The 60,948-nt window shown below is 41.3% G+C and overlaps 1 protein-coding gene across 1 annotated transcript; it reads left to right on the forward strand.

The window, feature by feature from the left end:
- The first annotated feature begins 38,957 nt into the window (after nt 1-38,957).
- LOC126298828 (aminoacyl tRNA synthase complex-interacting multifunctional protein 1) lies at nt 38,958-52,482 on the forward strand. The gene is made up of 4 exons (XM_049990305.1): nt 38,958-39,188; nt 46,697-46,828; nt 47,538-47,918; nt 52,034-52,482. Exons 1-4 carry the CDS (start codon nt 39,102-39,104, stop codon nt 52,403-52,405), a joined length of 972 nt encoding a protein of 323 aa, XP_049846262.1. The 5' UTR covers nt 38,958-39,101; the 3' UTR covers nt 52,406-52,482.
- Nucleotides 52,483-60,948: the final 8,466 nt, after the last annotated feature.

A 60,948-nucleotide genomic window follows, 5' to 3' on the forward strand; every position in this document is an offset into this window, starting at 1 on the left:
TGAAAGCAGACATGTTTCCCCACTCCCTGTAACCTTGGGAGCCACTGGAAATTGATCAGGGTCACCCACGCACTTGTGTTATGTGAGAAAGAAATGGCGGAAACCCCATCTTCCCCTCCTCATCCACCTTATCATCTTTTATATCTAACTCGCATTTCTCTTCATTCGAGGTCTGTGCCCCATGGGGAGAGGTGTAGGGTTGTTATAAACAACAGCAAAAATTTTCCCTGTACAGCTCAACTGTTCTCTGTAGTGAATGTGTTTGTAATAAAACAATGATATAAAATTTAACTTCTGGTTTATTGACAATCTTTTTCCTTCACAATTTTTTCTGTTATTTACAATAGTTTCTTTACAAACATTTGTTATTAATTTTTTATTATGCACATAGCATATTTTTATTACAAATATTTTATAATAATTTATTTCTTACTTACTACACAAAGCTATTTTTTCCTTACATACAACAATTTTCAGTTTCTTTTTTTTTCCTGAAACCTTATGACTATCGGGCACAAGAACTGAAATACTATGTTTCCCATTTTTCTATATGCATTTCTATTCAATATTTACATTTCTTCTGATCATGTTATTTAAAATATATACAGTACTTTCAATTTACATCAGTGGTTTCTCAGCTATATACGAGGTTTGGAACTTAAATAGTGGCAACTATTTATTCACAACCGATACAAAAGAGTTACGTGTTTGCAACTGTTACTGTCCTTCAAAGTAGTCACCAGCGTTGTGTAGAACCCGTTACTAGCGATGTGAAAGGCGTAGTATACCGTTGACAGAGCCTGTTCTGTTGATGGTGCGAATGGAGCGGTCTACTGCCTGTCGAATCTCCGGAACAATTCTGAAGCGAATCCCACGAAGTGCTTCCTTCATCTTCAGAATCAAATCAAAGTCACAACGACTTAAGTCCGGGGAGTATGGTGAATGGTACGGTACTTCCCAGTCCCATCGACCGACCAGAGCAGCCACAGCTTGCGCTGTATTCGTCCGCCCATTGTCGTGCAAAATGATGGGTGGGTTGCACCGAAGGTGTTGCCGCTTCTTTCGCAAAGCTGGTCGCAGGTGACGCTCCAAAAACGAACAGTAATACGACTTAAATCCTTGTGACGTTGATTTGATTCCGAAGATGAAGGAACCACTTCGTGCATTCGCTTCAGAACTGTTCCAGAGATTCGACAGGGAGTAGACCGCTCCATTCGCAACATCAACGGAGCAGGCTCTGATAACGGTATACTACGCCTTCCACATCGCTGGCAACGGGTTCTACACAACGCTGGTGACTACTTTGAAGGACAGTAACAGGTGCAAACATGTAACTCTTTTGGATCAGTTGTGAATAAATAGTTGCCACTATTTAAGTTCCAACCCTCGTGTATGGGGAACAGGGATTAGCAACAGCAGATGAAGAAAAACGCACACATAAATATGTAAAATACCTTTTTACATAGTGTGCAGACACCATTATGCACATGTAGTATGCAATGAAGCATTCATACTCTCTCACACACATAAAGAAATATGACAAACGGCTCATAAAATTATTCTGCACTTACACACCACCTATTTACACACAGCCACACATTCAGTCACTCCAGGAAACAGTGTGAGTACGGGAGGATTCCAACCCTGTCCCGAAAGATGAACCGTTTGTCGCTATGACATGACACTCCTAGTTTCAGTTGCAGTGCGGTATGGACCTGTCTGTCTGCGGTCCCAGAATAATGAAACGTGTAGATTCAGGTTGTGCCGTCTTCTTAAGAGACCACTTGTGTTTTGAAATCGTTGGTGGAACCGGGTACTAGGAAAAATCCCACAAACTCAAACTTCGTAGTAGTTGAACCTCAGAGTTTAACACACGTTACTGTTACCGAAATGTACGGTACTTTTTTTGTCCAAAACAACTTGATTTTTCGCTGCTTTCGCTTCTTAAATGCACACATTATTATCTGTCACACTCTGAACGAGGATCAGTTCATTTTTAGCGTGCAAAGTGTTGTTGTCCTCAAAGAACTCCATAAGTATTTGGAGATGGATACACATTGTTACTCATCGATCCGTCAATGATCCATCCTGCGTTTTTAGGAAGATTGAGGTCCGAATCTGATGCGGATACGTAAGTTTTGAGTGTTAATGTGATTGTGCTGTTTTTGTTCTGTCGATCTCGATTAAGTTCATATCGCACGTATCTCTTGAAACAGGAAGGGAACGGATTATGGGTGAGTCTCGATGTTTCCTCTGGAGCGTTTCCATTATTCTCCGTAAATGTACCTTCCAAGTGCAGGAAACTGCTCCTCGTAATTATTAATTCATCTTGATTCTGTATCAGTATTCGTATCTCATCGTTATTGGGGTTGGGTTGGGTTGTTTTGGGGAAGGAGACCAGACAGCGAGGTCATCAGTCTCATCGGATTAGGGAAGGATGGGGAAGGAAGTCGGCCGTGCCCTTTTTCAAAGGAACCATCCCGGCATTTGTCTGGAGAGATTTTAGGGAAATCACGGAAAACCTAAATCAGGATGGCCGGACGCGGGATTGAACCGTCTTCCTCCCAAATGCGAGTCCAGTGTCTAACCACTGCGCCACCTCGCTCGGTATCTCATCGTTATTACTGAACGTCATCGGTGGAAGTGGTTTGTGAGATACCATTCCTGACGTGTAATTCACTCATCATATTGAACTGATGCCTTTACTTTGAGCGACGCCACTGCGACGTTTCAGTCAATTGACTTGACAAACTCATAATTCTGACACGTTATCGCCTTGTCCTGCTGCTGCAGAGTGGCGTACTGACTGGTAGGTGAGGTGTTTTTTTATCTGACTCCCATGGTTGCGCTGTTTCAAATGACGATGTATCATGATTTCCTCTCTTCGAAAATCAACCAGCTTCCCATTCTGGTTAACGATGTTGGACTCTAGATGATCTAATGTCTGAACTGTTACTGGAAGATATAGTGGCCTAATGGGAACCTCAAGTTTGTATCCTGGTTACACTGTAGGAAAGAACCCGTAGATTTTGTGTATTAATCGGTTGTTGATGTACAAATTCGTAGCGATATTACACCCGACACAGGCTGTACTAACAGGAAGAATATCCACAGATTGATCCGACTCTCAGTATTATTAGTCTAAACGTGACTTCTCAAGAAAACGAGCATTGATATTATTGAACCTCCCTTGCTAATTTCTGTAATATGTCTAGTCGTTTTTATTTATGTTTTAAACGAATCAACACTTGCACGTAAGTCAGAGCCTTTTACAGATTGTCTTATGATTGCATTTAGATCGTCAGTATCATACAAGCCAGCAGGAATCTCCACAATCCTATCGCCTAGAAGGTGAAGTTCATTGTTCGCTTCAGTGATGTTTGGAATACTGTTATAGGCTTCCAAACCGATCAGTGCAAAACTGCACTCACCTTTGGTTATATCTATTGGGGGGAGGGGGGGGGGATAATTTGAACTTAATTCATGCGAACGCTCTTTTAGGATGTAGCATGTCAAGCTCGAATTACGAGACGATGCGTGTGCTTCTTGTTTTCATGCATTCGCCAAGAGAAACATTAGAAAGAAATAAACACAGAGGTATGATTCAAAGTCCGGATATTGTCGAAAATTGTAGAACGCATTACTGTTGGCCAAGTATCGATACGCAACCCAGTGCCTTCCAGATCCTCCTGCGATGTCTAAATTCACAATCACACACTCCTTGCATTTCCAAATCTTCGGCAAATTATTCCGCATAAACGCATGATGTAATCTTGGTATTTTGAGTTTTTGTCGAATTTAAGCAGATCATTATTCGTCTGTTAGGTAGAACAGTTAGGAGATTTTTTTAAATAAACAGCACAGGCCCTTTCTTGTATGATTTTAAATATAGTCTTTTACAGAGACCTAAGGCCTCCATCATCATATTATACCTTTTACATTCCTCGAGCTGATCCTCTGCATTTTGGGCATTCTTTACTGTTCAGGCTATGGCGGAAGCGCCACCGCCAATGATACGACGCTGACGCTAGAATTACGAACAGGATAATCCCACCAAATACATTCCATCACCTCTACCGTTGCGCTTGCTAGCGCTCATGGTATGCTACTGCGCTGTCTGACATTTGCGCACACAGTTATGTAGCAAATCGTTGAACGTTCTCCCAGCTGTTTTCTGATCCTGGAAAGCTGAGCCATTTCTCTAACGTTCTGTTTCTGCGACGCCTTATGGCACACACTACGAGAAACACGTTCGGTTCGGAACTTTTCGGTAATTCCTATGTGTAAAAACTTCCTGAAATTTATTCACCATCGTTGTCCTTCAATATGTATGTTCTTGGGTTCGTCCTCTACAATTTGGACACTATAAACACCTCCGTTGACCAGTTAGGCAGGTAGGATTTCTCAGACGAAGTTCTGTATTTCGTAATACGCAACAAATCACCTATTTATAAGTTCTGCTTCCGTGGATCCACCATCTTAATATGATTTTATGCTGTAATAGGAAGGGTATTGCCACGTTCATCGATAAGTCTCTTCCTAACCGTGAAATGTTCAGTTCGATTATATTCTCAAATAATCTGTGGGAGAGTGTCTAATCATGTGAATGAGCCACGAAGATTAAACTTTATCCTCATACATATGGATATGAAGGTGGTATCTGCTCTTTAGGACTTGTCCGAAAGAACAGATACCATCTTCATATAGATAAGGCTAACCGGCCAATGATGTTCTTCAGTGCGGATGCACTCACATTGCCCGAACTCTTACGGGAATCGGTAGATTGACTGCCTCGTGTAATGAGTTTAGTGGTCCGAAGCACTACGAATGTAGTGTGTGGACAATAATTAGAGAATGTGGGTCTCACAGGGAGTGTGCCAGACATAAGTCCCTGCAGTCGCACTATCATATGCGCCCTCGGTGGCTCAGACGGATACAGCGTCTGCCATATAAGCAGGAGATCACGGGTTAGAGTCCCGGTCGGGGCACACATTTTCAACTGTCTTTTGTGTTGGCACAAGGGCCAAAACCGTGTTACGAGAGGAGGCCGAAATGCACGCGTTTAGCTCACGCTGACTGGCATGAGGAGGGAAGGAGGTCTGGAACAAGACTAGGAATTAGAATTCAGAAAGCGGACGTGGCTAGTTTGATACTTAAATTTAATCCATTAATGATGAACGTCGCTCTTGACGGTACATGATTCACAATATTGTCTGTTCAGAATTCATTCTAATTACTGAATATGGCGCCTTGCTAGGTCGTAGCAAATGACGTAGCAGAAGGCTATGCTAAACTATCGCCTCTGCAAATGAGAGCGTATGTAGGCAGTGAACCATCGCTAGAAAAGTCGGCTGTACAACTGGGGCGAGTGCTAGGGAGTCTCTCTAGACCTGACGTGTGGCGGCGCTCGGCCTGCAATCACTAATAGTGGCGACATACGGGTCCGACGTATACTAACGGACCGCGGCCGATTTAAAGGCTACCACCTAGCAAGTGTGGTGTCTGGTGGTGACACCACACTGTCCCCGGTAATATTTATTATCACCTCTAAGCAGCTAAAGGTCTGGATTTCGCTCTAATTTCAGTATCCACATACGGTTCTTAGTAGTTCTTTCCGAGTCTCCACAATATTTGCTTTCATGTAGGAGGAGGTTGAATAGTGGTTCATCCCATCTCTCCATTACCGACTTGAATTCCTTGTTGCGAAATTCACCTCCGTGGTCGGTCTTAAAGTTGTCAAGGCACCGATCCGTAGCATTCTGAAGCAACTGTCTAAACGCCAGTGCCACGTCCCATCCAGTTTCTGCAGTAAGGGACGAGGGGACTTTGAATTGGGACCATTAAGATATATTTAAATCCTTTATTGGATCGCGAGTATTCTCTCATATCCACGAGATCGGCCGGCCATAAATCATCCAAATCGCGTATTACGACTCCTTTGCGCTAGAAGACTCTGCTGGTGGGCCTGTGAAGTTCATGGACCAATGTCTCCATTATTATTCAATAATTCGTCCTTCTCGAAGCTCTGTGATGACTCATATTACGTCATTCGTGTGCGTTGTGTTCCTTCCTGCCACTGATGCCGCCAGTGGTCGTAGTCGCTCTATCATTTCATTAGGATCATTGTGATATACAGGGTGAGTCACCTAACATTACCGCTGGATATATTTCCTAAACCACATCAAATACTGGCGAATCGATTCCACAGACAGAACGTGAGGAGAGGGACTAGTGTAATTGGTTAATACAAACCATAAAAATGCACGGAAGTATGTTTTTTAACACAAACCTACGTTTTTTCAAATGGAACCCCGTTAGTTTTGTTAGCACATCTGAACATATACACAAATACGTAATCAGTGCCGTTTGTTGCATTGTAAAATGTTAATTACATCCGGAGATATTGTAACCTAAAGTTGACGCTTGAGTACCACTCCTCCGCTGTTCGATCGTGTGTATCGGAGAGCACCGAATTACGTAGGGATCCAAAAGGAACGGTGATGGACCTTAGGTACAGAAGAGACTGGAACAGCATATTACGTCCACATGCTAACACATTTTTATTGGTCTTTTTCACTGACGCACATGTACATTACCATGAGGGGTTAGGTACACGTACACACGTGGTTTCCGTTTTCAATTACGGAGTGGAATAGAGTGTGTCCCGACATGTCAGGCCAATACATGTTCAATGTGGTGGCCATCATTTGCTGCACACAATTGCTATCTCTGGCGTAATGAATGTCGTACACGCCGCAGTACATCTTGTGTAATGTCGCCGCAGGCTGCCACAATACGTTGTTTCATATCCTCTGGGGTTGTAGGCACATCACGGTACACATTCTCCTTTAACGTACCCCACAGAAAGAAGTCCAGAGGTGTAAGATCAGGAAACCGGGCTGGCCAATTTATGCGTCCTCCACGTCCTATGAAACGCCCGTCGATCGTCCTGTCAAGGGTCAGCTTAGTGTTAATTGCGGAATGTGCAGGTGCACCATCATGCTGATACCACATACGTCGACCCGTTTCCAGTGGGACATTTTCGAGCAACGTTGGCAGATCATTCTGTAGAAACGCGTTGTATGTTGCAGCTGTTTGGACCCCTGCAATGAAGTGAGGACCAATGAGGTGGTCGCCAATGATTCCGCACCATACATTTACAGTCCACGTTCGCTGTCGCTCTACCTGTCTGAGCCAGCGAGGATTGTCCACGGACCAGTAATGCACGTTCCGTAGATTCACTGCCCCGTGGTTTGTGAAAACCGCTTAATCGGTAAACAGGTAGAACTGCAACGCATTCTCTGTTAATGCCCATTGACAGAATTGCACTCGATGATTAAAGTCATCACCATGTAATTGCTCATGTAGCGACACATGAAACGTGTGAAAGCGGTGACGATGCAGTATGCCCATGACACTACTTTGACTCAGTCCACCGGCTCTCGGAATGTCCCGTGTACTCATGTGTGGGCTCATGGCAACAGCAGCTAACACACCAACTGCACCCGCTTCTCCTGTGACGGGCCTGTTACGGACCCGTTTGCGTGCTACGACCATACCTGTTGCATACAGTTGGCGGTAGATGTTTTGCAATATTCGCCACGTTGGATGCTCTCTGTCCGGGTACCGTTCTGCATACACCCTGCAGGCTTCAGCTGCATTTCGTCGACACTCGCCATAGATGAGTATTATCTCCGCCTTTTCAGAGTTCGAATACACCATGGTCACAGTTCCTACAACACTACACTATCACAGACATCTGGTAACACGGTGTACTACAGTTGGTCTGCATGCGGAGACGAATGCAGAATAACAATAGCAGCAAGCGCTACATGCGGACACTGCGACAGCTAGACCAAACCACAACAGTGCACTACAGCCACACTGTAAAAACGGTCGTCATCGTAAACATGTCCCTGCAGATGCTGCTCGCCGACCGTGGCCCGTGTTTGTTACAACATGCAACTGAACGTCGGATGTATCAAGCGTCTACTTTAGGTTACAATATCTCCGGATGGAATTAACATTTTACAATGAAACAAACGGCACTTTGTTTATATGTTCAGATGTGCTAACAAAACTAACGTGGTTCCATTTAAAAAACGTAGGTTTGTGTTAAAAAACATACTTCCGTGCCTTTTTTATGGTTTGTATTAAACAATTGCACTAGCCCCTCTCCTCACGTTCGGTCTGTGGAATCGGTTCGTCAGTATTTGATGTGGTTTACGAAATATATCCAGCGGTAACGTTAGGTGGCTCACCCTGTATATTCTCCAGAGGCAATGTGTTCAGCTTTTTATGTTGAATGTCAACACCATGGTCTTTGTTAAGTTCACCGCTTAACACCGGTCTAAAATGGTAATATATTTCCTACTGTTTGCGCTTTTTAATCGTCCTTTTGGAGTGTTGTCTCTTTATGTACGTTAGTCACACGTAATATTTCAGCATATGATCTCTTCTCATTCGGCAAATCTTTTGAGGGCTCGACGTTGTTAGGAATATTAGCTCCACTTAACTATGCGTCCGTTCAAACTTCTTGTCTCCAACGTGGATGGTACCCTTCATTACAACGTATAGGCACATTTCCCAATATACCGGTTGATCAAAAAGTCAATATAAATTTGAAAACTGAATAAATAACGGAATAATGTAGATAGAGAGGTACAAATTGACACACATGCTTGGAATGACATGGGGTTTTATTAGAACCAAAAAAAAATACAAAAGTTCAAAAAATGTCCGACAGATGGGGCTTCATCTGATCAGAATAGCAATAATTGGCATAAAAAGTAAGACAAAGCAAAGATGAAGTTCTTTACAGAAAATGCTCAATATGTCCACCATCATTCCTCAACAATAGCTGTAGTCGAGGAATAATGTTGTGAACAGCACTGTAAAGCATGTCCGGAGTTATGGTGAGCCATTGGCGTCGGATGTTGTCTTTCAGCATCCCTAGAGATGTCGGTCGATCACGATACACTTGCGACTTCAGGTAACCACAAAGCCAATAATCGCACAGACTGAGGTCTGGGGACCTGGAAGGTCAAGCATGACTAAAGTGGAGGCTGAGCACACGATCATCACCAAACGAGATTTCACCAAACAAGAGATCTTTCACGCGTGTAGCAATATGGGGTGGAGCGCCATCCTGCATAAACGTCGTACATTCCAGCTGGTGTTTATCAGCCAGGCTGCGGATGATGCGATTCTGTAACATATCGGCGTACCTATCAACCGTCACGATAGCAGTTACGCATTTCCTTGAAGAAAAAAGGCCCGATAACGGTAGATGTGGTAAATCCACCCCATAGCGTGACTTTCTCGTCCTACAATGGAGTTTCCACGACAGTTCTAGGATTTTCGGCAGCCCAAATTCTGCAGTTGTGGGCGTTGACAGACCCTCGGAGCGTAAATGAGCTTCATCGGTCTACAACACGTTACTCAACCAATCGTCATCTTCCGCTATCTTTTGAAACGACCACACCGCAAATGCCCTCCGCTTCACTAAATCGCCAGGTAACAGTTCATGATGCCGATGGATTTTGTACGGATAGTAACGGAGGGTACGCCTAAGTGCCGACCAAACAGTAGTGTAGGGAATGCCGGTGCGACGTGCGACTGCACGAGCGCTGACTTCCCCGTGCATGGACGAACCCGCTACAGTCTCCATTTCTTCCTGAACTGTCTCAGCAGCATTACGCCTTGTGCTCGGTCGGCCACTACGGGGTCTATCGTCTAAACAACCCGTGGCTTCGAACTTCGAAATCATTCTCGCCACAGCTGCATATGTCAACGGACATTTACCCGTTCGAATCCCCTTCCTATGGCGATAGTACCGTAACGCTGAACTAGTTCATTCCCCATTGTGATAATACAGCTTCACTAAAAGCGCCTTTTCAGGTAACGTCAACATGCTCCGACTGTTGGCGCATCTGATTCTCTCTCTCATTACAGCTCCTTTTATACACGATTGTCATGCGCAGTCACTGACTTTTGCTGTCCAGCACCATCTGTCGGACATTTTGGGAACTGTTTTTTTTTGTTCCAATAAAACCTCATGTCATTCCAAGCATGTGTGTCAATTTTTACCTCTCTATCTACATTATTCCGCGGTTTATTACGTTTTCAAATTTATACTGACTTTTTGATCACCCGGTGTATGACTGATCTCGGTTGACGCCATATGTCGTATTTAATTCGCTAGCACTCCGACGTTTGATGAAATCGGAGACAGAGTACCCATCTTCTTCGTCATCTTCTCTTCCTCTACCGCCACCAGGCACCGCCACAGAGAACTGTTTAATACATTCTGTGACGGGTCTAACCTTTTCAGAGAGGGACTGTTCGCGATCCAGCTGGACCAGTTTTAAAAGCAGCAGATTGCGACGAATAGCTTTCCGCGCCTATATGACCTTGCATTTTTTCGGCACTGTCACATATCGATCACACTTCGACATAGTACACATCTTATATACTCTGCGTTTTTCGCCTTCTTAACTCATTTATCTTAGATTCATGTCGATTGACTCTTTCATTCGTATCCCCATCAGTGACTTGTGCATCTCAATTTTCATAGCTATTCCCTTGATAAACCTATCAAGTTCCTTTAATCGCACATTGACTGTTACCTCTACGCATATCTCACGCCAGTGGATTCTGTCACTCAGTTCTTCGACTTCGGTAGCTGCTACATTGATAATGCTTTCCGATTACGCTAACCTCGTTTTAATTGGTCGTTAACTTCGCTGGATTGTATCATTCAGTTGAGATTCACCTTTTGGAGCCGCTGCCTTCACGCCTGTATCCAATTCCGTTAATCTTGTGTTGATGGTCTCTATCTTGCTATCGACGTATAAACGTATGTTTGGTTCATGCTTCATCACATCGTGATGAGCACACTGCATCTTTAAGAATTTGACCATAGCCCACAACACACTGACAAGATTATGTTTTTGTATACTGTCTTTTAGACAGAATCTCATCGAAGTTTCGTCTACATCGTTCAGTTTCTTCATTTTATCAACAACTAGAAAACCCTACTCTCAGTTATTCTGGCAGTCCCCGCATATGGTGACGAATTCGTCGAAAGACAGTCGGTTCCTAGGTAAATGTATTCTAAATTCGGACTGTCCTGCATGAAAGCTGTGATAAAGTTCACATTATCCCGGATCAAATACTTTGGGATTCTTGCGTATGTCTGGTGCAAATAAAATACACTCCTGGAAATGGAAAAAAGAACACATTGACACTGGTGTGTCAGACCCACCATAATTGCTCCGGACACTGCGAGAGGGCTGTACAAGCAATGATCACACGCACGGCACAGCGGACACACCAGGAACCGCGGTGTTGGCCGTCGAATGGCGGTAGCTGCGCAGCATTTGTGCACCGCCGCCGTCAGTGTCAGCCAGTTTGACGTGGCATACGGAGCTCCATCGCAATCTTTAACACCGGTAGCATGCCGCGACAGCGTGGACGTGAACCGTATGTACAGTTGACGGACTTTGAGCGAGGGCGTATAGTGGGCATGCGGGAGGCCAGGTGGACGTACCGCCGAATTGCTCAACACGTGGGGCGTGAGGTCTCCACAGTACATCGATGTTGTCGCCAGTGGTCGGCGGAAGGTGCACGTGCCCGTCGACCTGGGACCGGACCGCAGCGACGCACGGATGCACGCCAAGACCGTAGGATCCTACGCATTGCCGTAGGGGACCGCACCGCCACTTCCCAGCAAATTAGGGACACTGTTGCTCCTGGGGTATCGGCGAGGACCATTCGCAACCGTCTCCATGAAGCTGGGCTACGGTCCCGCACACCGTTAGGCCGTCTTCCGCTCACGCCCCAACATCGTGCAGCCCGCCTCCAGTGGTGTCGCGACAGGCGTGAATGGAGGGACGAATGGAGACGTGTCGTCTTCAGCGATGAGAGTCGCTTCTGCCTTGGTGCCAATGATGGTCGTATGCATGTTTGGCGCCGTGCAGGTGAGCGCCACAATCAGGACTGCATACGACCGAGGCACACAGGGCCAACACCCGGCATCATGGTGTGGGGAGCGATCTCCTACACTGGCCGTCCACCTGTGGTGATCGTCGAGGGGACACTGAATAGTGCACGGTACATCCAAACCGTCATCGAACCCATCGTTCTACCATTCCTAGACCGGCAAGGGAACTTGCTGTTCCAACAGGACAATGCACGTCCGCATGTATCCCGTGCCACCCAACGTGCTCTAGAAGGTGTAAGTCAACTACCCTGGCTAGCAAGATCTCCGGATCTGTCCCCCATTGAGCATGTTTGGGACTGGATGAAGCGTCGTCTCACGCGGTCTGCACGTCCAGCACGAACGCTGATCCAACTGAGGTGCCAGGTGGAAATGGCATGGCAAGCCGTTCCACAGGACTACATCCAGCATCTCTACGATCGTCTCCATGGTTGAATAGCAGCCTGCATTGCTGCGAAAGGTGTATATACACTGTACTAGTGCCGATATTGTGCATGGTCTGTTGCCTATGTCTATGTGCCTGTGGTTCGGTCAGTGTGATCATGTGATGTATCTGACCCCAGGAATGTGTCAATAAAGTTTCCCCTTCCTGGGACAATGAATTCTCGGTGTTCTTATTTCAATTTCCAGGAGTGCATATCGACTTGCATATAGCAACCAAAACAGAAATATTTTCTGACCTCATCCTGGTTTTCCACCGTGACGTCGTCAAATACGTATGAACACACTGTTTGGCTTCACTTTTTCAGATAGTGAAATATCATTGCTTTCGCCAAATGTCTGCCACGTGATCCCCTCATTGCCATCCTGCAATATCTCCTGCAATAGCTGACATTTTGGCTGAAACATGTTTTCTGAAAAACTATATAGTGCTCGAAGCAGACCCTCTGAGTGTGTAGCAGTGTTAGAACTAAATTAGTTTTACCACATCCTGAAGAGCCCACAATTAAACAGCGAATGCTATCGGGAAGTAATCACCATTCTTCTTCTTCTACTTCTTCTTCCGTTTCCATCTTCATCACAGGACCCGTCGGTTACCACAAGACCCTCTTGGGGAGGATGTGTCGCCAACTCCGCCATGACAACGATTAGACGACTGCATTAGCATACGGGGCATTTCATAGGGAACCATGTACTTACGTATTGCAGGTTACACGAACAGAGTTTAATACAAACGCAATTCCGCGCCTACAGCTGACAAACTTGGCTAATACATTTCCGCCTCTTTTCCGGCGCAACATAATCACACAACTGCTTGACTTTTCCTTCCGATGGACGCAGAGTTCGGCGAGAAGACTCCAAAAGCTTGCTCCACAATGTCTCGTAGAATCGGTAGACGCACGATCACCACCTCAGTCGACAGTCTACAGCATACTTTATACTGCGACTTGTGCACATTAGATTCTTAAACTGCAGATGTATATACTCGCTGCTGTTATATGTTTTAATTGTTCCAGGGAAGACTCCTACTGCGACTGTATGATTCCCCAGCGTTACTGACGGCGAAAAAACGTTGACAACGAACAGTGCGAAAATATGCATTGACATATCGCATAGTCGATACCATTCATCAGCGGATAATATCACTTTAACGCCACAAAATCGCTAATTTTCCAATAGGACTATAGGATAGAACTCTCGATTAGAAATCATACCAACACTGGCACGTTTACAGCCTGTGTTGTTTACATTGTGGAATCCATTTTCAAGTGTGGTGGTTGTATTCCTCGGAATAAAATGTGTAATTACATTACAGATTGTTTAAATATTCTTGCGTCATCAGCAAAGTCCTCTCTCTCTCTCTCTCTCTCTCTCTCTCTCTCTCTCTCTCTCTCTCTCTCTCTCTTTGCGCGCAGTGGTACGTTTAGTTCCTGTGACATCTTCAAGACATGTATCTGCCAATATTCTGCACATTGTTAAACACCAGATTTAATAACTCCTGAAGCAGTACATTTTCAATGACAAGGAGTATCCATGGGCCAGAAAGAAGAGGGAGATGTTTCCAGCACTATAGTAACTATTTAGGACGTGGCTGCCCTGCCACCGCCGCGTGCCACGATCGCTTTTCCTGGAATAGGTGAGTGTTTCGCATCTTGCGCTTTTGGAAGACTGTTGCACTTTTATCAAACGATCTACAGTTACAGTACATGTATTTATCAGTATGAGTGTAAATTAGCCCCATCCTACTGCATCTTCATTATCTGATGAAGGGTATTGGTCTTATTCACACATTCACCAAATATCATTTGTTTCCAAGCATCATGCAGGTGGTTGTGGATACAATGCTACATGATTACATCTAATATACCTGTTAAACTCCTTTACCATCACAGACATCTCGCCTATTGAACACATAGTACACAGTAAACAATTATGTCTGTCCTCTTGGGAAGCTCAGCACAGACTGAGCGAATTTACCGCCATTTTCCCCTGACTACCATCTTGGATTATATTATGGGGGGAGAAGAGGGAGGGAGAGCCAACAGCACTCTCTGATGGTGGTGTTGTGAACTAGGTCAGTTGGACTCCAGACCTCAAGATGAACACACTGGATGAAGCTACTGTCTATGATGACTCAAATTGTTTAAATAAGCAATATTCTACAATGCATACAAAATGAAGACTTATGTCTGTGCTATCCAGCAGCCTGCACAGAAAGAGTCCTTTTCCCAACAATTTCGATTTGGGGAAGAAGAGGAGAGGGGAGGGAGAAGAAGGGAGAGGGGAAGAGGAGACTAGGGGGTGGAGTCAGGTCAGTGGAGGTAATCCAACCGACCTCTTTTCCTGCCAAAATTTGAACTTCCTGCCATGAAGTCAGTGCGACGCTGCCACATCTATGACCGCCATCACGAATCCTCCACCTTGAAAAAACTTGGCAGCAATGCAGATTAGAGTGGTGCTCTCTTTGTTCCACTACTTAACAGGCCGCAGCCCGTTGTCTCTCGCTCCGAACGCTACGATCGTCATATGAGCCTATCACGTCATATGAGCCTATCACAGCATGTCTGTTTATCACAGAGTCGATAACTGCCTGCATGCGGCTGTCTCATTCAGTGCTCATCGACTCTGGTACTATACTGACACCTCCAGGAAGCCGGTGCTTAAACCTCCAGTGGCGGCAGCAGCGGTGACGGCGGGAGCGTCACTCAGATTCTCGGTATGACGAATATATATATTATTTTAGTAGGTTGTGGAATAGTACTTCGACAGGTTGGAAAAACAACAACAACTCTTTACACACAAACACCGAACTTTATTCATGTATCACACAGTAGCAGGACAAAATTAGGGAAATAACAGTATTCTGTAGGCCTTAAACTCGGCCTGAATGGCGTTCAAGCCAATTGCCGGCTTTACCCACTTACTAATTCCATCTGCGAACTCTCCCTTGACAGTCTTTACAGGTTCTACAGATACAGACAGGGGTATAGCGGGGCATACGGGAATTTATACACTGTTCCACTTGATACATTGTAAGACAATTTTTGCTCAAATAGTCTACAAACTCATAGTAACGCAGCTCTTTACATATGGCTGCCAGCGACATAGTCATTCTGTAGCGCCCGTTATTGTACAGTACATATCATCCAGTTTCGCAATACAGTCCCACTATAGTCGGTTCAGGGGCGCGTTAGGTACTTACTACAAACTAAATTCCTCGTATTCCGAGGGGCACTGGCTGATCCTTGCAGACCCTGCTGGCGCTTCATCATCCTCTCACAATGAAATTCACACCTCAAATGACGGGGGGCTCAGGCTGCTGGAATCATACTGTCATAAAGGGGGCGGGTGGGGGGAGGGGGAGAAAGAGCTCGATCCTCTTTGGTCCAACACAATTGCGTAGGTGACTTTCCTTTACCGATTCCCAATGGTTCCCAGGGGAGAGGGAGAGTGGACGCAAAAGGCGCAAGTGTGTAACCCGACACCGGATGTCCTCATCTTATCTTGTGAGTGGAATGTGCTGACATTAGCGTTCTTTAGGCTTGAACTGTTGATGTATTCCTACTAACGGGTACCAGAACGGGGACAACAGTTACATCCACAATAAATACAATGATCATAACAGAAATACTCAGTCCCGTTATCAAAGAGGAAATGGTAATGGGAAATCTCACAAGTGAAATCAAAACTGGGAACGAAGATTTGAGAGGCAGGAGACTCACGAAAGGCAACGCCAGAACATGAAGTCAGACATTAGAGTTCGCTGCATCTTAGGTCCGAAGGTGGCGAAATAAACCATCTTTGAAAAGGACAAGTTATTTTAAAATTTCTGCGGGTGTCCAAAATTCGGCAAAGAAGCCACACATAGGGCTGAAAAATTTATTTTGTGAAAGGGAAGTGAACGATGGAATGATTGATGTTTGCAGAAAGATTCTGTGATCAGAAGAGAGGCTGAGGTGAAATGTATGACGAATTCTGATGAGGCACTAGTCAGTAGCAACAATTATAGAAATATAGGTGGAAGTAATGTAGATGATTTTGTATCGGAGGAAATAGGTAAAGCTAACTGTGAAGGCGGCGAAGCTGTAGTCTCGTTAGCTGGAGACGAATTTTGTGGTTCATCGATGGAAGTATATGAAGGCATTTGTTAAGGCAGCATAGCAGTAGTCCAGTCGGCTGGTTATGAATTTTATCATGTTTCAGTGGATGGTGGTGATCTATTGTTAAATGGAGGTGAAGGTGATGTTTTAGGTGATGAAGTTGCGAAGGTTGAAGCTATTGATCTAGATATCGCGGAGGAAGGAATATGTTCATTTATTTCTATTGATGAAAGTGAACCGATGGCTCTTGATGAAAGCATGAATTATGTGTGGATGTGGAAGGATGAATTTGAAAGTAATATGTTAGCTAGTAGATCAGAATGCAGAGTGTCGAAGCAACCTAAGAGTAGAGAAGATGTAATAGAGACAAATATAGATCCGAGTTTGGAGCAGTTCGAGTGTACTGTGAATTATTATGTGCAACGATGCAGTAGCGGCACTTTATATGGTATGTTGGCGGAGGTTGGCGGAGTTGTTCGTTGTGAATTCTATAATGTATCGCCGTACGTAATGGATGTTTTAAGTAAAGAAGCTTATGAGTTATCGGTGGATGTTAAAGGAGTTAACTGTGATAAAGTCTGTAACATTTCGGGCAAATAAGTTAGGATTTGTGTAAGTCAGGTTAATTGTGAGAATGTTGCAGCTTCTGATTGTGTTACTTCACAGGAAGGGAACAGTGTATTAGATGAAACTTCCTGGCAGATTAAATCTGTGTGCTGGACCGAGACTCGAACTCGGGACCTTTGCCTTTCGCGGGCAAGTGCTCTACCAACTGAGCTACCCAAGCACGACTCACGCCCCGTCCTCACAGCTTTACTTCTGCCAGTGCCTCGTCTCCTACCTTCCAAACTTTACAGAAGCTCTTCTGCGAACCTTGCAGAACTAGCACTCCTGGAAGTTGGTAGAGCACTTGCCCGCGAAAGGCAAAGGTCCCGAGTTCGAGTCTCGGTCCGGCACACAGTTTTAATCTGCCAGAAAGTTTCATATCAGCCCATACTCCGCTGCAGAGTGAAAATATCATTCTGGAAACATCCCCCAGGCTGTGGCTAAGCCATGTCTCCGCAATATCCTTTCTTTCAGGAGTGCTACTTCTGCAAGGTTCGCAGGAGAGCTTCTGTAAAGTTTGGAAGGTAGGAGACGAGGAACTGGCAGAAGTAAAGCTGTGAGGACGGGGTGTGAGTCGTGCTTGGGTAGCTCAGTTGGTAGAGCACTTGCCCGCGAAAGGCAAAGGTCCCGAGTTCGAGTCTCGGTCCGGCACACAGTTTTAATCTGCCAGGAAGTTTCATATCAGCGCACACTCCGCTGCAGAGTGAAAATCCCATTCTAGTGTATTTGATGCTAATAAGACGAAGAAACGACTCATTTGGAGGATGATTTAAATACTGCAGATGATTTAGAGGTAGATCAGGATAATATAGGAATGTATAATTAGGAAATATTTGTTTAGAATATGATGTTAGTACAGAATGGTACAGTAAGGCAGGAAGTGAATATTCTATTAATGATTGGAAATGGTATGGAAATATATTGAAGTCATTACTGCCTCTCTGATAGGCATGGGAGAAATATTAAGCAGCAAGAGGTCTTGAAGGGATAAAGGTGTAACCGGGATGAAGGAAGTGTTTAACGAATTGTTTAACGGTGATAATGAATTGATGGTTGGTCTGAAATCGTAATGTTTGTAATAAATATGGAGGAAAAAGGAAGAGGCTGAAAATTATCTTGTGAGGAAGCAATGTTTAGGGAGAGACGAAATTAAAAATGTGCCGTCTGTAAGTGGAGTGATCTATGTTGATGAAGAAAGGAAGTGTGCGTTTCTCGAACCAAAATGTCATGTTCCAACAGTATTCACAAATTTTCTATACAAACATAAGAGTCCGTTGGTGAAATAGGAAACAGGACTCATATTTCAGGAGGTGAAAAAGCGGAAAAATGTGAAGTTCAAAAGATACTCTCCCTGGCGACATAAATGTGTGAGGCAACCGTGGCAGAGACGCACTTTGTAAAAGAAGAACGGCTTGTGTCAGTAAATAAGCGTATTTTCATGTGTAGTTGATACTAGTTTTGCGGCTATTTCCGTTTGGTGTAAAGGGTAAACTAGGGGCATTTAAGATGTATTAAGATTTATGGAGGCACAACGTAGTGCAAGGAGAGTATCGACAATGGACACATGGCTCTCTTGATCCGCAGAGGTCGAAAAAACATAATAAATTTCGTTATTTGCGAAAGAGAGGAATAAACTGTGCAGTACGTATAATTTGGAGAGAAAGTTGATGCATGGAGGTCATCAGACCTCTTTAAAATTTTAATTGCTTGTGAGACTAAAACATGTACTGCGTGAAAAATACGAGCTTAGTTTTCGGGGGTATATTATGTCGGTTAATTCTGTAATGTAGGTTATTTTGGAAGGATTTGGAACAGATTTGTATGTATATAATATGTTTAAGATAATAATTCTTGGAATTAGTGTTGTATTATGCAAATACGATATTGATGGATTCAGAATGCATTTACCTCTGGAACTCAAAGTTATATGGGCGATTTCCGCACGAGGCAGTATTAGTTTTAAAGTTTCCAATTAAAGGCGGAAAATTTGTAAAGAAATGACAAAATGTTAATTGATTTGTAGTTTCGAACAAATTTCACGGCATGAAAAACATATTTCCTAGTGGGAACATGGGCAGAGTGTTTGAAATGTCGAGCTAAATCACGTGTTCTGCCTACGCTCTGTTTTTTACTTCTTATCCTGTTTGTAAATATATCGAGTCCACAGGGGAGGGCATTCAGTATCTTATCTATAGGGATTCAGGAAGGCATACGATTACTGGTAACTACAACACAGTCGTATTTGGACAGCTACACTCCTTCAGTGTTGACGGTGACTGCAGATGGCCAAGTTCATGAAAATCTGCAGAGGTGGGTGGACTGCGATCTGAACTTCGATGGCAGAAGACCGATCATGTGCTGTATTTATATTAGTGAAGTGCTAAAAAGGAATGCTCAAAGCAACATGTGATTTCAAATGAGCAAAAGTCGACGTGTCTCGAAAATCCATAAAATATGATTTATGTTTCTTTGGGCATTTAATTAACATGCCGAAAATTTTATAATTAGTGTTAGAGTTAGTAAATTTATTCTGCTAATATGTTGTGATATGTCCTAGGAAATACATACTGTTTCATACATCACCACCAAGACACTTTCCTTATTGTTCTGATATACAAGTAGAATTCTCTATATATCTATGTTGTGTATTAATTTATCACATAAGCATGTCAAATTTGTTGCGATTTAAAGTGCCAAATTAGCGAACCAGTGTGCCATATTAAGTGGAGGTCTGTAAGATTACGAGTATGTGGGCGAGTTGTTCGTCCACCTATGGCTGGTACTGAGGAAAGCTGCTTTCTTGCTGCGTTGTGTATGAATCGGTGGTACGAGTACGTCACATGGCCGCTCCAGGCGAGCTCAGATAGAGAGAGAAAGAGCGCGTGGCTGGAAATGGGTAAATCCCAGTACACGGAATTTTGACGCTTGAGAATACCGACAATGCTTCAAGAAATGGCGGAGTGTCAGACAACCTGAAAGATCTCTTCATACAGCTCTTCAAGAATCTATAATAATTCACAGTCAAGTATTAAAGCAAATCTGAATACATCTACATTCTCAGAAAAATGAGGGGCATCCAACAACACATAAATATTTCAATATTTTTGAAAGTACATGTTTCGCAGTGGATAAATCAGTCAATCGTGTGTGTTAGCTGACACTACGTTTGTAAAAGAGTGCCAAAAGGCACTTCTGACATTCATTCCTAAATACCTGTTTAAACAATACTTAATGATCCCGGCGGGGACAGGGATTTTCTCTGCCTCGTGATGGCTGGGTGTTGTGTGATGTCCTTAGGTTAGTTAGGTTTAAGTAGTTCTAAGTTCTAGGGGACTGATGACCATAGACGTTAAGTCCCATAGTGCTCAGAGCCATTTTTTGAATACTTACTGAAGCCTCAGTGAACCTCTGATGTTACCCACAAGGTCATTTATACAGGGTGTTACAAAAAGGTACGGCCAAACTTTCAGGAAACATTCCTCACACACAAATAAAGAAAAGATGTCATGTGGACATGTGTCTGGAAACGCTTAATTTCCATGTTAGAGCTCATTTTGGTTTCATGAGTATGTACTGTACTTCCTCGATTCACCGCCAGTTGGCCCATTTGAATGAAGGTAATGTTGACTTCGGTGCTTGTGTTGACATGTGACTCATTGCTCTACAGTACTAGCATCAAGCACATCAGTACGTAGCATCAACAGGTAAGTGTTCATCACGAACGTGGTTTTGCAGTCAGTGCAATGTTTACAAATGCGGAGTTGGCAGATGCCCATTTGATGTATGGATTAGCACGGGGCAATAGCCGTGGCGCGGTACGTTTGTATCGAGACAGATTTCCAGAACGAAGGTGTCCCGACAGGAAGACGTTCGAAGCAATTGATCGGCGTCTTAGGGAGCACGGAACATTCCAGCCTATGACTCGCGACTGGGGAAGACCTAGAATGACGAGGACACCTGCAATGTACGAGGCAATTCTTCGTGCAGTTGACGATAACCCTAATGTCAGCGTCAGAGAAGTTGCTGCTGTACAAGGTGACGTTGACCACGTCACTGTATGGAGAGTGCTACGGGAGAACCAGTTGTTTCCGTACCATGTACAGCATGTGCAGGCACTATCAGCAGCTGATTGGCCTCCACGGGTACTCTTCTGCGAATGATTCATCCAACAATCTGTCAATCCTCATTTCAGTGCAGATGTTCTCTTTACGGATGAGGCTTCATTCCAACGTGATCAAATTGTAAATTTTCACAATCAACATGTGTGGGCTGACGAGAATCCGCACACAATTGTGCAATCACGTCATCAACACAGATTTTCTGTGAACGTTTGGGCAGGCATTGTTGTTGATGCCTTGATTGGGCCCCATGTTCTTCCACCTACGCTCAATGGAGCACGTTATCATGATTTCATACGGGATACTCTACTTGTGCTGCTAGAATATGTGCCTTTACAAGTACGACACAACATGTGGTTCATGCACGATGGAGCTCCTGCACATTTCAGTGTTCGTACGCTTCTCAACAACAGATTCGGTGACCTATGGATTGGTAGAGGCGGACCAATTCCATGGCCTCCACGCTATCCTGACCTCAACCTTCTTGACTTTCGTTTATGGGGGATTTGAAAGCTCTTGTCTAAACAACCCCGGTATCAAATGTAGAGACTCTTCGTGCTCGTATTGTAGACGGCTGTGATACAATACGCCATTCTCTAGGGCTGCATCAGCGCATCAGGGATTCCATGCGACGGGAGGTGGATGCATGTATCCTCGCTAACGTAGGACATTTTGAACATTTCCTGTAACAAAGTGTTTGAAGTCACGCTGGCACGTTCTGTTGCTGTGTGTTTCCATTCCATGATTAATTTGATTTGAAGGTAAGTAATAAAAAGAGCTCTAGCATGGAAAGTAAGCGTTTCCGGACACATATCCACATAACATATTTTCTTTCTTTGTGTGTGAGGAATGTTTCCTGAAAGTTTGGCCGTACCTTTTTGTAACACCCTGCACATATTGTGAATAGCAACGGTCCTACGACACTCCCCTGCGGCACACCTGAAATCACTCATACTTCGGAAGACTCCTCTCTATTGAGAATGACATGCTGCGTTCTGTTATTTAGGAACTCTACAATCCAATTACACAATTGGTCTGATAGTCCATATGCTCTTACTTTGTTCATTAAACGACTGTGGCGAAGTGTACCAAACGCCTTGCGGAGTCAAGAAACACGGCATCAACCTGGGAACCCGTGTCTATGGCTCTCTGAGTCTCGTGGACGAATAGCGCGAGCTGGGTCTCGCACGATCGTCATTTTAGAAACCAATCCTGATTCCTACAGAGTAGATTTCTAGTCTCCAGAAAAGTCATTATACTCGAACATAATACGTGTTCCAAAATTCTATAACTGATCGATGTTAGAGATATAGGTCTATAGTTCTGCACATCTGTTCGACGTATCTTCTTGAAAACGGGGATGACCGGTGCTCTTTTCCAATCTTTTGGAACGCTACGCTCTTCTACACTCCTGGAATTGGAAAAAAGAACACATAGACGCCGGTGTGTCAGACCCACCATACTTGCTCCGGACACTGCGAGAGGGCTGTACAAGCAATGATCACACGCACAGCACAGCGGACACACCAGGAACCGCGGTGTTGGCCGTCGAATGGCGGTAGCTGCGCAGCATTTGTGCACCGCCGCCGTCAGTGTCAGCGAGTTTGCCGTGGCATATGGAGCTCCATCGCAGTCTTTAACACTGGTAGCATGTCGCGACAGCGTGGACGTGAACCGTATGTGCAGTTGACGGACTTTGAGCGAGGGCGTATAGTGGGCATGCGGGAGGCCGGGTGGACGTACCGCCAAATTGCTCAACACGTGGGGCGTGAGGTCTCCACAGTACATCGATGTTGTCGCCAGTGGTCGGCGGTAGGTGCACGTGCCCGTCGACCTGGGACCGGACCGCAGCGACGCACGGATGCACGCCAAGACCGTAGGATCCTACGCAGTGCCGCAGGGGACCGCACCGCCACTTCCCAGCAAATTAGGGACACTGTTGATCCTGGGGTATCGGCGAGGACCATTCGCAACCGTCTCCATGAAGCTGGGCTACGGTCCCTCACACCGTTAGGCCGTCTTCCGTTCACGCCCCAACATCGTGCAGCCCGCCTCCAGTGGTGTCGCGACAGGCGTGAATGGAGGGACGAATGGAGACGTGTCGTCTTCAGCGATGAGAGTCGCTTCTGCCTTGGTGCCAATGATGGTCGTATGCGTGTTTGGCGCCGTGCAGGTGAGCGCCACAATCAGGGTACGACCGAGGCACACAGGGCCAACACCCGGCATCATGGTGTGGGGAGCGATCTCCTACACTGGCCGTACACCTCTGGTGATCGTCGAGGGGACACTGAATAGTGCACGGTACATCCAAACCGTCATCGAACCCATCGTTCTCCCATTCCTAGACCGGCAAGGGAACTTGCTGTTCCAACAGGACAATGCACGTCCGCATGTATCCCGTGCCACCCAACGTGCTCTAGAAGGTGTAAGTCAACTACCCTGGCCAGCAACATCTCCGGATCTGTCCCCCATTGAGCATGTTTGGGACTGGATGAAGCTTCGTCTCACGCGGTCTGCACGTCCAGCACGAACGCTGGTCCAACTGAGGCGCCAGGTGGAAATGGCATGGCAAGCCGTTCCACAGGACTACATCCAGCATCTCTACGATCGTCTCCATGGGAGAATAGCAGCCTGCATTGCTGCGAAAGGTGGATATACACTGTACTAGTGCCGACATTGTGCATGCTCTGTTGCCTGTGTCTATGTGCCTGTGGTTCTGTCAGTGTGATCATGGGATGTATCTGACCCCAGGAATGTGTTAATAAAGTTTCCCCTTCCTGGGACAATGAATTCACGGTGTTCTTATTTCAATTTCCAGGAGTGTAGATACCTACGGTACACCGCTGCAAGAAGAGGGACAAGTTCCTTCGCGTACTCTGTATAAAATCGAACTGGTATCCCATCAGGTCCAGCGACCTTTCCTCTTTTGAGGCATTTTAATTGTTTCTCTATCCCTCTGTCATCTATTTCGATATCTACCATTTTGTCATCTGTGCGACAATCTAGAGAAGGAACTACAGTGCAGTCTTCCTCTGTGAAACAGCTTTGGAAAAATACATCTAATATTTCGGCCTTTAGTCTGTCATCCTCTGTCTCAGTACCATTTTGGTCACAGAGTGTCTCGACATTTTGATTTGATCCACATACCGCTTTGACATAAGGCCAGAACTTCTTAAGATTTTCTGCCAGGTCAGTTGATAGAACTTTACTTTCGAATTCATTGAACACCTCTCGCATAACCATCGCCACACTAAATTTCGCTTCGCGTAATTTTTGTTTGTCTGCAAGGCTTTGGCTATGTTTCGGTTTGCTGTGAAGTTCCCTTTGCTGTTGAATCAGTTTTCTAGCTAGGTAGTTGTACGACGGTGGCTCTTTTCAATCTCTTACGATCTTGCTTGGCACATACTCATCTAGTGCATATTGTACGATGGTTTTGAACTTTTTCTACTGATCCTCCACACCATCTGTACTTGAGATAAAACTTTTGTGTTGAGCCGTCAAGTACTCTGAAATCTGCTTTTTGTCACTTTTGATAAACAGAAAAATCTTCGTACCTTTTTTAATATTTCTATTTAAGGCTGAAATCGTCGATGCTGTAACCGCTTTATGATCGCTGATTCCTTGTTCTGCGTTAACTGTTTCAAATAATTCGGATCTGTTTGTCACTAGAAGGTCTAATATGTTATCGCCTCGAGTCGGTTCTCTGTTTAACTGCTCAAGGTAGTTTTCAGATAAGGCACTTTCACTGGATTCTTTGTCCCTGACACCCGTTATAAACATTTGAGTCTCCCAGTCTATATCTGATAAATTAAAATCTCTACCCAGAACTATAACATGGTCGGAAAATCTACTCGAAATACTTTCCAAATTATCCTTCAGGTGTTCTGACACAACAGCTGTTGAGCCAGGGGGCCTCTTTGTCTTTGGTTAGTCTTCCCCACAACATCTTCTGTGTTTCCTTCCAATTTCAGTTGTTTGTAATAGTAATTCCTAGGTATTTAGTTGAATTTACAGTCTTCAGATTTGACTGATTAATCATGTAACAGAAGTTCAACAAATTCCTTTTAGCACTTATGTGGATGACCTCATACTTTTCGTTATTTCGGGTCAACTTCCAATTTTCGCACCATTGAGATGTCTTTCCTATCTCGTCTTGCAATTTGTTTTTTTTCTTCTGATGACTTTATTATTCGATAAACGACAGCGTCACCTGCAAACAACCTAAGACGGCTGCTCAGGTTGTCTCCCAAATGATTTATATAGATAAGGAACAGCAAGGGCCTACAACACTACGTTGGGGAACATCAGAAATTAATTCTGTTTTACTCGATGACTTTACGTCAAATACTACTAACTGTGACCTCTCTGACAGGAAATCACAAATCCAGTCACAGACGATATTCCATAAGCGCGCAATTTCACTACAAGCTGCTTGTGTAGTACTGTATCAAAAGCCTTCTGGAATCCTAGAAATACAGAATCGATCTGAAATCCCTTGTCAATAGCACTCACCCCCCCCCCCCCCCCTGCCGATCCGAGAGTAAGAACAGGCCTGAGGTATTCCTGCCTGTTGTGAGAGGCGACTAAAAGGAGTCTCACACGTTCCGGCCTTTATGTGATGATCCCCTGTAGGGTTTGACCTCCATTTTTCAAACTTTTCCTGAAGAGCGAGCCAATTGGGGAAGGGCGCCTTACACGGTGCATTGTGTCCATCATGCACTGAGATCTTGAGCCCACTTTCTCGTCGTCGCATTGCAGTCCCGCCATTCTCCATCTCTTGGGCAAGAACACCTTCCTGGGGCGCGTTTTCCACCATGTACTATGCAGTGTCACTTTCTGTGCCAACGATGACCATGGACTTCTTTGTACCTTATATCCAGCATGGTAGCAAGTCCGCTGTGGTGGGGCCGCCAAGTACCCTGTTCGTTGTAGCCCCCTGACAACACAGGGATCGCTCTGCTGATGGCTGCACCGTTAACTCCCTATGTAGGCCAAGGAGCAGATGCCCGTCACTCTGGGGCATCGCGGCTCCTGGCAATGGCCATCCTGCCAGGTGATTGGAATTTTGTGAGAAGATTCCGTCGCAACGAAAAACGCCTTTCTTTAACGATTTCCAGCCAAAATCCAGTATCATTTCTGTGACACTCTCTCCCATATTTCGGGATAATACAAACATACTGCCTTTCTTTGAACTTTTTCAATGTGCTCCGTCAGTCCTATCTGATAAGGATCCCACACCGCGCAGCAGTATTCTAAAAGAGGACGGACAAGCGTAGTGTAGGCAGTCAGGTGGCCTTTGCTGTGGCTGGGTGGCGCCTGTGGGGAGAGCCTCTGGTTAGAGTGGGTGGCATCAGGGCAGATGACATTCCATGAACCGTAGTACGTCATCTCTTGCTGGTGGTCCGCCGCCAGCAGTCTCTAAGCGGGCAAAGTCTAACTTTAACCCTAAGAAACATGATCCCAAATCGTTTCCCTCCCTGGCCACACTACGGGAGGAACGCCAGGCTAAGGATGGCAGTGAAGATTTTCGCCCCATTACCACGTTTGTATGAGAGTTCTTGGGGAATATTTCATGTCCATGAAGCCTCATTTTTTGTGGAGCATTTGGAGGACAAGTGTGGAGAGTTGGAGGGCTGGTCTAAAAAGCGCTCTGGGTCAGTTTTGATAAAAACAACATCCTCTGCCCAGTCAAGGGCATTAATCGCTTGTGGCACGTTGGAGAGTGTTTCTGTTACCACCACGCATCATAAGAGCTAAAATATAGTCCAGGGGGACCTTCTTTTACAGTCTGACGACGAGCTGCGCTCCAATTCAGAGTGGCGAGGTGTTCATTTCGTCCAGTGCGTCCATTGGGGTCCAAGGGATAACCAAGTTGCCACCGGTGCCTTCATCTTGGCTTTCGAGGGTGACACATTGCCCAAGAAGGTTAAGGTGATGGTCAACCATTGTGACGTCATGCCATATATCCATCACCCAATGCGGTGCTATAAGTGCTGGAAGTTCAGCCATATGTCTTCCCACCGTACTTCCAGCCCCACCTGTCGTGATTGTGGACGTTCTTCACATCCCAAAACTCCATGAGCCTCGCCTCCCATCTGTGTCTTCTGGGGAGTGTATCATTCACTTTGATCGCCAGACTGCAGGATTTTACAGAAAGAGAGGAAAATTATTGAATATAATACCCTGGACCGACTGATGTACGTTGAGGTTAAGTGGAAATTTGAGCTCCCACATCCTGTGACTATGATCTCCTCATACACTGCCACTATGAGAACACTTCTTGACCCATTGGTTTCTCTAATTCCTGTCGCTTCTGAGAACTGGGAGACTACACCTACCCCCTTGATGGTGGGGGCACTTCCCTCCCTGTTGCTCCTGCACCAAATACTTCGGGAGCAGCCCCCCCCCCCCCCCCCGCCCATCCATCAGGGATTTCAGTCCCCACTTCTCAGCCGGAGAAGCGTAAGGCCTCTCACTAGGAAGTGGTGTCGTGTGTCACTCCCTTCCCAGGTTTCTAGTGGGAAAGATGACACCCGCCAGTGGCTGAAGAGACTGAAAGTAGCTGGTCATAGGGCATCACGCTCATCCTCAGTCCTGGAGACTGATTCAGTGAAGTCCTCCCAGCCAGGGAAACTCAAGGAATAGCGCGAGAAATCGAAAAAGAAGACCCCTAAGAACAAGGAACTTTCAGTGGCACTCACACCACCGCTACCTGCAGGTTCTGTGTCCGAGGATGGGGTGGGGATTCTAACGTCTGCTGAGGACCTACATCTCGCTGGACCCTCAGACACGATTGATATAGACTGCACAGGCAAAAATACGGGAGCAGCAGGTGACCCTGAGGCGTTAACTGCCTCATTGAATGGTCCATGCCTTCCCAGTCTCACGATGATGTCATCCTCCAGAGGAATTGCGGCGGTTTTTTCCACCGCCTGGCTGAGCTACGGCAAATGTTAAGCCTTACACCTGCTTTCTGAATTTCCCTCCAGGAAACCTGGTTCGCGGCAATGCAGACCCCTGCCCTCCATGGCTATAAGACGTATTACAGTTGGAGTTTGTATTTATGTCCTAAACTTAGTGTGTAATGAACCTGTGCTCCTCCCAACCCCTCTTGAAGCTGTGGCTGTCAGAATATGGACGACACAGGAAATAGCTGTCTGCATCTTCCTCCAGATGGTGCAGTACCCCTGAATATATTAGCTGCACTGATTGATGAACTCCCAAAACCTTTCCAACTTTTGGGAGATTTTAAGGCCATAACCCCTTATGGGGTGACACTATGCTTACTGGCTGAGGGAAGTATGTCGAAACTTTACTGTCTCAGTTAGACCGCTACCTCTTACATACTGGGGCTACCACACATGGGTTTTAAACAAGGTGGACTGGAAAACTTTCACGTCTGATGTCACCATTGATTCTGCCCCACATGGTAACATCGATGTGATGACGGAGCGACATCATATCCTTGCCACATTATATGGGTGGAGTCTCTGAGGCCCGCTCCAGATTTTTATCCAGAATATGCTGTCGCTCCGCACTTTCCGTGTCCAAGTTGGTGCCTCCAAAAGTTCCCCCCATATCCAGGAGAATGGGGTCCTGCGGGGCTTTGTATTGAGTGTATCGCTATTTTTAGTGACCATTCACAGACTAGCACCAGCTGTAGGGCCGTCCTTCTCACCCTCTGCGTATGCAGACGACTTCTACATTTCGTACTGCTCCTTCAGCACTGGTGTTCTTGAGCGACGCCTATATGGAGCCATTTACAAGGCGCAGTCATGGGCTGTTGACCACAGCTTTCAGTTTTCAACTGTGTCATGCACTTTTGTCGGCGTCGTACCGTTCATCCGGAACCAGAACTTTACCCTCATGACGATCCACTCACTGTAGTGGAGACATATCGTTTGTTAGGACTGGTTTTCGACACCCGATTGACTTGGCTACCTCACATTCATGAGCTTAAGTGAAAGTGCTGGCAGCATCTAAATGCCCTCCGTTACCTGAGCACACACGAATTGGGGTGCAGATCGTTCTACGCTGCTGCAGCTCTACAAAACCCTTGTTCAATTCTGCCTTGACTATAGGAGTCTGATTTATGGTTCGGCGGTACCCTCAGCGTTGCATGTACCCGACCCAGTGCACCACTGTGGTGTTCGCCTAGCGACGGGAGCTTTTAGAACAAGTCCGGTGACCAGTGTCCTGGAGGAGGCCATAGTCCCTCCATGCAGATCCGACGTGCACAACAGCTCGATCGTTGCATTGCACACATTCGTAGTTCTCCTGAGCATCCTAATGACCATCTTCTTTTTCCACTTGCAGCAGTTCATTTCCTAAGTTGGCGGCCCAGGTCTGGGCTAACGATTGCAATCCCTTCTGTCTGAACTGGAGCACCTCCCATCCAGGTCCGTCTGCATACACATCCATGGTGTACACCTAGGCCGCAAATTCGTCTGGACTTTTCTGATGACCCTAAGGAGTCAGGTATTCCTGCCACTCTCTGCTGTCACTTCCTCTCGATTCTTGACGTGTTCCGGGGCTGGTTTATACCGACGGTTCGATAGCTGATGGCCATGCTGGCTTTGTCTACGTCCACAGAGGCCATTTTGAACAACATTCCTTACCCGATGGCTGCAGTGTATTCACTGCAGAGCTTGTGGCCATCTCTCATGCACTTCAGTATATCCGACCAGTGCTACCCTCGACATCTTTTAGTAGCGTCCATCCAGGAGTACATCTATGTCTTGGAGTGATCCCGTTGTTCAGTGGTGTTTGTGTGGACCCCAGGAGACGTCGGCATCCCAGGCAACAAACTTGCTGTCAGGCTGACCAAACAGGCTACGTGGAAACCACTTCTGGAGACAGGCATCTCTGAACCTTACCTGCATTCTGACTTATGCCATAGGTTTTATCGTCCGCAGCTCGTGGTCGTGCGGTAGCGTTCTCGCTTCCCGCGCCCGGGCTCCCGGGTTCGATTCCCGGAGGGGTAAGGGATTTCCTCTGCCTCGTGATGACTGGGTGTTGTGTGATGTCCTTAGGTTAGTTAGGTTTAAGTAGTTCTAAGTTCTAGGGGCCTGATGACCTCAGGCGTTAAGTCCCATAGTGCTCAGAACCATTTGAACCATAGGTTTTTTCAGCTTTGGGAGACGGAATGGCATGACAGTACACACGACAAACGGCTTGTCATTAAGGAGACTACGAATGTGTGGAAGTCCTCACTTCGTAGGGAATCAGCTGTACTCTATCGGCTCCAAATTGGCCATGCTTGGGCGACCCATGGTTACCTCCTGCGCCGTGAAGACCTGCCTGAGTGTCGGTGTGGCACCCGGTTAACAATGGCTCATATACTGGTACACCGTCCCACTTTGGCTGCCCAGCGACGAAATCTTGGCGTATCAGACTTGTTGGCGCTAATTTTATCTGACAACGCCTCATCGGCTGATTTAGTTTTATGTTTAATTCGTGAGGGTGGGTTTTATCATTTGATCTAAGTCTTAGCGCATGTCCTTTGTCCCTCTGTGTCCTCCACCCTAGTGCTTGTAGGGTGGAGGTTTGTGTTACATAGTGGCTGGCTTCTCCTTTTTTATTCTCATGGTTAGCCAGCCATGGTAATCTGCTTTGTTGTTTGAATCTCTTCATCCCACTTCTTGGCTTACTGTGGTTTCCTTGTCCCCTTTTGTCCATTTACATGTTTGTTGCCCTTCATCATTCATGTGATTTTTCCTTTCATTCCATTGTGAGTTGTCAGTCTTGTTTGCTTTATTCTCACACTTGTGGCATTGTTTTATTCGGATCATGGGACTGATGACATCGTAGTTTGGTCCCTTTCCCCCTTTTTTAATCCAATCAACCAACCACTCTACAGCACTCAACACTTCAAGCAAATAAAGAGCTAGTTGTGTTTCACAAGAGTGATGTTTCCTAAACCCATGTTGCCTGTGTGTCAATAGACCGTTTCCTTCAAGATAATTCATAATGTTCAAACACAATTTGGGCTCCAAAATCCTGCTGCATATCGATGTTAACGGTATCAGCCTGTAATTAAGTGAATTACTCCTAAGAACTTTCTTGAATTGGTGTGACCTGTGCAACTTTCCAATCTTTGGGTACGGATCTTTCATTGAGTGAACGGTTGTATATGATTGTTAAGTATTTAGCTAATAAATCAATATTCGAGAAAACTCTATTGAAAAATTCATTCTATAAAACTTATACAGAAATATTATACACTTCTTTAAATTTCAAATAACTGTTACTGGCGGTACATTTATTTATATAGGGTAACCAGAAATTAAGCATCTGTTTTTGTAGAAATAGTGATGGTACTTGCAATGTTTGTTGTAGTATCGGTTTATTAATGATTACTGTCGACATGTTCACCATCAATATCATAACAAATATTTTTTTCAGCAGTTGTGCGAAACAAATTGTGAAGCATTACTGGTGCTATGGCAGCAGCAGCTTGTGTAATGCAGTTCCCAAACTCCTGCAATATGGTATTGCACTGAGTGAACACACATCCTTTGATAAATCCCCGCACAAAAAAGTCATTCGGCGTGAGGTCAAGGGAACATGCTGCCCATAGCAAGGGGCATGCGTGTCCAACCTATCTCCCAGGGAACCATGAATTCAGGAATATGCAAGCATCTAAGGCATAATGACATAGTGCTCCATCTTGCTGAAAGTATAGAGTGTTCTGTCTCCCATCCTTAATAAGCTGTAGCAACAGAAAATTTGTGAGCATGTCTAGGTACCGGTACACTGCTCCATTTATGGTTTTTCAGAAAAGAAAAATGGACTTTAAATTTTGTCACTTGTGATTCCCATCCAAGCATTAACCATGGAAGACGCATGGACAACTTCAACATGTTTCGTTGGTGGTGTATTAGCCCAGATAACGCAGTTATGCCTGTTAACCTTTCCACAGATGTGGAAGGTCACTTCATCACTCAATAATATGTCAATCAGGATGTTGTGCACTTCATGTTCACATTCTTACATGCTTCAAAAGCCTTCTTCATGCTGTTGGTGGAGAACCTGCAGATGGTACAGCTTCTTCTTTAACATAAATTACAACATCTTGTGTACCATCGAACATGGAATGTTCAGTTTCACTGAGAGATGCCACACCGATTTTGGACTGCTTTCAATGGATGTCCTGATGGCTTCAATTCTTTCATTGTAGGTTGATGGATGTCCTTGTCCAGGCTCCCTTGCCAGTGATCCAGTATGCCTGAGCTTGTTTACCAATGTGTTGATTGTTTTACCAGTGGGACCATCATAATGGAATTTGGGGTGAAATCTCATCCAACTCTCATCATACAAACGACCTCTGTAGCATGCACATCACAATAACCACCTTCTCTTCAATGGTAAACATCATGCACATTGACCATGTAAACAATGATTCTAAGTGCAAATGTAGCTAAACTATGTTGGCGATTTCAGAGTGTGTGGTTAGGGATTAACTTCAAAGGACAAGTTAAATTATTCTGAGTCAATCAAGGAGGCAATAACATTCACATTCTTCCTTGTCACAAATATTTCGCTGTTTAAAAATGGTATTTCGCAACCCAGGAAGAAAAGTGCTGTTAGTATGAGATAATGCATGATATCAGCCAATAAAAAACAAACAAAATTTGTTAAATTTACCAGCAATGATCTACCATACACAACCTCCTCATAGAGTGTGTATTTCTACAAAACAGATGCTTAATTACTAGACACTCTGTATTTACCGTGGACATTGGGTCACTTCAAACATATTTTTTGTAGCATAAACTAAAGACGCCATTTTTGGACTTGTGGCACTTTTCTTGCTGGATTAAAAAACACTCTTTGTAAACTGCAAAATATTCTTGACAAGGAAGAATGTAAATGTTATAGTCTCCTCATCTGACTCAGAGCAATTTAAGTTGTCCTCTGAAGTACCTCCCTAACCACACACTCTGAAATTGCCAACTTTGTTTAGCTACATTTGCACATAGAATCATTGCAAATCTTGAGGAGAGGTAAAGCATTGAGTTGACATATTTTGTGTATTTTCATTCAAAAATGTCATATGTAATAATGTTCTGGGTAACTCATCTTTTAGAAATTATGTCTTCATGGCACAACAACGTGCAGTAAGAATAATATGTGGTGCTCATCCACTATCATCTTGTAGATATCTGTTAAAGAGTTGGGCATTCAGACTACTGCTTCACTGTGTATTTATTCCCTCATGGAATTTCTTGTAAATAATCCACTACATTTCAAAAGGAACAATGATGTACATAATTACAATATCAGAAGCAAAATTGACATTCAATACTGCATGTTAAGGTTGCCTTTGGTACAAACAACAGTGCACAATGTTGCAACAGAAAGTTTTGATCACTTAACCAGTGATAAAAAATTTATGACTAACAACAAAACAAATTGAGAAAGTTTCTCCTTGACAATCCCTTCTATTCTGTAGAAGAGTTTCTATTACTGTGATGTGTAAAGGTGTTGAGGACAAATTACTAACTCACATCTATACATAAAACGTAGAAATGTTCAGAATGTGACCATATGTACAAATTAATGTACCAGAGGAATCTAAAATTTTAAAATGACTGTCCCACATCATTCTGATCCATCGTGCAAAATGATCCTTGGAACAGGTAACTAACATATTCGCTAACAAACAACCAAGTATTTATTTCATCCTTTGTTTTTTAATCAGACGAAAATATAAATAATATGGAACATTCCAGAACATATTTGCATAAAATTCATAATAAAGTTAAAGAATGTGTTAAGAACCCCAAGATGTAGAAAAAAATATTTGTGCAAATTAGGACATGAATCAAAGAACATTCTCCATTTCTTTTGAATAAAACTAGAGCGGTGTCTCACAAGCAGAGGACATTCTCCGTTTTTTGGAGTGAGCTGTGTAGTCAACTTCGAGCTAGTTAGTTCTGTTGAGGTTAAGCATTACCAAGGAGTTTTAGTAAAAATGAGAGAATATATGTTGGGTGGAAAACAAGAAAAGATATGCATATCCCATAGTAATAATGACGAGGAGAACTGTAGAATTTTATACTGGTTTCATAATAAAGACATTACTTAGCTGGCGAAATTTCTTCCCAAGAGTAATGAAAGAAGAGGGGGAGACTTCCAAACGAAGTGAAAATAAAAACATGTTTGTTGCTATTTAGTAGACCTGAGGTTTTAGACTGACGTACAAGAGGACTTAGGTAGACATCAGACAACTGTGGCACTGACGTTTTCAGATGTTCATCATCATGTTTTCTCACAGTATATCTCGTACACGCATTTTAAAAACAAGTAAAAGGATAATAAAATTAATAACTGGTTTATGACAAACCTAGCAATCTGTTTCTCATAACGTATCGCATAGGCAACCGCTTACATATTGATGCGTGAACGGACTATTATGCGTCATATTTAACCAATGTTATCTGGTATTAGAAAACTCTGACAGAGTTCCGGTTTAGAGTAGATGAAAATATCATGTAATCTTAAGATTTCGTTCGCACAATGTGTTCACTTGACTTGAATAACATAGAGCTTCCCACAAGTCGAAAATTCGGTAAAATCGCAAGAAAATGCATTTTCATAAACTGTCCATTATGGTCTTAATAATTTTTTGCCACATATAAAAGTAAAATGGAGACTGAGTCCAACTCTTACAGAACACGCAGATGCCAGTTCCATATTTGTTACTGAATAGTTTGCCTCTTTTAGAGAATTCAAAGGAATGAAACACAATGTTTGTTCTGTGACAGACAATGCAGATGACTCACACCAAGAACTTTCTCAAAGAGGAACAGAATGGAATAGAATAATTTTACTGTCGTTATGCCATTAAGGCAATAGACAAAGTCATGCATATAATAGAACATAAATCATGTTGCAATAGAACAAAAGGTTTTTTCATTACAGTGTAATATTACAATTGATGAAATCCTACAAACTCATACTTATAACACAATATAATTCCTGTTGCAAAGGAGCAATAGATTTGTTATTACAGTATAATATTACAATTGGCAAGGTCATACATTTAATACAATATAATTCATGTTGTAAAAGAACAGTTGGTTTGTTATTATAGTGTAGTATTATGATTGGTGAAATTCCACAAAATCATACTTATAATACTATATAATTTCTGTTGCAAAAGAGTAATCGGTTTGTTATTACAGTATAATATTACAATTGATGAAATCCTTAATGTCATGGAGTGGGTGGGCAACTAACCAGTAATATAGTGCTTGTTTGAATGGTTGCTCTGGTAAATCTTGCATAGCGAGTGGAAGTTTATTAAATAATATTTGCCCATTTGTTCATAACTGTTCAGTGATTTTGAGAGTCTGTGGAATGGAATATAAATATATTTATTCGTCCTACTGTTGTAGCAATGTATATTTTCTCTGCATTTAGCTTCTGGTAGCTTCTTTTTCATGTATATATATATATATATACATTATATATATATATATATACACACACACATATATATATATATATATATATATATATATATATATATATATATATATATATATATATTTACTACTGTCATATTTTTTTCTCAGAAACAAAAGGTTTACAGTGTGCCTTATATGGTGAGCCTGTAATTACCTTAATAGCATTCTTCTGCTGTAGAAGGATGTCACACACACATTGAGGTCATTACTGCTGTCCAGAAAAGTTGTATCATTTGCGTATAGTACAGTTTTTGATTTCATACATGACAGCATGTCGTTACTCATTATTAAGGATAGGAAAGGGCCCAGTACAAATCCCTGTGGGACACCTACGTTAACTTGTTCTACACTGGACAATTCTTTGCCAACACAAACAACTTGCTTACGGTTCTGTAAAAATGATCTTAATAGTTTAAGGCTATTACATCTAACACCATAGAAGTACAATTTTTCAAATAGTAGTGTATGTTCTGCACAGTCAATGGCTTTGCTTAGGTCACAAAAAGTGACATGAGCAAAGTCTTTATCCTCAAATACTTGATGGATGTATTTTCCAACATCGCATCAATTGTTGACATATTTTTCATAAAACCATATTGAGATCCACTAATAATTCCTATATTATCAAAGTAATCAGATAATTATTTGTAAATTGTGCATTCCAGAACTTAAGAAAAAGATGGGACTATGGAAACTGGGCGGTATCTTGGCACAGAGTCTTTATCCCACTTTTTATTAACTGGAACTACCCTAGACAGTTTAAGCTCACTACGAAAATATCCATCAGCTAGACATTTGTTTATACAAAGTGTTAAGGGGTGCACTATACTGCCTATGACTTTCGTCAGTATGTACAGGATAAGTCATATATGTCTACCGTCTGATAATTTTAACTGTTTGACTATTCTTAATACAAAATCTGGCGAGACCTCAGAGAAACTGAAGATAATTGTATTTGTTGATGATCTACAACTATTTTTTGACAGTAACTGTGATGAGCTGATTTTGGGTTTAGCAATACTACTTCCTACTTCTTCAACTGATTTAACAAAATAATCGTTGAATTTTTGGGGTGAGATATTAATTGTAACATTTCTTTCATCTTTAGCAACACTCTTTATTAGCTTCCAAGCATCTTTGCACTTGCTGGTGGATTTCTCAATACTTTTGAGATTGTGTGTTGTTTTGGATTCTACGATCGCTTTTTTATATTAATTACTACATGTAACATATGCTAGTTTAGCTTGATTAGTCTTCAGTCTGCAATAAACGTTGTGCAACAACATAACTTGGGTTTTCAGAGTGGTCAGCTGTTCTGTATACCACGTATTTTGTCTTTTTGGAACTTTAGTTTTCAGGACTCGCTCAGTTAGGCCTACTTTGAATTTCTTTCTTGGAATGCAGTCATTAAAGTGTGACAAAAATACTTAAAAACCTATCAAATAGTATATTTAGTGGCAAATCGTTACTTAAAGTATAGGGTGTGTCACCATAACACTGGCCAAACCAGTCTCTGTCAGCAAAGGCATTTTTCATCTGAGACAGGTCTGGTGATCACAATTTTTGGGATAGGCTTAGTTATACTAGTCTTATCAGGAGGGAATCTACTTGTATAATTTAAGGTTAGAGAACTATGATTAGAAAATGAAATGCAAACTCTGACACATCACATGATTCATCTGTTGTTTTACAATTCACAGAAATATTGTCAAAACATGTTTGTTCTCTTGTGGGTCTATTATTGACACATTGTAAGTTTGATTGTCTTAGTAGATTTTGAAGTTCAGTGTCGCTACGCTTGTGTGTTGTTACATCAGAATCTGCATTCAGGTCACCAACTATTATAATATCATAATTTATCCATCTAGTTTCGCCAAGTACATGTAACTTCTTTTTTTCTCTAGAAATACACTAATGATGCCCTTAGGTGATCTGTACAGGGATATTACCAATAACTTTAAACTGTCTAAAACTATACCAGCAGCTTTTAAGTTCAGTTCATTACACAAGAAATCTAGATCCAATCAATTGATTGAACATCTAAGTGACATGTTAACACAGATTGCTACACCACCTCTTATATTCAATTTTCTTTGGTAGCTATTGGCTATATTATAATTATCAAATTTAACAAATGTTAGGTCATTCTCAGTAGCCCAGTGTTCACTGAAACACAAGATATCAAACCCATTTCCTATTCCAAGATTATTGACAATAAGTTCCTTATCCCTCACTCCTTGAATGTTAGGATAGCATATTTTAAGATCAAACCTGTCTTTCCTCACAGATGTACCATTATGGTGAGGGGCTATTAAATCTCCTGCACTATTTACCTTATGGACTTCTTCTCATTGCCTGCCTTTGACTAACAAATTGATTAGATGGAGAGGAGGAACTGTTTTTCGCTTACCCACGACACGTGACACTGCTATCGCTCGTTGACTTTCTTCCCTTCTTCATGTTCATGTCTTGATCTCGATGGCTGGGTTCCTCTTGTGGGTAGTTCAAATGTTGCTGCAGAATAGACACCTATACAACTTGATGGAACAATAGTTTCTGTAACTGAGTATGCTGCCACCCTTGCTGTTTAAAGCTGTTAATATGCCTGCTTCTCTCCCAACACGTTCTTCTGCAATCAATGTTTCTTCAAGTTGTGTTACTGCAGATATCGAGAAGGAACTGCCTCGTCAGAGCATATGCTTCAATTTTTTTTATTCAGACGGGATCGAGAGCTTTCTCAGATAATGTTACTTTGCTCTGAGTACCTTCACCGGAGAATTTTCTCTGTTTTTATTCATTAGATGCCTTATTCATTACACTAGACCTGAAATGGGATATTAACGGCTATGATCCTGGTTATCGTAGTGTCTCAAAGGTTTATACGGTTTATCCGTTATTAACTGACATTCAATGATAAGAGTGTCATGTTGGTGATAAATGCTCAGTGTGCCGTCTCCTTGAAACTTCATAATACCAAACAGCTACCGGTAAATTTGCCAACTGTGCTGCGTAGAGTCGAAGTTTGTATAGCAGTACGGTCTAATAGCCTTTGGCCCTAAACGTAAGTAGTATAATTCTGCTGTAAAAGTATACTAAAAAAAGGACGTAGAGTGGAAATGTCTCTTTTTACCCTATGAAAACAGTCTACGCTTTGCACCACTTGTGAGGAGTTTTTTTAAACTCTGGAATACCTATACACAACCTTTGAGGCAGTGTAGACTGTATGATCAAGAGATCTTTGACAGGGGGTAAACAAGTGAGGAAGAGGAATGTATTTTGTAACTTTGGTGGCGTTGTACCAAAACATTTGCAGTTAGAGTGTGTATGAGTAATTGTATGCCATTAAGTATATAAAGAGAAAATGACAGCGATAAATAAAGATGTCATTGAAAATCTGGAAGTTAGAGCAAGATCAGCAGAGCAAATAATTGAGTCTCTACGGACAGAGGTGAGTAACGTAGCATTATTTGTGTAGTTTCAGTTGTAGGTGTGAATTGCTGTAATAATGTCATCGTCCTGACGCCCAGGAAATGTAGCAACAAAACTAAATTATAGAACATCTGTAAAAGAATACATCATTAGATAGTGCTTGTCAGTAAGCAACAATTCTAATACAAAAAATTACTGTTTTCGCACATTTTATGGTATTTAGGTGGAATGTCACGGCATATTCTCTGTATCGTTTCAGGTGTTGTTTTTGTTATTTCAACAAGCAGCGCGATTTCTTTCTCGAGTGGGAAGTAAATTTGAGATCTTTCAGGTTTCGTTTCCTACCCGCAACATTCCTTGGGCTCCCTGTAGTTTGTCCCGCTACGTAAAGTATCGCATATATGTTAAATATGTTTCTTTAGTTGAGTTGTAGTGGGGAATGTAGAGAGACTAAAGTAATTTCTAATCTCACTTCATTGCGTATACACGCAAACTAAGTTGACACTCGGTGAGGTGGCTGATTTGAGCGACTGTAAATGCAAAATGCCTTCATGATCACTCCCTTCAGCCGTTGCGTCGATTGTCAACTTAATTAGTAGGTAAAGTATGCGTAACTCTTATGTGGAGTGTTAGCCTATGGCCTTCCTTCCTGTAGTGTAAGAACTGAATAATATTAACTTATAATCCTAATCATTGTGAAGTTTGCGTCTTTTTATTACGTAGTTGAAAATTGTTGCCAGAAGAAAGGTTTTGAACCAACTGACTCTGGCATCCGAAACCAGTGTCTAAAAAAGCCAACTGCCCATTACAGTAGGCCTATTAGTCTACAATGACTAAAATGAAATTTCAGGTTTCATTGTACACGTTGGTAAAATTATCTTTATCAGAGCAAATGTTTTATTTTATTCAACCCCCACCCCCAAGTATGTTTTGTGGTAGCACAGTTGCCCAGTATTTGGACTGTAGATGTGGTAACAGATTGACAGAGAGGACAGAGCAGTCTGAGGAAAGCCTAGATCGTGACAGTTTGGTTGTGGGTTGCCAAAGCCAACAGATGTGAATGCAAAATCGTATCTGTGATAACATGCTGACCTGTAGTGTCTCAAGAAGACTAAGTTAGTTTGAAAGATGGCACTTCGGTTGTGTGTTGGCTAAACGATATCAGACACCTTAATTAAGGTGGAGTTTTTGATAATACTCCAATTATCTTTCCCTATGAAGTTTCTTATTGAGTATTTCTTTTTGCATTAGTTTTCTTTAATGCCGGGGTTGGTTGGGATAATTTAGGTATGAAGAATCAGTATTTTAAGTTTAATGGCTTGTAGGTTATTGCTATGATAAAATTGTTCTGTCTGTTCTTCATGTGTTAGAAATGTGATCTTCTAGAATGATTCTACTGCATTTTCGAGTTTGACGACCCTTTTTTATCGTATAAATAACCGTGAAATGAACTACCAACACAGGAATTTGGACATATAAAGTGTACTATTAGAGTAAAAAAATACTTAAGTGTCCTGTTACACTACAGGTACCACAGCCACAGTTAAGATGTAGGTCCATAAAACCCAAGACTAAGTACAAATATCTCAATTTCCAAAAACGTTTATTGAAAAATCATCAATGTGAGTTAAATGACAGAACAAACAGGTAAGTGTACTTTATGCTATTCAATAAATTTGCATTATCTTCCTTTAAAATCAGGTGCAGAGAACACTTCAAATATTTGTCACAAATCAAACCATTCTATGTCACCCATCTCCAGGAAAATTAACGATGACCACCCTCCTATGCATTTGGATAAAAATGTCACTGAATATTGGTTTCACTTGGATGGATCTTGTGCTGCTACTGTAATATACTGAAACCCATGATTCTGTTATTTCTTAACTTCAATTCATTCTTGTAGTACAACCAAGGCTGTCTTCAGTTTTCATCACTACTATCGCTAGAGTTAGAAAGTGCCTTAGTGTTCGGTATGGAATGTTGAAATTTTCAGCAGCAGCATACACTGACTTCTGGTCTGGCCTTCTCAAGATGAGATGAGTCATATGTGGATGTCTGTTCCGTAATATATGCATGTGACATTGTCAGGGAAGGAAAACTTAAGTTCATTTTCTACCCTGACCTTCAATTCTACTTAAATTACCCCACAGTCATAAACTATAATTTACTAACAAACTATTTATTTACAAGTAAAGTTCCATAGGACCAAATTGAGGAACAAATCTTCACTGTCGTGGAACATGTCAGTACATAGAATTATAACATAAAAGTAGTTGATAAAAATAAATTGTTTACAAACCCGAAAAAAGTCAATCCATTAGTTTAAGTGAACACAATCAACAATACAACAAGAATCAGCTTAATTTTTCAATGAACTCCTTGAATAGGAGGAGTGACCCATAAGGAAACTCTTCAGTTTCGATTTGAAAGCACGTGGATTACTGGTAAGATTTTTGAATTTAAGCAGTAGCTTATTGAAAATGGATGCAGCAGTATACTGCAGATCTTTCTGCACAAGAGTTAAGAAAGTCTGATCCAAATGCAGGTTTGATATCTGCCAATTAATAACTGATGGAAAGCTGCTTATTCTTGGGAATAAACTAAAATTGTTAAAAAGAAATGACAGTAAGGAATAAATATATTGAGAGCCCAATGTCAAAAATCCAGATTCATGTACGGGGGTCGACAAGAGGTTTGTCCACTTACACCACTTATTGCCCAAACTGCCCGTTTCTAAACCAAAAATATCCTTTTAGAATGGGAAAAGCTACCCCAAAATATAATACTATTCAACTTGAGTGAATGAAAATAAGCAAAGTAAACTAATTTTCATGTCGAACTATCACTCACTTCAGGTACCATTTGAATAGTACAAATGGCAGCATCAAGTCTTTTAACGATATCCTGAACATGGGCTTTCCATGACAGTTTACTATCTATCTGAACACCTACGTATTTGAACTCTTCAGTTTCAGTAATCATATGACCATTCTGTGAAATTAAAATGTCAGGTTTTGTTGAATTGTGTGTTAGAAACTGTAAGAACTGAATCTTACTGTGATTTAGCATTATTTTATTTTCTATGAGGCATGAAGTTATGTCATGAACTGCACTGTTTGCACTGTGTTGCACACCACATCCTTTACTACCAAGTTAGTGTCATCAGCAAATGAAATATTTTAGAGTTACCTGTAATACTAGAGGGCATATCATTTATATAAATAAGGAACAGGAGTGGCCCTAACACTGATCGCTGTTCCTTCCCCAACTTTACTGTACCCCACTCAGACCCCACATCACAGCCATTCTCAACATTGTGAATAATGACCTTTTGTCGCCTGCTGCTACAATAGGTGGTGAACCAATTGTGAGCTATTCCCTGTCTTCTGTAATTGACCAACTTCTGGAGCAGTATTTCATGATCAACACAATCAGACATCTTAGTTAAATCAGAAAATGTGCCGAGCATTCGAAATCTTTTGTTTAACCCATCCAGTACCTCACAGAGGAAAGACAATATTGCATCTTCACCCGAAATGTACATTTGATAGTAAATTGTGTGATATAAAATGATCAACTATCCTCACATACACAGCCTTTTCAATAACTGTAGCAGACACCAATGGCATAGAAATAGGTCTAAAATTGTCTACATTATCCCTATAGAGCGTCTGCCATGTAAGCAGGAGATCCCAGTTGGCGCAACATCCAGACTTACAATTAAGTTGTTTCACCCTGTTTTCATTTTCTTGAGTGTTTCAAAAAATGTCTGCTTTGGATGTTGAAAGGAAGCAACAATGGACGCTTGTAGAGAGACGGGAGTGACAGTTTCAGATGTGGTGCTGGCCCCTCACGCCATCTGATGATGTCACTTGGTCTCCCTGCAGGCCGGAGCTGCTACGAGCTGCCCAAGTCACCTTCCACACACATCGTTTTGGCCCTCTCTGATTGGTACTAGATGCTGCAATCATGGCTTATAAAAGCAGGAAACCATGGCAGCCCCGGATATCAGTGGTTTTACTCCTGGCAAAGATGGCAGAGATAGCTATTGAAAGCTTGAGAGCTGTATTTGAATTGACACAGCTTGAAAACCGAGAAGATTTTATTCAGACACGAGGCAGCGAAAGGCTTGGAGGACTTGCACTTGTCCTCTGTGGTGAGGACATCACACACAGTGTGATTTTGCCAACAAAAAAAAAAAAAAAAAAAAAAAAAAACTGTGCAAAATGAAATCACATCTGAGTTCTTCAGCATTTTTGCAGTGCTGGAAGTAATTCCTTGCTTTGCTGCAGTAGACAGTTGAAGAGGACAAGTCGCAACATATTGAGACAGTAATATGACAGAATAGCCACAGTTGCGGCCTCTGCCACCAATCAGAGAGGGCTGAAATGAAACGTGTGAAGGTCAGTTGGACTGACCTCTGGTCTCTAGTAAAATTGTTGCTGTTCATTTTAATCTCAGCTGCCTCTTTTATAACAGAATCTCAGTATGTTGACACATGAGTCAAGACTCTCATGTTTTTAAACTGTATTTTGTTTTTTCTGTTTCCCAGGTAATGCTGAACTATGGATGACTTGTCAATCTCCCTCTGTTTAATATGTTTCTTGTGCTCGTTACAACACTCTGCAACTGTGCGAATTATCTGGCCTATATAGATGCTGCCCCACTCACAAAGGACACAATACACACCATGCACACAAAAAGCTATGTCATCTTTTAAGAGGGAGCAGTGTATCTCTTACCTTGGGTGTAGGCCAGAACACTGGTCTTGTTCCACATGCCTGCGGCACACGTCTTAATTTCATGTACAGTATAGCAGGAACACTTCCAGCTCATCTTCTGCCAGTTCACAAGGTGTTGTTCTTCAGTGGCACCTAAATGCATTTTCAATATCTCTCTTGCTACAACCATTCTCCCTGAACACATCTCAAGTGCTGGAATTCATACTGTAGGTGGTTGTTATCGGAAATAAATTTTGCTCTGTGTATTAACGTGTTCAGGACCACTTTCTTGAGTACAGGGAGGTGAAAAGTATCGGTGTTCAAGCATCAATCACTGTGTGTTGTCTTCCAGTACACTAAATGACTCTACTAAAACATCCTAGAAGAGTAACTTGCAATCCTTCTCCATCTGAATGATAAATTTAACATTGACGTGGACACTGTTCATGCAACTGACAACTGTTGCAGTGTATTTTCACTGTGAGGCCATATCAGGAAGATGTCATTGACATACCTTAGGAAGCAAGATAGACACAACACTGCAGAGTTCAGAGTCTTCTCTTCAAAGTGCTCCTTGAAGAAATTCACTACTGCTGGAGACAGTGGTGATCCGATTGCTTTGTCATCTGTAATTTCATAATATTCACTGTAGTATAAGAAGTACATTGTCATTAGAACATTATCGAACAACTTTACCATTGCATGTGGAAACTGTTGGACCAAAGGATCCAGCATGTCTTGTACTGGCACCCTTGTAAAAACCATTATGTTGTTTCGGCCCATGTTCATATTCTTTAGTGTTTCAACAAATCTCTGCAAGTTTACAACATGGTGTTCACAATGTACCAGTTTTGGTGCTACAATCCTGCAAGGTGTTCTGCTAGTTTGTAGGTAGGCAAGCTGATTGCACTAACAGTGGTCCTAAGAGGGGCATTGTCCTTATGTATCTTTGGCAATCCATAAAGCCTGGAGGTCTGGCAGCATAAGGTATTAAATTCTTCAACATATCGTCTGGTAAACTGGAATCCTTTAATAACTTCCCTCTTTTCCTGATGATGGCTTGTGCCAGATGGCGGCTAAGCTTCCAGCTTTCCATTCGGCCATCCAGATTTAGGTTTTCAGTGGTTTCCCTAAGTCACTTGCAGCAAATGCCAGGATGGTTCCTTTGATATTACATCAGGATTTCCTTTCATATCATTTCCAAATGTGAGCTTGTGCTTCATCTGGAATGACATTGTTGTTGATGGTACATTAAATTCTGGACTTTCTTCCACCCAACTAGTTGGGGAAAAAAAGCTAGAAAATTATCTCAAAAGATAATTTATTAATATATTACTAATGTATGGCAGACACTTAACATTAAAAGTCAGCAGTGGCAGGAAAAGTGCGACTGAATGTGGAAATCTTATTGGATGCTTAAACTAGCAACAAATGTGAAGTTGATAAAAGGAAAAAATGAGAAAAAAAGAAACACTTAATTCAACTTTGATACCAGCTATAACGCTTTTATCTGCATACAAAAATTCACATTTGAACATGGTAATGAATTTAATATTCTATTTTCTTGTCGCCTTGTGTTTAATGCTGTTGAGCATAATAAAAATTGAACAAAGTATGTTATGAAAGTTAAGTCACAAGTCTAACCAAAGGCCAGTGTACGACAAGATGAAATATGGGATACCTTCCAAAACAGCCATCAAATTGTTTCATAGAACTTACTCTTTGCAGCCTAGAACTGGGCCAAGATGATTGTTTCTCCTGTTTGACACTTCTTTGTGTAGCCTTGCTAACCAGACCACAGAATTTGCTACTCTACAGTTGTGTTTTTTTGCTGTCTTGCACCACATACAGTTTGAGAAGATCCCAACACCAGGAGAAGATACTGTTTTATCAGTATTTAAGCTTCACACCTTTTTTTTCTTTCCTATGCAGAAAACTGTTTTTCTTCTTTTAATTGATGCATTTATTTTGATGGGTGAAGTATAGATGAATGTTCCTACAGCACAGCATGGCCGTTGTCTTCAGATCTCCTATCATGTAAGCTCAACAAACCTTGGTGAACAGTTGCTGACAAATGGCATACTGTTATTGTGACCAAGTTGTGCAACTGAGGAAGGGTCTATCTTTATAGGGATTAGGTGTAAATGTTGGACAGATATGCTGCAGTAATGATTAATTTGTGGTGGATGTTGGAATTACATTTTGACAGAGACTGTGATAAAGCTACAGAGAAATGATTGGGGACCCTATTTCCACAATTGTCACATCCGACATGATCACAAAACTGTGCTGAAATCTCCACTGTGCCCAGGGAACAGCAGCATAATTTCTTGTGAACACACTGACTACAAAACAGACCCAAGTTATGTAGTTGTTGCTGAGGCCACAGTGTCTCCTGTTGCGCTCAGTAATGCTTAATCTGCAGTTGAGACAGTTGTGTCTAGAAACTCGTAATGAATAACAAGACTGTAACACATATTCTAGGAGAGGGCAGATGCCCCCCTCTTACCCCTCCCCCCTCCCTCTTGGAGGCAACCATGTTGACCACCTGGCACTGTCATCATTCATGAGGATTCAAGAAGCCCATTAACTTTTATAGTGATTAAGATCTGTTACATCTCTACCACAGTGTGATGAGAGTTTTCTAAAGATTGATACCATTTCTCCATTACTCGTTTCCAACATCTTTAAGTAGTTTACCAAACTTGTCACTTAATCTAAACAAGGCTCACTGTCATATGTGCTTTGCTTTTACTCAGTCCTTACACCTCTTTTGTTTTTGATCATTTGCCTTTTTTTCCAGATCCAGCAACTTACAATTTCAAAAACGTTGTGTGCTCTTAAAGCAGAAAATGAGTCCTTAAAGCAGGAGGTGGCATCACTTATTAGTCAACTTGAGTCAATAGAGAAGATAAACAGAGGTGAAGCACAGCAGGTATGAGATTATACACTTCAAGGCAGTAATTATTTTGTCAGTTGCAAACTTCTGCAGTTCTTAGATCACTGTCATCTTTGCAGTGTTAGTCATGTACAAACATTTCTCAATTTTTAATCATGTTACTGTTTTTTATCTTCAGTATTGCCCAGACTCTCCCCAACTCTCTTTTTGGAAAAAAGATTTGTCAACTTTTTTTAACCATTTTCTAACATTTATCTCTTTATTTGGAATTTCTTTATGAAAATTGTTCCTATATTAAGCAACAAACCCCTAAATTTTATGACCATTTTAACTTTGTTTTAGCAATGTTATGTTAACAGATGCTGTTTTTCCCATTAAAAAATTTTGAGCATTGGAGAAACTTCAACCGTTATTCCAACTTTGCAAGAAGAATGTTTCAGATACCTTCTGTTGTCATCCTCTACAACTACAGATACAAATTGCTTAAACCTTACGAAAATGTCACATACCATAGTTCCACTGTCTCCCTGTTTATGTTACGAAACATATTTTTATGTTTCAGCTTCTTAATTATAAGTGAGATTGCCACATTATTTACATTGCTACATTATTTACATAGCTCTTTATTGTTATCTGACCAATTAATTTCTCACTATTTCTCAAAATTCTGTAATCACTGTATGATGATACTTTGTATTCAGTGCTGAGAGATCAGATGTTAACTGTCTGTCACTTTTATGTGTAGGTACATGGACTACACAATACTTCACAAGTAAATGTTAAGGCACCTGAAAGTGCTCTCACAGCCACTGCAAGTCAACTAGTGTCTTCTGCTGCTGGTAAAGAGAGCAGTAGTGCTCCTGCAAATTGTAAGAAAGAAAAAAATAAAATGAACAAAAATGTAGAAAATACAACAAAAACCAAACAAACACACGAGAAAAAAGATAGTGGTGGAAAACCTGCAGCAGATAAAACTAAGAAGGCTGATGAATCACAAGAACAATCGGTAGATGTGGGAAGATTAGACCTCAGAGTTGGAAAAATTGTTAATGTTAAGAAACATCCAGATGCTGATTCTTTGTATGTTGAAGATATCAATCTTGGAGAAGACAAGCCACGTACAGTTGTGAGTATCTCACCAAGTTTCTTTCTTAGTTTCTTTTGGAACAAATAAAATAAAAAGTGCTCCATGTAGTCTCCCTGATTTTGGTAGTGTTGATTATGTACAGGGCATTATGTCACTCACTGAGCCAAGCACTTGGGAGGCATGATTTTGTTTGGCAGATAGTTGTAAACCTGTACAGGATACAAATCTTTAGATGTAAGAGGAACTGTATTTGGTAAAATCGAAAGTGCATACACAATATATGGTTCTCCTTTCAATTTGAAATGAATGAAGGTTCCTTTTAATAGCACACTGCCAACACTTGCATGCCATTTTTCCTTGAGGGGAAAGATACCCTGGATTAAGCTGCTTTTGAATTCATTTCATTATACCAAATTGCAAGTGATAGCAGGGTGTTGCTGACAAAAGGCAGTTATCAGTCAGCCATGTGTGTTTCCGTAAAATTATTGCATTTTATTTAATTAATTGCTATTCCAAAGTTAACTATGCATTTACAATATTTCTCATATTCGTGCTCACCATAATGATGTTTGTGCACCTTATGAGAAAAGACTTAGTAACAACCATAATCAATAAGCTACATATCTCCCTGAATCTTGCAAGATGCAGAGTACCTTATGGAAGTGTGCCTGTCAAGGCTGTATGTGTGTTTCACAAAACTGGGTTTCCTGAAATTCTGGCTGGTCAGTACCACTAGTCCTCTGTAACTGTACTCTGGGTATTCTTCAGCAAGAAGTGTTATGTACAGTGCTGAACCTTGTGTGTTGCAGTGAGTGGGCTAGAATTTTGGCAGAGCTACCTTACCGTGGGGATGTTAAAGACTCCCCTCCTTTTTAAAAATAGAAAAAATAATATTGAGTTTTAAAGTGTCGTGTTTGCTGATGGACTGGATAGCTGTAGAGGAAAAACAGCCATTACCAGACAATGTCCAGGACACTCAGATTGTACTAAGATTGTTCAGCTATACAGGATTTTCCTTTTGTTGCTGGGAGACAGGAATAATAGTTTGAGTAGATTTTGCCTGTTTATATTGTGACGGAAGTAGAAGAATGAAAGATTACTTCAAAGCTGATTACTGTGTGACATCACCAGTATTGATATGAAAAAGCTGCAGGAAGGCTGGGCAAATATGCATTTCCATGTTTTTACAGTACAATAATTGATCCATCAAATTAAGGAGTATAGTGATTTTAGCTTGATCAAATCATCGACTCCGGCACTTTCTTTAATAAACTTGCAAAGACGTCACTTCAGTGCAGCTCATAATGATACATCCATATCCCAGCACGGATCAACCACATAAGACACACATTCAGTTTATACATAGCGTTCGCCACTGATCAATGTGCCTGGGACTCCTGTATCTCTGGGTGCTTATGCAGTACTCTGGTCCACATGTTTAAAAGTATGAAGTGAGCACTGTAGCTTCAGTCTGTCGACTCACTCTGAAGCTACCAAAAGGTATACAGCTGGAATATTAGAAGAATTAAAGTTTATGCAACTGCACTCCAGAAATTTAATGCCACAGAAGCAAAAAGTGTTGTGAAAGAAATAAATGATGTACTAGAGGAAAAATGACATTCCTTCTTAACGTTCGTCATGTATGCTTTACTGGTAGACACGAAGAAAGATGTGTGTTTAAACATGTGAAGGTAATTCAGACTTTCTTCTCGTACCACTGTTTCATTTAATGGCAAACCTTTCCCACAGACCTGAAAAAATTTCCAGCATGAATTCAGCAACATATTGCTTTAGTGTTGCAGTAATATAGTGCAAAATCATACCATCCAGCACAAACAGCACCACCTATACTTGTAGAAAAACCTCCAGGAAGGAAAGCTATAGGACAGTGCATGCTCTCATTGTCCAACTGTGGAGGCAATTTTGCATAGTTAGATACACATTTTCTCTCTCTCTCTCTCTCTCTCTCTCTCTCTCTCTCTGTCCATCCGTCTATCTATCTATCTATCTATCTCTGGGCATAGACAAACAGAAAATAATGGAAAATGAAGCTGCCAGCTTCCAAACCAAAATAGACATCTGGCTCCTTCATAGATCAGTTTGTTACGTCAACCAAAATTTCAGTTAACATTTTGTATCAATATGAATCAACAGTTAGTATAAGAAATTAAACAGAATACTGGCTGCTGATCAACAAAACATGTTCAAAACGGTCATTGTTAATTTTTTTTTAAAAAAAAAGAGAGAAAAAAAAGAAATCAAAAACTAAGTAAAACCTCTGCTATGCTTTAGTTCTGACATTCACACTGCATTCACAGTAAAAAATAAAAACATACCTAACAGCCCAAGAATCCATGAACAGTAACAAGCATGCAAAAATTTAGTAGTAGAATGGGCACAACTGTGTGACTAATATTACCATAGCAGCTCACTATTTTACTCTGTCTCCACTGACATGATTATTCAACAACTAACAGTCCTTCTAAGCAGAATTTCTGAGTGATTTATGCCAATTACACAATTCATCTCAACACAAGAAGTTCCAAGCAGGTGAGATAAGGTCAAGGCATGAAATTCCTCTTCTGCTTAGGCTTAGATGTCTCCTTCAGTACATGTACCTAGCAGACAAAATTACTGAAAAAGTCCATCTACAATGATAAGCATTATGTTGGGATACCTGACAGAGTAAGAATACAGGGAATGCAGTACATGATAGAACCAGTGGAGGGAGCTTGGTGTGAACTGACAGTGTGCTGTTGTTGAGCCAATCAGTCAAGTAACAGTATGAAATCTTGACTTGGTGAGAGTGGTATGTTAAAACCATGGGCTATTTCCATCTAATCCTAAAGAAAAGTTTCAGTTCCTCTTGCACATTGCTGTATTGCCTACACTACATTAATTGGTCTGGGACAGAAACTTAATCCTTTGCCTGTCACAGTTAAAGTTGTTGCCAGTTTTGTTAGCCAAACCTACTATGTGACTATCCAAACCTTCAACCTGCCAATGCCATCTGCCAACTTTCCAAACTCCATAGAGTCTCTCCTACATTCCTAAATAGCTTTTGTTAACCACTGTATGATTCTAGTAGTTTACGTATCAGGCAACATGCCCAACTACAGCTCCTTTCTTTAGATTTATAGAAAAGAATCCCCTGTCAATTTTAATCTTCCATAATTGCTGGATGAACTACGTACTGTGGCATGTTTTGTATAACTGTGTCCATATGCTCGGACAAGTGCTAGCAGGATTGATTAAATTGTTAAGTGGGTGAAAAGTTTACTACTTGTGTGTTCTTGCTCTACACTGTGTGATAAAAAAGGTGGATCTCCTCTTCTGACTCACATAAAACAGTGTGTGTGTGTGTGTGTGTGTGTGTGTGTGTGTGTGTGTGTGTGTGTGTGTGTGTGTGTGGAGGGGGGGGGGGGGTCGTGCGCACTCAAGGGTATATGTTTTGTGATCACATAAATTTCTTATTTCTTTTATATCTGTTATGGTACATTATATTTCCTGGCGGGGTACAAGAACATGTCTTTAACTGCTGCTCATCCACTGTCTCTGACTCAATCGATTTTCATGAAACTTTGCAATATGTAAGAACACTTGCACACAAATATGCTGGAACAAATACTTCCTTATTAATGTCATAAATTTAATTTCTGATGTGGTGGGGTAGTAATTCGATTACGTCTATTGTTTGAAGAGCTGAACCTTGTATGACATGCTAAACGTAATTCAACCCTGTGTTAACCATTGGAATTCAGATGTTTTTACTGTTTTGGTAATCATCTCCACAGTTTATTTATCTTTCTTCTTTGCTGATGAACTGTGTATGTATTAGTTTCATACTCTGTTTTGAATATGCTGTTTATAAAAATATGAAATTCTGAAGATCGATGTTAGTGACATGTCAAACACCTGGTTGATGATAAAACAGCAAAAATCCTGTTGTGTAAAATTATTCAAGTTTTAAGTAAAGGGAGCAACTGTTTGATTAATTGTGAAGATATCACCTGAGGTTTTGTAGGAATTATACGTGGATGACTAGTGGGTTCTTTTCTATTTTTAATTGGAATTATATTTAAACTCAACTTCTAAAAATTTATTTTAATTAACAGACTCCACCACTTTGTATAAGGTATAAAATTTGTTTCCAGGTCAGTGGTTTGGTGAAGCATGTGCCTTTGGAAGAGATGCAGAATCGACTTGTGATTGTTCTTTGCAATCTGAAGCCAGCTAAAATGAGAGGAGTGCTATCCGAAGGAATGGTTATGTGTGCAAGCTCACCAGAAAAAGTAGAAGTTCTAGTTCCTCCTCGCACATGCATACCAGGTGATGAGGTGATTGTTGATGGGTACCCCAGGAATCCAGATGCTGTTCTCAATCCCAAGAAAAAGGTTTTTGAAACAGTTGCTGTAGACTTGAAAACAAATGATGACAGAGTTGCTACGTATAAAGGTGTACCCCTCTCTGTTCCAGGAAAAGGTGTTATCACCTCACCAAGTCTAACAAATGTTTTTATAAAATAATAATAGAAAATTTCAGATTTGTGGTTTTAATGCCAGGAGCTTTCCTACTTTGGTATTAAATACAGTTTAGAAAGGTTGCTGGAGGATCTTTTTTTTTTCCTCTCTCTCTCTGCTCTTCCCTTTCATTGTTACAAACTAAATGTGTGAACTTTGGCATTTAAAGTGCTATAAACAGTTTCTATGCAAAAGGAGAAGTGTGTATCTGTGTTGTGTTTTAGACATAGTGTATTTTTACCTTGGTTATATTGACCTGACAGTAAAATTTCTCAGTCCATATCTGTGAGCTATGCATATATTTATTACTAAGTAGAAACTTAATATAGCAGCTTGCCAGATATTTTGTTTATCCGTTGCATAAATTCTAAGACAACAGAGCAGAGCTCAATGATGCTTTGATGCATGTAGTTTAATCTCATACAAAAACTGTTCCACTCACCTGTGCTGTGGACACACTCCATTTTTTTATCTCAATCAGACTACAATCAGAAGCATGTCTCTCCAGACCAGCATTCCTTCGCCCAGTGTTCACATCTCCCATCTTCTGGACACTGGTCCAGGCTTGCTGTTCATGAAGAAATCTTACTTAGAAGAGTGTGTGTGGTACTTGTCAGCTGCCTTGTCAGAATAAGTATATACACTGGTGTCGAAAATTAAAGCAACAAATGGAAATTTTGCAAGGTTGTGTTTATTTTGCCACAAAACAATATAAACAGGTGATAGTAAAGTAGAAGCAATGTAATGAATATAGAATATAATAAACAGCAACGTGCATAATAGTGGACAAAAATCCACCCCCCCCCCCCCCCCCCCCCAACTTGCCCAACTTAACGGATTTGCACTCACATCCTGACAACTAGTCAATGTGTTCTGTGTGAGGTTGATGACCACCTCTGGCACCAATATAAACCTTATAATGATGGGACATGCTGTGAATTATGTCACCAATCTCATGTTGAGGCAGTAATGCCCGTTCTTTGTGCAGAGCTGCTCACGAGTCTTGGAGAGTGGTTGGTGGATGCTGACATGCTGCAACCAGTCTCCCTACTGCATCCCAGACATGCTCTATGGGATTCAAATTGGGAGAGCAAGCAGGCCATGTCATGTGCATGCAATATCTTCAGTTAAAAAAAAAAAAAATCAACCACCTGTGGTCTATGAGGTCGATCATTATGATCAATCAGTATGAAGTCTTGCCCCACAGCACCTCGCAACAATGGCGCATGAGATCCCAAGATCTCCTCACAGTACCTGACAGCAGTTAAATCTTGCTGATTAACCTGTTCAATTCATGAAGAGGTGTTTGAGTGGTCAACATAATTCCTGCCACACCATTAGAGATCCTCCTCAATATCGGTCTCTATCCACAATGTTTGGGTCCTGAAATAGTGTTCCATGTGCTCTCTAGATGTGAATCACTCTCCAGATCAAATTGGGACGCATTTGTGAAAAGAACATTGGCCCGCCATTTGACCGTCCAGGTGGCATGTTGATGGCCCCACTCTAGATGTTCCCTTCTGTCAAGACACGCCAGAGGTACACAGACAGCAGGTCTCCAAAAATTACTGTCGAAGCCTTCTGTATACCATTTGCCTCAATACATAGCGTCCAGGGGATACTGCAATGCCAGTTGCAGCTAAATAACGGTCCACTCTTTCTGATGTCATATGTGGTTTGCCCTGTCCTTGTCTCTGGGATCCAGTTTTGTTATTTCTAAACTATCGCCTCATTCGAGAAACAACAGAAAGATTCACATTAAGCCATTGGGCCACATCAGTTTGCAACTCTCCTGCTTCCATTCTTCCAGTGGCTGTCCATAGCAGAGTGTCTGTAGGTGTCTTTTCTGAGCCATACTGCACCGTCTGTGAAGTCCAATGGCCAGCTACTTTTCATTTCTTAATGAATTCCTAATGCAGCTAGCAATGTTCTTATATAATTTTGAAGAGTGATCATTTCATGTATGTAATAGCTTCTGTTTCCAGTTAGTCATCCACAGTGACAGAGCAAAGTGCACATTTGGTCTCGTATATAGAGCATAGTATCACTGTTGTCCGTATCCATGCAGAATGCCACCTTCCCATGTTTCACCTGTTGAATCTCTCCTCTTGAACTCGTGGATTTGAATTCATTTATACACACCCATACACCATGAGAGTCCACAATGTTTTTATAATTTTAGTATAAAACTACCAATTTTCACCAAATGAAGACATTTTGGGAAATTATTCCATTGATTGAACATGGAAATGCCTAAGAAAGAAAACGGGACCACTTTTTCTCTTATGAGTAACCATGTTCTCTGGACGAAGTTAAGTGAATTCTCACAACCGACTATTGAAATGTATATTGTCACACTGTGGGTATATCTCTTATGCTGAAGTGATTTGGGTAGAGACAGTTGCCACTGTGATTGATTTAAGATCCTCACCAAAAGTTTTTGCAGTACTGCTCAACAGTGAGAGTAAAATATCTGCCTTTTTGTAACATTTTTTATTCTAGACAGCTGTTGCTACTGTGTTCATTTTGTGGGATTGTTTACTACAATTTGAAAAAAAAAAAAAATTGTTGATTGCTCAGAATGCCACCAATTGCAGATTTTTTCACACACCTCCATCTTGTGAATGCTGTTAATTTATTTAAAGAAATAGAACATGCATTTTTTTTTTAAAAAAAATGTTTTTTATTGACAAAGATAATGTTTCTGTTGTGAACATGTTTTTTGTAAGTGTATGGAGTTTGTGACACTTTTACATGACGTTACTGGAAGCTACAAAAATAGTGACTTGGTTCAGTATGAGTACTGCAGCTCTTGGGGGGGGGGGGGGGGGCATTATATCACATACTGTGTCATAGTAAGACATGTTACTGAACTGTCAGCTTAATAAGTTGTGATTGCAGAATACCAAAACAAATCTTTTACAGATGAATGGAGAAACTGATAGAAGCCAATCTCGAGGAAAATCAGTTTGATTTCCAGAGAAATGTAAGAACAAGCACGGCAATGTTGACCCTACGATTTCTCTTAGAAGATAGGCCAAGGAAAGGAAAACATATGCTCATAGCATTTGTAGACTTACAGAAAGCTTTTGACAATGTTGGCTGCAATACACTCTTTGAAATTCTATAGGTAACGGGGGAAAATACAGGTAGTGAAAAGCTATTTACAACTTGGACGGAAACCAGACAGCAGTCGAGGTGCATAAAAGGGAAGCTGCAGTTGAGAACGGAGTGAGACAGGGTTGAAGCCTATCCCTGATGTTACTCAATCTATGCATTGAGCAAGATGTAAAGGAAACCCAAGAAAAATTTGGAGAAGGAATTTTTAAACTTCAGGTAGGAGAAATAAAAACATTGAGGTTTGCTGATGACATTGTAACACTGCCAGAGACAGCAAATGGCTTGGAAGTGCAGTTGAACAGAATGAGCAGTGTCTTGAAATAAGGGTGTAAGATAAACATGAATAAAAGCAAAAGAAGGATAATGGAATATAGTAAAATTAACTCAGGCGATGCTAAGGGAATTACATTGGCAACTGAGACACTAATAGTAGTAGAGTTTTGCTATTAAGCATAAAATAACTGATGTCAAAGTACACAGGATCTAAAATGTTGACTGGCAGTGGCAAGAAAAGCATTTCTCAAGTAGAGATTTTTTTTTAAAACTTTGAGAATAGTTTTAAGTGTTAGGGAGTCTTTTCTGAAGGTATTTGTCTGGTGTATAGCATTGTATGGAAGTGAAATTTGGATGAATAATAGTACTGCTTCTGACAAGAAGAGATAAGAAGGTTTTGAAATGTGATGCTGTAGAAGAATGCAGAAGATTTTATAGGATATCATGTAACTCATGAGGAGGTACTGAATAGAATCAAGTATAAAAGAAATTTGTGGCGCTACTTAACTAAAAGAATGGATCAGTTGATGGGACACATTCTGAGACTTCAAGGGATCACAAATTTAATATTGGAGGGAAGTTTGCGGGGGGGGGGGGGGGGGGGGGGGTAAAATTGTAGAGGATTAAAAAGAGATGAATACAGTAAGCAATTTCAAAAGAATTGGTTACAGTAGTTATTCAAAGATGAAGCAGCTTGCACAGGATAGAGTAGCATGCAGAGCTGCATCAAACCAGTCTTCGGACTGAGGGCAGCAACATGAATAAGAAGAAGCAGACATGTTTTAAATATTTTTGTAAAGCATTGTGTCTGAAAAGAGGATTTTATACAGAAACAAGCACATGAAGTATTATCCTTTGTGCTTATACTGAGCAATCTATTCAGATGAAGGTACCAGGCTAAAAGTTTTGAAGTATTGACTGCATCTATAAGCTAGTTTATCTTCTAAGCATTCAAAGTCCACATTCATTCTTTCGAGTGTGGTAAGAAAATGTGTTAATACCATCTGCAAGTCCAGATTCAAACATATGTGAAATACCAAAGGTGCCACATTTCTGTAGAAACCATGGAAATTGAGTCTCAGGCAGGTTTTCTTCACTTTATGAAATGCTCTTTGTGTAGTTGTTTTTGCTGTTTTGTGAATGGCTGGTTTATTGGAACAAAATTTTGAGATGATAATACGCAGTTAAATGTCAAAGTCAAAATATTACTTTTTGTGTGGAGTTTCAAGCTGTCAAGCCTATGAAGTGAACACCTAACTCGTGTGAATAATCTACCATCAGCAGTGTAATAAATCCTTAGGTGACTACTCATTGTTGAGATGTTTTATGTTGAATCCTTGTTGATGCACTATTATTTTCTTGTGTAATTTTCATATCTTCTTTTCTGACTTTGTATTGAGTTTCAGCAGCAAGTAGACTAAAAATATCACCTAATTATCTATTTCTCATATCTTTCAAGGAGAAGTGGAGAAGTAAATATGTTGTTTCCTCTTTCATACATCCATACTTATACCAAGCTTTATGACACAAGTTTCATAGTAAAGAGATTTGGACCCTTCTGAGTAAAGTTGTACATAGTTTTTGCTGTACCTCTGTCATCCAACAGCGAAGTATATACCCTGTGATGTCAACTATCACCAAATCTTCTGGCAGCTGGTAAGAGCTGTCGAGCCAAAGATAAAACCTTATCTGGCAACTGCAAGACAGTGCGAATACTGCTATGCTAGTCTCTACCTCACTTGAACTGTAATTTTGTGATCTTGCTCTTTACTGGCTTTCAAGTGCACTACATATTGGATTGCTGTTCTATGGGTTATCGACAGATTTACTGGAACCTAGAATATTTTGCTTATTGTCTTGATGTGTGCTACAATTCACAATGGTCTTGTGCAGATGGGAATTGTGTACTATAAGGTGATTTCAGTTTCTACATATTTTCTGTGTAATAAATAGTTTGTTACCCTGCAGCTAGTGTAATGGCTTTACCCATGTGGCAAGATAGCTTTTTTAATCAAATCCACAGCCATTTATTTCGTCAAACCTTTGCAGTATGAGTCAGGTACTCTGTCTCCATTGAAATTATTTTACATGATATCTTTAGCCTTAACCATAGAAGAACAAGCATAGTAATCAAATCCATTGTGGACAGAACACAGAAAAGAAATGCAAATAAATATTTTATTTATCAAAGTAATAAAAAAACTTAATAAAACTATTTTATTTAGGAAAGGGGAACAGAGGGCCAGTAAGTTATTTCATTTGCAAATGGATGAAGGAATTAATATTTTAGTGGAGAATTCCCATGTATAAAATAAATGTTTGCCAGACACTGTGACAGTCAGTAGCTGCAGGCAGATTCAGTTTTATGGCGAACATGCTGTTTGAAAGGAATGTGGAGAGATATTTACCATCTAGCTGAAAATAGGAAAAGATTCCACACTAACAGAAGAAATTGGTTAATTTCTGATTGTAATATTTGGAGCCAGAATGAAGAAAGCCCATGGTTCTTGCGAAATGAATTAAAACTGGATCGCTGTGCGTACAGACTGTGTGAAAACAATCACAATTCGTGAATACTTTGAGCAAAAGTAGCAGTTTTAGGTAGAATAATTATAAAGTGAATTCTTGCATTGCTGAATTGGGAAATACACAGAAGAAATTTGTTGCATATACAAACTAAAATTTGTGTGCTGTTTACTTTGAAGAAATGTCAGCAATATACCAGAACAAAGTGAACAATGTCTGGTTTAAATAACAGCAATCTAAAACACGTTGATTGGTACAGAAATGTGTAACAAAATGTTAGCTGTTTCTGTAGTTTACAGCAAGATTGGATTGTAAAAATCACTTTGGAACATCTGATCTTGCAATAAGGTATTAAAAATGATTTCCTTTATGAAAAAAGAAGTGAAATCTGAATGTTGTGCTTGGGTACCCAATTTTAAATCATATTTGAATGTAAGTGGTGACATTTTGTCAAATTGACATGGTTACTGCTGGGCTTTCATGATTTTTTTTTAAATAGTGAGTATATGTGAGAAACCTTGTAGCTGATTAATTTGATTATGAAAGTTCCAGGTTTGGATTATATAATGTTAGCAATATATTTAAAGAGAACATGAATTCTTGACACAACTTTTGCTAGGAAATGTGTAGGTGCTCACTAGAAATAATGTTTATTAAATGAAAAGGTAGTAAATTTAGCATCATAAGCACCATAAACATTTCCAAAGACACTAGAAACAAAAAATGTGTAATGTAACCCATAAAATTTTTAATAAGAACCATAAGTAATTATGCATGTCGAGGCATATGTCTGGTTATAACCCGAGTCGTCACTGCTCTGCCATTTGCCGTACAAAAGGCATTGTGCAGTTGTGTTGCATTTTCATTGGGGTACCTGCAAGCAATAATTTGTAGGTAGTGTTCATCTGCTTGTACTTTTGATCATTGGCAACCACAGTGAGGTAAATCTTCAATGTTTTGCATCTCACAATAGTGGTTGAATATCTAAATGATGTTGCTGGGGTGTTTGCCAATTTAGAGGGAAACTTGTCATGCTAACCTTTTTGCTGTTGGCTAATAATATACTCACTATGAATTTGAAATGATCTTTTTAATCATCTAGACAGTGTATAAAAAGTGCATTGTCCCAGTCACAATTGGGGAGACAGTGCAGTCTACTGAACTACATTGAGCATGTAGATTCACTTTCACCTCCATTACACATGTTTCTATGTAGTGATTTCCTGTGGTCAAGAGAGAATTGAAAAAGAGGCTTCTCATTTAAAAAAAGTCATGGGGGTGGTGCAAAACTTTGAGTAGTTCGTTATAATTTATATTTCAGCCATACATATCTGAATTGAATAAAGTTCAGTAAAAGCCTATTGGTGATAGCTACTTGTTACTAACATTTGAATATTCATGGAGCAAGGGAAACTTTATAATTAGTAAATAGCCACTTTTACACAAGTGTACACAGATAAATCAAACTTCTAGTCTCAGCACCACTGTAAAGGTCTTCAGTATACTCTTTCCATTTGTCACGTACATCTTCCATTTGATCCAGAAGATGTGCAAATGGGGAGAGTATATTGAAGACCTGTACAGGTGTTGCTGAAATTGGGAGTTTAGATAAGTGCATTAAAGAAATAATTGATGAAAACAATGAGGGACTGCCAATAACAAAGTGTTCTTCCATGTACTAAATAGGTTAAAATTTTAAAAAAGTAATGGGTATAGTTGATATCCCTGCAGAGCATCTACAAAACAGTGGTGACAACATCGAAAGTAGATATTTACAGTGGTATCTACATGTTATGAAGAGGGTTTCATCTCATCTGATTGCATAATGCAAAGGACTGTACAAATTATAGAATGCTAACCCTTCTGTCACAGGCATCAAAAATATTACTGTCCATAGTTATAAAGACAGGATTATAAAGTAAATAGGTTGGAACTTAGCCAGAGATCAATTTGGCTTCAGAACAGGGAAATGAATGAAGAAGCAATATTGGCACTATGTTAGATTTTGGACTTGAGTATATTCAAAAGTCAAAGCACTGAACTGGATTTTAATGGTAGCAAGAAAGAAGCAAAAATCAGAAGAGGAGTAAGACACGGGTGTCCTCTGTCACCTTGCTTATTTAACATGTCCGTCAAGGAGACCATAACAACAATGAAAGAAAACATGACAGGAATCAAAATTAATCAGATTTGTTGGTGACATTACAATAGTGGCAGACTTGGGGAAATAACTAGATAAAATGGTTAAGGTCTTAAATCAAGAGGTAATAAATCTAGAAATAAATACCAAGAAGACAAAAGTCATTGTTAGAGACAAGACAGGTGGTGGCAAGAGAGCTGTAAAACTAGGCAGTGAGCAACTCAAAGTAACCAAATTCCACTATCTTCGTAACATTGGCAAACTAATATATCTCTCAAGAGGGGGAGGGAGGGGGGGGGGGGGGGGACCACACAACACACCAAAAGTGCCAGCCCGACCCCCACCCCCAGTAAGAACCTTCTATAGCACAAGCACATCAACTTCCTTTGTAAAGGGCTTTGTGTATATCCTCTTGACATATTGATGTGAAACCTGGACATCTGCAAAAAGCACGAGAAAGCTTACCTCAAAGCTGAGTAAATGTGGTTCC

This window comes from Schistocerca gregaria, chromosome X (assembly GCF_023897955.1).
Source record: "Schistocerca gregaria isolate iqSchGreg1 chromosome X, iqSchGreg1.2, whole genome shotgun sequence".
Classification (NCBI taxonomy): domain Eukaryota; kingdom Metazoa; phylum Arthropoda; class Insecta; order Orthoptera; family Acrididae; genus Schistocerca; species Schistocerca gregaria.

Coding starts and splice junctions, on each gene's coding strand:
- LOC126298828 (XM_049990305.1), top strand. CDS start 39,102: ATGACAGCGATAAATAAAGATGTCATTGAAAATCTGGAAGTTAGAGCA. Junction 46,829..47,537: donor ACAGAGGTGAAGCACAGCAG/GTATGAGATTAT, acceptor TTTTATGTGTAG/GTACATGGACTACACAATAC. Junction 47,919..52,033: donor AAGACAAGCCACGTACAGTT/GTGAGTATCTCA, acceptor ATTTGTTTCCAG/GTCAGTGGTTTGGTGAAGCA.